Source organism: Tyto alba, unplaced genomic scaffold (genome assembly GCF_018691265.1).
Source record: "Tyto alba isolate M040663 unplaced genomic scaffold, T.alba_DEE_v4.0 Super-Scaffold_3, whole genome shotgun sequence".
NCBI lineage: Eukaryota > Metazoa > Chordata > Aves > Strigiformes > Tytonidae > Tyto > Tyto alba.
In genome coordinates, this window is record NW_024881304.1 from 16,801,563 (window position 1) to 16,873,651 (window position 72,089).

The following is a 72,089-nucleotide window of genomic DNA, read 5'->3' on the forward strand; positions in this document are numbered from 1 at the left end:
GAGTACTCTGGCCTATCTTGGACCTAGTATTTCTAAAAAGATACGGATTAACTAAAGGGAATTCTGAGGAGAACATTCCAAATAGACAGAACTGCAAAAAAACATGAAGCATGGGGAAAGACTGACATAACTAATCTTGGTTAGTCTGGAGGAGGGTGGTGAAATGTCTTCACATAAGCGAAAGGTTGTTCTAACCTATGTGGCATTAGCTCTAGCTCTGTCCTCGCGGGAGGAAGGCTGTAAAGCGTACTGCTTGCCATCAAGGGGGAATAGGATAATTTCCATGATTAAATTGAAAGGGAAATTTAGGTTAAACACTAGGAAAAAAAAAAAAAAAAAAAAGCGTCCAGCCTAAAGGCTAGATAGCTAGTGGAATAAATAGTGTAAAAGTCTGTGGAATTTCCATCAGTGGAAGGACAGGTTAAGCAGACACCTGTCAGACACAATTTAAGTCTGGTTTATGCTATCTTGAGATAAAAATGATGACATGGGTGATTTTGTAAAAACCCTTCTTCCCGTATCCCTGCTTTATATCACCCCATTTTAATTTTTGTCATGACATCCAGCTTAAGGTTAGAATGAAATAAAATATTTAAGGCCAAATAATATATCTTTGATTTTTGTTTCCCTACAAGCCATTTCAACAATTGACAAAGTTGATGTCTTTTGAGTAGACCATGGTAGAGCAACATGTTTCAAATGCATCTGGAAAGAGTCTCCCTAGGTTTTCTTTTACTCCTTCACCTGATCACTCCCCAGCATGAAATCACCACTGATGCCTTTGCAATCATACTTCAGTTTCCCAGCATTTGCAACCATTCATCCATAATGGCTACAGCCTCTTCAGGAATCCTCTTGTAAAATGTGCTTCCTCATTTTCTTTGTTCCAAATACTGTATCTTTTTCACACACTCTTCTCATGGTGATTGTAGTTGAACTACTACTGTTTTTCAAATGTCTTTCTGCACTCAGGCCCCGTTTTAGTTAATGTATCATATGCCTGTGTGTTAAATTAAGTCAAAATACATCAACCCCAAAATTTTTCGCAGGCTTGCATGAGTTCTTTTGAAATTCTGCACTGTTTGCCAACATATTGCTTATAAAGCATATACTAAAAATGGTGACCACTGGAAATATGTCAGTGGGCTTTGATGCATGGGAGATGAGTGAAATCCCATGAGATGATAGAGATCAAACAATTCTCTAGTTGTTCCAATTCCAATTTAATTTCCAATTTTAAAAGCCATGAAAATTTACTTGTTGAGTAATAGAATCTCTTCTTCTTCCTGTTTGCAGCTCATTCCCTGCACTGGTACCCAGATTCCCAGCAGAACCTGTCAGCTGGGGCCATCTTCCACCCTTAGTTCTTGATACCAACAACGATCCAAAAATAATTTTTAGGGCTTTTGTTACAATGTTGCATTATTGATTTTTATTTTTATTTTTTTAATACACCAAAATTTAGGAAGAAATTCAAGAAACATCATGCTTATTTTCAGTTGTGACAATCAAGGTCCAAGAAAAAAAAAAAAAATCAACCCCAGTTAAAGACATATATCTTAATTTTCTAATCCCAGTTCTTATTTTTTGAGAGCAATGAAGGCTCAGGTATGATCTTGCAGTGTTGATTTCATGGTTGTATGTCCAAGTGTAAAGCCTGTCCAAGAGTCAGAGCCAAAGGTTTCTTTAAATTAGATGCTCAGTAGCCAATAGATATTTGTTATTATTGTTCATGAAGTCCTGTTCTCATGAGAAAAATACACAGAGGCAACAATTATATTTCACTTTGTTGAATTCATTTTATGAGATCTTCAGGCTTAGTGGTGTTTCGTTGCTTTTTGTGGATTTTTTTAAAGATTATGTTTTTATCCAATTGTCCTTCTATAGATTTACAGTAAAAACAACTAAGGACACTTTGTACCTAACCCTTTCATAAAAAGTGATTGAAAAGTTCAGCTGAATATGCTCAGTGCATTTTTTTTTTTTTTTTTTGCTTGTCATCCTTCACAGATTTACTTCTTTCCATTCCATCTAAAAATATTGTTTTGTTTAAGAAGGAAAAAACCTATCCTTGTGACAATTTGCATAATATGTTAATGCTGATATGCATCTAGACATCTGGATGGCATTTTAATATCTCATTCTCATTCAAACAACTAGAAACCACACAGATGGTGGAGACAATTTTAAGAGCATTGTTGTAAACAAATAAGGCAGCCAGGAAATCAAACACTCTCTAAGATAGGCTTTAGAGCCTCTACTGCTTTCTGTGTGAGAATATGTGTATGACATGTTTTGACTGCAAGAGAGAGCAGCCTTCTTCAGCTTCAGATAAACTAAGAGGTAAATGCAGAATTTTTAATTGAGATTTGGGATCATTTTATGGGAAAATCCTTACCCTGCCCAGCATAGCTGGCACCACAGATTATACTCAGCACTTCTGAGACTAAGTTATTTGATGCTTGAGATGCTGCTGGGCAGACATGTTTTATCTTATATTAGTTTCAATTAGCAATAGAAATATGAAAAATCCTGATTGCTTCAGGAAGAAGACATGTAAATTTTGTTTTCATACTTTACATAATGATTTACCTTCTAGTAGTTATTTGCTCCGGTTGTCTACGTGAAGTTGTATAGGACTCAGTAATCCCCTGCAGTCCTCTCTAGTCTGCTCCTTGTTTGTACCTCTCTATATGTATGTACTCGTTCAGAACTAGAGCGACTACTGGAAGCACTAATGTTTTGGATGTCTGCTCAATGTTTATGCAAGAGCTACACAACAGCCTTTTCTGTAGGTGGAGCTGATGTCTCAGCAGATGATGCAAACTGGTGTATCTCTCTGGATTGCATCAAAATCAGCCACTCCTATCTTTATCAAATAACATTGTTTTTCCCTTCCTTTTGTAGCTGCTCTTGGACCTCTTAGCAGTTATGGCTACAGATCCCACACAATTAATTTCACTGACCTTACAGAATTTTTCAGGAATTCAGCTGTACTCAGTGAAATACTCAATACAAGACTCCAGGAGCTCTTCCTTCATCTCCTGTAACACAGGCAAAAAGTTACCATTTAAATTCTACTCCTTCACTGTGTAATTTTAAGTAAATGAAAATATTACAAAAGCTATTGTATTTTACATTACAAAACTAGGCATCTAAGCCTCTACTTATAACCCAAGGAACACTTTGGGTAGTGAACACTAATGAGCTATTTGGAAAATCAGTTACAAATTTGTGCCTGATTCAATCTAGTCAACTGAAGATCATGGGACTCTCTTGAATTCCAGAGAACGGGATTAGAGGCTCACGGAAAACTGGTAGGTACAACCTCAGAAATTAATTTATCAAGGGAATTTGTGAAAACAGTACTTCCTAAAATATTTCTGCTTTTCCTCTCATCTCAAAACCATGGATTTGAATATAGTAAATGCTAAGAAGGGAATTAGGAAGACAACTCACAGAAATGAAAGACAAAGCTGATGGAAATTCAACACAAAAAAAAAAAAGGCCTTGTCATCTCTTAAACCTAGGAATAAAAACAATACTGCAGCATAAAATAACCTGATAGAAGCCTTTCAGAGCGAACACTGAATAAACCCAAATATCCTTCATGACCGTGGCCTAGCTCCTAGGCTGATGACCAGTCCCACTAACCTGTAGATGATGCCTGCTACTGGGTGATATTCTTCCTTCCCGTAGATGTTTCTCTCAGGCTCCATCTCTCACATTTTTCTTTTCTTCAAGATCCCCTCTGCACCTGAGTTTGGTTGCCCTGATCAAGCTGTAAGCCAGGCAGCTGCAGTAGATTGAAGACTGTCACCATGATTGGGATCAGGAGCTCTTGGCAGGTGAAATGGAGGCAGCAGGAGTTGGAATCTGGGCCAGGAAGTCTTCTGCAGGCAAATGCAGCTATGAAAACTTTATGTGCCATATTTTAAGTTTGCCTTAAAAAAATAAAATCAATAAAACTTTAATCCTAAGCACGCTTGCTTTGACAAATTTAGTTAGTGTCTGGCAGAAAAGAGAGGATAAAAATAGTCATTTAATTTTTAGTCTGCAAATTGTAAGATTGCAAACAGCATTTTCTCTCAAAGATGATTCATTGTTCACACAGCTGGATTTTTGTGATGTCTGGTACGTGCTTAAAGAAAATCATGATCTAATTGTTAATACTTCAAGCCTGTTGATGATGAAGCTATTGTGGAGACTGAAATGGGCGGAAAAACATTAATAACAAATGGTACAAGCACCTCCCTCTGATCACAGAGTGCTGGAGAGCAGGGAAATTATTAAGTTACAATAGGAAGAGCCAGAAAACAAGAGATAGACACTTTTAAAGCAGAGCTTTATTCTTTGTCCTTAGGCAGATGGGGCGGATGCATTCTCTCACCAGGGTTAGCGGGTTGGTAGAGGATGAGAGAGCTCCAGCACCAGCAGTGCCTGGCTGAGAGGTCATGACCAGTGTCACGAAGCTTCAGGACATGCTTCCACCTTTCCTTCTCTGCGAAATGCACTTTCCACCCATCCTGGTTTTACAGCAGCATGCATTAGTGAAGCAGGTCAGGGAATCCAAAGTTATTTTTGAAGTCCATCATTTTTCCTTTTTCCAAATATCAATCTTCCTGCCTCTCAAAAAAACCCAACAAACAGGCATTTTTATAGGAATGCAAGAGCTTTTGGTGAAAGGTTTTCATAAAATATGTATGAATTCATTGTATATATGTAGTAAAAAAAGAACAGATATATCACAGAAGATCATATTTTCGTGTCATCTTTGGTGAGAAAATATAGATCAATCAATTCTAAACTCTCACTTTGCCACTACAGAAACAGCACAAAAATCACTGAGGTAACTGATGTTGACACCACAGGAAGAGTTATTATCTAATGAGTTTTCTCTACTCGGATCTGTAACTTCGACAATTCCATATTGAAAGAAACTCATTTTATTGCCTACTATTCTTTATCAATTTATAAAGAATGGAAAAGGTGTTCCAAGTCACTCATTTAAACCACAGAAACATTAAAGCATTTTAGCTGAAATTTTATAAGAACTTTTATGTAAAAACATGATATCTTGTTCCTTAAACCTGTTCCTAAAAATTAGTGCATTTTCTAAAAAAAATAAATTTCTCCAAAACAATGTAGCTGATCATTCAGGCTGCGTGATTAAATTTGAGGTTTTGAAAGCAACTGAAAATAAGGTATTAAATCAGCTTGTATTGATCTTCATTATGAGTATAATCCCCACTGTTTGAATAGGCGGAGAAGAGGAATCACAATGCCTGAAGATGACTTAAATCTGTTATTAATTTGTGCAGCTCTAGTTAGGTAACCGAAAATCAGAGGGATCATGAGAGCTGGTCCTTTAAGGAATTTTAAGAAATATTATGAGGAACCTGGATTCCTTAATTCCTGTAAAGAAGCCATCATTGCAAGTATGTACACAATAGCATTAGACAGAGATATTAAAATTTCTATCAGTGTTATGATGGTGATTTCAAAAGCTACATTACTAAAAAAAATAAGCATAATTAAAGGGGAAGGAGCTCCTTTCAAGTTGTTCCAGGCTTTAGTTATTTACCTTAATCAATCACAAAAAAAGGTGGGATTGTCTCCTCCATTTGCAAGCCTAGAATAGCTCTTCTGGAATTGCTCCAATACTCTGTGTAATTTTAGACTTAGGACAGCTGCTCACTCTAGTCAAGCTAATAAAATTTCACAAAAAATACATCACTCTGTGTGCACAACTAGATGGAGGCAAAGAAATATCAAAACACTCGGTTTATCTCACTACCTTGCAGCAAAGCTACCCCTGCTCTCAGGAATACTAGGGTGTATGGTACTGTGGAAAGTCTTTGAGTGTTCAAAGTGCCAAGGGAAAAAATGGAAATGGAAGAGAAGAGATGCACTTTCCCTGATGGGATTTAATTGTGCTGTTGACTCTCTCTCTCCAAGATCCCATCTCTCAGCCATCCTGGAACAAATGACACACAAAATGGCCTATGGTGCTACACTGCAGCTGTACATGTCAGACTAGCAATCAGCTGCGGAGTCCTAAGGATGGGTTTATTTAAGCTCTGAATCAGTTTTATTTGGGAAATGGCTTCCTTCTTGTATTGTGTCTGTGGCGTTTGTGGAAAAGTCGTCTTTACGATCCTGCCTCCCACCAGCTGGTCTTCTGTTGGTCTTCAGACACGCGTGTACGTCTGTCTGCCATGGAGCAGCCACCTGCAATACATTCACTGATCAATTTACTGTCAAGTGGCTTGGAGCGATTCTGTGCTCAGTTTGAGATGGAGTTGCTCTAAGCAGCTGAATTTTGACGACCATTTCCTAGAATCGTACTTACAGTAAATTAAACCATTTCAAAGGTTTTTCATTTAGACACTGGCAAGTGTTTCTGTATTTAATGTTGTTTTGATTGGGATCTACTTTATAGGACTCTGTAGCTCTTAGTCCTCCCTGCAAGCAGATGGGGAAGCAGAGGTTTCTATAGCACACCCTAATTCTGTAAAAAGCTAATTGCAGACATGGTAACTGAGCCAGGGTGATTTCTGGGTCACCCCTGCAATTCAGGATCAGCTCTGGTGCAACCAGATTCATCTCACCTGTGCTTCAGTGGGAGCCCTTTCTCTGAGAGTGCTGAACCTGTTTGTATCTCTTTCAAGAATTTTTTTTTTCCCAAAGCCAAAGATAACAATACTTCCCTATCAATGTGCTTTCCATGTATTATTAGATTTCATTGCTGGTATATTCTTCCTTTTTACAGACCAACCTTCACACCTTAAGAAGCAGAAAAGATAGATGCAGGCAAAACCCTTAAAGTCCAGCAAGAGGGAATCTCATTCTGCTAATGCTCAGGAATTCCACTTTCTTTTGTTATGGGGACCACGTGGCAAGAGACCTGCTGCTTCTTTTTCCTCCTGATCACCATGAAAAATAGGTAGTGTCTTAAAATGGTATCAACTAAGCAAACTCATCCTGAAAGAATAGGGAACTTTTCTCAGCAATTTGTATGAAAATGTCTCATCTGTGTGGATGAAACTCCATCTGAAGGGAGTGAGGAAATGCTTTGTTTATACATGTGCTTTATGTATGTATGCACAGTACTTGTAGTATAACTGGTACTTTTTAATTTTCTTAGCTGTTTTTTGTTTAGTGGGATCAGTTTGCCCTCTTTCTTTGGGAGCTGGGTATCTTAATCATATTTTTAGCATTTATAAAAATCATGCGTACCTTTTTAAACTTTATGAGATCTGAGGTATCTAGTAAGTTTCTAGAAAGAAATATTTTTTTCCCCAATGTAACAGGAGATAGGATTGCATTAGATTATATGAAATTTAAATGCATTAACTGTTAGCCAAAGGGAATTTTCATATAAATTAATATTGTTATTGTATTTTAATATAGCAATAGTATTTATGGAATTATGTAGTCATCAATTACTTGGAGGTGTCTTGGAACAATTATTGACTTCGTGCATCATCTGCTTCTTCACTTCAAAATTTGTTGCACTCTTCATAAATACTATATATCAGCAAGCCATAAAACACTTTTTAAAAGCCTTCTAGACCATCACAGACACTGTTGTTAGAAAAAGCCCCCTGAGCCAGTGACATCCTAATATGTGACTATGTAATTAAAATTTTGACATATGCAAAGGGTTGTAAAATAGATAAAAGAGTAGGTATTGTAAATAGAAGTTTAAAGGCTCTGAACAGATGGTTCATTTGTGAAAGAGGTACGGGCAGCGCCAAGAAGTGACAAACAGATGGCTTAGGTGTGAAGGACAGGCAGGGAAATTTGGAAGAGTTGAGGATGTAATGGACAACTCTCTGGATTTTTGCACACACTAAGTGAATCACGAGGCTTGAATAGAAGGTTAAACATTTTACATTTTTCTATTTGCATTTATATAAATGTGTCAGAGGAAAATGTCCAGCAATAAAGCCCGGTAATAACAATCAAGACAAGTCATGCTTCATAAGCTTTAGGGATACAAAGTCTGTTCAGACTGCAGATATCACTTGAGTGATAACACAGGCACTTCTATCCCAAGTCATATGTGTGGGCTGAGTTGTCTTAATTCAAACAGAAATATCCAGAATTGTAGCAAAACCATATTGCCAATATTTACAGGTGCCTGAAAAATAGTTTTAGTAATGTACTAAATGAACTAATGTTTTCCAGCTGCTGCTCCTTGCTTATCAACTACCTCTTGTGTTAGCAGTATGTTGAGTGAATTCAGTTCATATTTAGGTGATTATATATGAAAATCATTACTAAAAATGAATCTCATTTGGGCAGAAAGATCAGACCAAACATTGTTTATTTTTTTTGAAGCAATGACAAGACTTAAAATTATGATGCTGCTAAATCTATCCTTTAGTCTAATTTTCTGTTAGGTTGACTCTCTCTTATTTGTCAGGCAAGCTTGAAAAAACATTACCAGCTACAAAATAGAAGAATTTCTGCACACAAATGGGCACTTTCGGTAATCAAAATCAAATTTCTTAAGAACTGTAAAAGTAGAGGGATTTTGAAAGTGCTCTTTGTTCAGATTCTGCGTGAAAACATAATCAATGTAGTAAAGGGGAGATATTTAGGAACACTTTTGCAGAAGTCAGCTAGTTTTGCCAGCAGGTATTCATTCTGAAAATGGCAACTGAAACCAGGAAAATCTTAGGCATAGCCAAATAAACATCCTCATTTTATAGCAACAGTTAGTGCCCAACTGAGAAAATATAAACTTATAGGCATCACAAAATGATCCTCTATGTAGCTTTGGGAAAACTTGACTGAACAGATTTTTCAAAGCTATGGAGAAAGTTTTCAGAAAAAAAGAACAAAACAAAACAAACAAACAAACAAACAAACAAACAAAAAAACCAATACAACAGACTAAAGCAAGATAGAGACCTCAAATCCTTGTGGAAATTGTGCACTGCCCACCTTGCTTGGACTGAAAAGCTCACCAGAGCAAGTTAGCCTAGCAGACTGTATTAATGTGTCTTAATATTTACAGATGCCGGGTATTCAGAAGTGATTCAAGGTAATGTAAGGCACTATATGTTTTTCAAAGACTAGCATAAAAGCTAGAGAGGAAAAAATATAAGTCTATCCAATACAGACTACTAAAAGGCCACCATCCTTCTGCAGGTAGTTAAAGAGATGTAAAAGTCTTCCAAAATAATTTATTTTCTAAATTATGTAATCAATATTTATTCCTTTCTCTTACTACAAAAGGCTATTTACATTTGAAACAGCATTTATGTTTATGAAAATTGAGTTTTTGCAAAGCAATTGTTACATGGGAACCTTTTGTTTAGGTTTATCTAAAGTTTACTTTGTAACTTGCAAAAAAAAGAACACAATTGTTACTTTTGCACTGCGTAGCTTCTTGCATAACAGTAACAGAATGAAATTAGAAGCTGTGTGCTGTGTAGATACTATGGTAGTGGGGGGAACACTGTAATGCTAATAAAAAACTGGGGTTTGGTAGCATTATATAAAGGCTTGGCATTGTTTATTACAACTGTTTGAAAGACTAGCACAATATGGTTCCTCCAAGAATCAAACCAGAGTCTTACTAGAGTGTCCTGGAGTAAATATTATTGAAAGCAACAACTACCTATGCTTGTCTTTGAGGAGTTCCCATAAACTGATTAAAGCTAATTCTAGCTTTTCTAGGTACATGTACCTTTTAGTTAGTATCTGTTTTTTGAACTTCATCTGCATTTATTTTGCTCATTGGATAATCTCTTTAATCCCTGACAAATTGATTTTCCTCATCACTCTTTTGTATGTCTCTCTGCCTAGTTAACTTTGTCTGCATTTCTCAGGCATGCCAAACAGTAGCTAGCATCCTCCCAGCTGTCACTCCTCCTTACGGTGACAATCCCTTCTTCTGTCAGATTCTCCTGGATTTTCCTACTCAAAACATCTCTATTGTTCTGCTGTCCATTCCTATGGTATTACAGTTTGCTATCATGCAGCATAATTCTCATCATCGATCCATAGTTTTGTCTCAGGGTGTTGGTAAATTTATCTTCTTTTTGCCTGGAGAGGAGCTGTGTATTTGAGCTATATGTTATTCTCGGAAGGCTGAACTTATTTGACCTCCTCCTTTTTTTTTTTTTTTTTTTTTTTTTTTTTTGGCTGAGAGACTGTTACTTGTGATGTTTTTTATCTCACTCCTGTATTCTAGGCTATCCTGGTTCTTTTCCTTGATTTCTTTTATCTGCTAGGTATCACACCATACCAGCTGTCCAAAGGAGATGAATTTTAGTAGGGCTGTTTGTGCTATGACAGCTAAGGTTGTGTCAGAAAAGTATTACAAATGACATCTTTCAAAAGTTTCTAGTAGCCATAAACATTTGCTCTAAAAATCTGTGTAGGTTTTTACTATGGATATTCTTTTTATGTTTATAAATCTAGATGTGATTTATAAAAATATTTATGAATAATATGCAAATAAAATATATCGATCTATTCTAAATGCTCAACAGAAGCAATAGAAATATATAATAAATATGTATATAACTATAGATTACTATTATTTCAGTGGGGGCATTGTTCTTATGTAAAAATGTTATTTGAATAACAGACAGCATACCTATTTTGTGACACATGTTTTTCAATAAATTTAAAGCATAAAAATTATATTTAGATATAACTGGTCCTCAAAACTAAAACAAAAGCTCACCTCTGCCTAGTGTCTATAATATGTTTCTGAACCTCCAAAAATACCTTAAAACAATACATACAGCAATACCTACTTCCTCAGTAAAGCACAGAGAAGGTACAGGCACTTCTCAAGACAAATAGAAGAGTGCTGCCACCATATCATAAGATTGAGAAATAAAGAAAAGAATTAAAGCAAACCCAGTGAGAGGATAATATGGAAATGAAAAAGTAATTGAAACAAAGTGATAGATCCTCTTTCTCCCTTCTAGTCAAATACCTTTGTGAGGATATTAATGCTTCAAATATTTGTTTGGCTTGTTTCCTAGGACTGTAAGGACTAAATATTGATGCTTCTGATACAGAAGGGTATCAAGAGGTGCAGATCTCCCTTTCCTGCCCGTAGCCTCTGCACACCTGAGCACGGGGGGAATTGCTGAAAGGGAGTGGGAGGTGGATCTGCCCCGCTGGCCCACGGGACAAGTCCCTGCCAGGCACAGCACAGGTGGGTTGTGAGAGCAGGGCAGATCCAAGGAGGAGAGAAAAAAGAAACTTTCTTATGGATGCGTGACAGTCATGATCTTTTCATCATGCCTCTATCAGGGCTATGGCAAAATCATAGTAAATTTTGTTTTGTTCAGTTCTCCTCTATGAGGATAAAATTCTTAAGCTCACTCCACTGAGGAAGGTTGTGCCCTCATTTACACTGAAGTCAATGATTTCTTCAGACGACTTCAGATTTATAGCACCCTGAGTGAGAGAAGAGTTTGACCCGTAATTTTTTTTTTTAAATAGCTATGTTTTTTTTGCAGAGTCTTCCTCGTGAAGGCTCACTTTACTCAGCCATCAATATTCACATTTTAAAGGCTTATTTCCGTCAAGTTCCATCAATGACCTTTAGAAATTGGTACCTTCAAATAATAAAAAAGACCTCAATTACAACAACATCTGCCTCCATCTAGCACTTTATTTGCCTTAGAGAAGGGATGGAATGATGATTAAGTTAATGGATAGGTCATTTTCATTTTTCACATTTACCATGTAAGTGGCTCCATGAATCACTATTTATCTGGAGCCCAATCATGGAAGGCAGTGGCAAAACATCCCTTGACTTCCACAGCCTCTTTTCCTGCACACTCCAGAGAGGGGAAGTGGAGTACTGGCATTAATCAACCTTTACAACCCATACAATAATATATTTGTCTTTTCTTAGGGCTGGAAAATAAACATTACTGCCCTCAGGCTCCCATTTCTCTAAAATCTCCATTGGCTACCTGAGCTTTTTCTATCAGCACTCTGTTAGGCAGCATCACAGCCTTATGCGGCCACTTGCAAGCAGTAAACTGACAATTTTGCTCCCTTAGCTGGGATAAAACAGAGTGAAATGACAGCAGAAAAGAGTAATTTCTCTACCAACTTATTATTTTTCACTAGTCCGATGCAAATATATAACCAAAGTGATATGCCCAGTGATGGAGTGAGACATTACAATGTCCCAGTCTGTGCACAAGTCATGCTGCAAAACGTTGCACAATCCTGCTTGAAGGGACAGAAAACCCTCTCGTGAGTGTGGACTGCTGATGCTGACCATGGCAGTGAACCCCCTGCGTGGAGAGGATGTGCATAATGTAAGAGAGGATACGTATAAGACATAGAAAGAGCGGAAAACAGAACAGTTTGGGATCTGGGGAGGAACCCAGCTTCAGCCAGAAGAGAAAGCCATGAAGGCAAAGGGTGAGCCCCAGGTAGTCACCACCGCAGCGGCTTACCTCTTCCTGGGTCTTCTGAAAAGGCAGCCTGCAAACCGCCTCATCCATCGGCCCAGTTTCACCAGTATCTTTGCAGAGTTGCCTCGAAGGGTTCAATTCTCTGACCTTACTCAGCTTTGCTGGTCTGTTCTTGGACTCCCCCAACATAGTGCTGTGAAATTCCCTATGTATACACATGCAATTATATATGGACATAAGTATACACAAGTGTGTGTAAATAAATCTATACATACAAGCTGAGATTGAAAATACAGATTGAATCAAAACTTTTAAAAAGGAACAGGAGCTTTTAGCAAACGGTTAAAGATGTTACATTGTCAGTGGAAAAAAAAAAAAAAAACAGGCCCCTACTAGTATCTTGAAAAGCAAATAAAATATTAGTATCTACAATACCATTGTAATCTGTTTTCTGATACCTCATGCATTAAAAAAGAGGGAGGAGGCAGAACAACTTGTAGAGCCGGAGATGACACTGAAACTTTAAAAGACTGAGAGTGCACTGCAACAAACTGAACCAAGTGGGAAGCAAATATGCACAAAGCACAGCTCTCTTTGGAGCAGAAGCACATTATGGTGAGAGGCTGTTTGACCATTCCATTTGTTGACAAAGATCAAGATCAAGATCATTAGACTGAGTAAGCAGTCAAGATTTACAAGAAAAGGAACAGTAACATGAAAAAATAGAGATGGAGTTTTTTATTTGAACTGACAAATTACATTTATTATTCAAACACTATAACCATCAACTGGCTTAACACCAGAAGGAGCCTTGAAAGATGAGTTATAAAAAGAACTTAAACACAAGGCTGGAAAGAACAATATGGTCAGCAGAAGGGCAATAAAAAACAGTCCAGAAAGTTGTACTCTGAAAAACTTCTGTGGCCTGTAGAGAAGACAAAAACTGGGCTGAATATGATGACTGCAGTGTAAGCAGTGACTGGACTGCAAGGCATGCAACAGCAGCATTTTAATAATAGAAAATGCCAAAGGGAAGAAGCTGCATAGAGTATGGGCGTTTGGTTATCCACACAAAATCACTCGTGTCACAAAGCAAAGAGAGAGACACATAAAATGAAGTGCCTCTACGATGAACATGCTGCCTGCGCCGTGGGATCAACAGCAGTAACCTCCTCAACAAATACAGAAGCCGCATAATTTAGCTGCATATAAATGCATCCTCAGAAAAATGTCCTTTTCATCCTTAGAGTTTTCAGTGTACACACATACGTACACACACGCACACATAGGTGTAAATGCAATTTTTCTAATGGCAGAAGTTTGTCCCGTGACCTCTGATAACGTGGAATGCCAAAATAATTCAGTATCATGTTGGAATGTATCAGTTGTACAAAGAAATGCAGCTGGGGATGTGTTAGTGTAAACAATGCTAAGCAAAATTTAATTTCTACAGAGAACCTTTCTGTTTAAGTTGCTTTTCCTTATCCTTCAAGGGTATGGCCTGTATTCATCTGAAGATAACATATATCGATTCTAAACCACATTTATGAACTTCATTCAAAAGCCAGGACCCCTCTGAGTTATTAAACCATTAAAGGCCTCTGTCACTTTTCACATCAAGGTTAATAATCACATGGTTAAAACAGTTAAAGTTAGAACTGCAGCACTAAAAATGCAACATTGTCACCCATCTTATGGTGTGACAATCCTGAATGGTTTTTGATGAACAATCCTGAATGGGTTTTGATGTGAAAACTGTGTTGAACTGTTTGTATTTAAAAGGTAACTGCTAGAAAAGGAACTTAAAACACTGATCATAATACTATCAAAAGGAAGTTGGTTGATTCTTCTTTCCAGTATGGAAATTTATCTTGCATTTCATTTAAATATATTAAGAATACTCCATCACTTTAATTTACCTGAGTTTCTTTAGATTAGGAGTCTGAATGTGTTTCCAGCATCAGAAGTGCCTAATCAAGAACAACAATGCATTTGCCCTGTACAATTAACAGCTGCTTTGGTCCTGAAAAACTCTGAAGCCAGGTAGTACAAAGCCTCTGAGCAAAACGTACCATACACACGATGGCTTGTTCACTTACCGGCTTGCCAGCACCCAGGGAGAGTGCTAGCAGAATAATCCTCGTAAAGGGGAGGGTGCTAGCAGCATGAGCCTCGCAGAGGACCCTGCCTGGAGGAGATGTTAACTCCTGCGTCGGACCCGCGCTGCAGCGAAAGCCCCGGTGTGGTGGGCCATTTCACGGGCCAGGGAAGAAGCCTGCGGGATGGGGCACTCCAACCTCATGGGAAATTTGACTTCCCTTCGGCTTCTGCAGAGCTGCAACTTCAGGGTTGTTTTTTGTTTTTTTTTTTTTTCAGATACTTACGGCCTCAAGTACACCTAAGAGCTATGGTTTACCAAATCTTGTTTCTGAGAGCAGTCTAGAAAAGGTTCCCACATTTTGGGGCTAATCTCCACGTGGCATTTTCTCTCTCCCTCCATGTTTTGTGGATAGATATTTGTAACTCACTCAAGTAATGCTAATTCAGTAATGATCACTGCTGCTTCAGCTTCTTAAATTCTGAATTTGGGCATCCTTAATTAGTTGCCTTATTGAAACTAACAGAATTATTCATGTGCTTATATGTGCATTTGAGCATTTTGCTGCTTATAACGTTATTTTTAAAAAACTAACCGACAGCTGGAGATAATGTCACAAGAAAAAATTATATCTAACTCATATTTTCAGTAACTCTTAACCTTCTGAATTTCTGCAGTTGGATATGAATCATCCAGACATGGATTCTTCAAGTGTAAGCTATTCTGGGGAAACCTGACAAAAAAAAAAAACCTGTGCATTTTTCTACATTTATATGTAAATATATATATATATATATATTAACAAGTTATTTTTAATAGACAGTAGAAAGTTGAGATTTGCTGTAGAAAGATTTTCCTGGAGGAGAAATGTGTTGAAATTCATTCAAGAAATCTTGCTGACAACTTCACTGAATTCTATTGCTCCTATTTTGGGACAGCTTGTGAAGGATTTATCTGGCTTGTGAAAAGCTAAAAGATGGTGTTGTACGTTGTATGATGACACAATGAATTTAGCCTTCGTGTTACCTTTCAGAATTGCACACTACAGCAATCTTTCAGTTTTATAATTGGATTCTGTGTATCAAACATCCCCGTGTAACACTGCAGATTTCTCACACCTTTAGTTAGTAATGTTTAAGAGCAGCACAGAGCTACGACATCCAGGTGCTGAGTTCTACTGTGATACAAAAATTCACAAACCTGTAGGGAATGGTTTTTCCTCTTCTAACCAAGTCACCAAAAAAACAATGGTATTTAAGACAGTGGCCTTCTCATTTAGATGTTAGGAGTAAATCACATGGAAACCATTTAACTAAAACATATGGAGCTGAACAAAAATGCGGAGCAAAATTCTTCCAATAGTTGTGTATCCAATCGGTTGAGCTGTGTTTAGAGAATTAAAAAAATCACGTCCTTGAAAGAAAACTAGGCTTTGGTACAGACTAAAATAAAATTATAATTAATGTAACTGGTATCTCTAATGTGCCATAGCAAAAAGTGCCTATTCATTAATAAACTGCACCACTTGTAGTGTGCTTCTGTATAAGAAAAACAACCTCCCCTAAGGAAGGTTCAGAAAACAGGAAACAGCAAAGATAAAACCCATTGCTCAAAATCTAACTTCTAACTTCAATCTGAAGTAGATAATGTGCATGTAGACATAGCAGTACTTGTGTGATAATTTGCTAGAAACAACCTACTTGAATTAAATTCTTGTTCTATTAGCTTGCTATTGCGGAAGATAACAACATAACGTTGTAAAAGTCACTCCCTCAATGTATATTGTTTCTTTATAGTAAAATGCCATGATTGATTATTTTTATTTCCCATCGCCTGTTTTTTTCTCTGGAGGAATAGCTGATTAGTCTCACTTCAGGCAGTTTCAACCGGAAAGAGAGAAACAGCTAAAACAAGCTAGGAAAAAGCACTACAGGAGCTATTTTGCTCTCTCTGTAATTTGAAAGAGCTCTTCAGCCACTGTGCTGTTAAATTCCACTGGGTTCTGCTGGAAGAAAGAGAATGCTGCAGGCAAGGCACTGAGGAATTAACTTGGGTTCTTTTTAGCTGCGTCTCTCATCTTTTTGGAAAATATTTTTAGATGAAGTCCTTGTTGTAGCCCAAAATAAATCTCATACTTGAGATATATAACAACAAATCTTATTTACTCTGTGTGGTAGTGAGAAGTCTGTTTCTCAGGCATCATGAGAAAATGGGATTCCACTTGTGTGGTGGGATGAGAATTGAAGTTGATGATACTGGGGTAAAGGCGTCTTCTTACTGTCTGACAGGCTGGTTAGCGTCTGTGCCGGCAAACACAGCTCAGGAAGACGAGATCTCAGGCCAAGTGCTCCACCTCCCCGTTGCCAAACCATAGAGGCACATTCCTGGAGCACATCTCCCAGAAGAGACCCAGCGTGGGTACTCTGAGATGGCAACCAAAGCGCAGTAAGGGGAGACAACCAGGAGGTGCGTTTCAAAAGGGCTATCCTGCCTGAGCTGACCAAAACCACAGCTGCCCCCGTTTTGGTTAAGAGGTGTAAAATAACAACGTGGGAAACGATTCAGTCGTTCAGATGCGATGAGGATACTGTGGCACTGGCAGCAGAAACAGGTCTGCTGAACAGTTCTGTACTTTCAAGTGAAATGCCAACTTTCATATGACCAAATGAAAAAAAAAAAAAAAAAAAAAAAAAGTGAAAACTTCAAGGAAAACGTTGCATAGCTTTGCAAGTTCCCTGGGTGAGACCGGTGGGGCGTCAGCTGACCGCTCATATGACGGGGCTGGGCTGGCTGCCACGGGGTTCAGACCAGTTTGGCAGGACCTCAGGGTGGAGGTAAAATGTCCCCAAGCATCCATCTGCAGGAGCCTTGAACTGAGTGCCACCAAGAAGAGTTAGAGATCCATATGCCACGACTTTTAGCAGCACATGAGACCTAACTGCTCCTCCATAATACGCACCGGCACCCTGTTGTTACAACCTTGATTTTGTGTCAGGCTGTGGAAGAGAAAATTATCTAAGTTATTTCAATTTCTTCGACAGAGCCCACTCAAGGAAACAAACAATAGCTAAACAGAATGAAACCAAATCTTCTTCCCAAAACCTCAAAATAAAGCAACTGTAAGGATAAAAACTTAATGTTATCTATTATCATTCACAATAATTATATTTATTATTGGCTTATTTTAATCATCTTTAGGAACACCAGAATAATATTTTCCTTTCAAATTCAACAGAACATAGTTTTAGATTATTTATATTTATGAAAGGAATTATAGGATATGATGTGATGTGCCAGCAGGAGACAGGATATGCCAACCCAGGAGATCTTTCCCCACTTCTATTTCTCTTTCAGTGTTCCTGTGTTCCTACTTAGGAAGCTGGTATAATAAAAGTGGTACTCATAATATGCAATATATTTTTCCAGATTACTTTAATAGTGCCAAAAAGATAACCAATGAATAATCATAATAAAATATATGTAAAGGGGATCACAAATCTTACTGATGCAGAACAGGAAGAATTTATTTTTAAAGTGTTGCTAATGACTTTCTGCCTGCCCCTTGGAAAATTGCTTTGAGCTTAGTACTATCCCTTAGAAATCCAATTCATAAATTCACAAGCAGCATGAAATTCCAGTAGGAAATAAAACACTTTTATTCAAATGTATTACAGCATGTTAATGCTGTTTCTTGGAACATAAACTGCAGGAAACACTGCACTGAAGTACAAACAAGGAGTGACCTGACTGTACGGTTTTGAAAAGTTTCTGGGTTAAAAGTCAAAGCTCAACACACAGACAAATCACAGATTATGGAAAAAATGGGTCTAGATGATATTCTGTGGCTAAAGAAGTCAAAGAAAAAAGCAGCCTATCCCTTCCCTGCGTCGAGGAATCGATACAGGGAGCGGGTGCTTTGGGGAGCTGCAGGGACCGGCGCGATGCTTCCCAACCCCCTGCCAAACCAGCACTACGCAGAAAGCAGGTGCTGCAGACTGGTGCTTTGGCAGCAGTGCTGTGTCATTCAGCAGCTGCTGATAAGTGATAATTTTTCATGGGAGCTGTCTCAGAAGCGTTTCTCCAAGTGGCTGGTTCTCACAACTGTCTCTGCTCTCATTTTGCTCTGAGTGCTCCTCTTAAGCACACTCAATTGATCTGCTCTGCCTGCGGGGAGATAGAAAGTTGCTGAATTTCTAAATATTGCCATTAAACACATACTGGTTTGTAACAGGACTATGGAAATAACAGGTAGTCTCCTTGTATCATATTCTCCACAGCCCTGCCGAATACTTTCTGCTCAGTGCAGAATGAAAAGGCTTCTCATACTACCCAGCATTGCCAGTGCATATTTGGGTGCCTCATGTCAAGAGCTGTTCACTCCCTTTTCCTCTTCTCTTTTTTTAAGGGAAACCAACCAATATTCTTAGAGAATCAGAAGATGAAGCGATGGAGGTACCTGAGACAGGAGAAAACAGGGAGCTCAGAACTTCCTTAGTACCTGATGGGGATGATGGGCTGTGAGGGTGCCCAGGGCCTGGGAGCTCCTGTCTTGCATCACAAGAGACGTGTGACCGCTCAGGGACTCTGCTGAGCGCTCGTGTGAAACCACTGGTGACACGGCAATGGAGTGACATGGCGCCTCTTCAGAGAAAAAAAAAAAAAAAAAAAAAAAAAAAAAATCCTTAATTGCAAATCAGAGTAATTGCCTTTGAAAAAAAGAAAAGCTTAATTAACTGCAGCTTCTGTAGGTCCTGGGGAACGGGAGGTTGTCAAGCCCAGTCCCGTTCTTGAGACAAGAAGTGAAAGATCAGCCACCTGGAACGGCACCACCAGGGAAGGCTCCGGAGCAGCAGACGTGGCTTTCGTGGGAAACCTCACATCTCTCTCGTCTGCAATTCTCTCAAAATATTAAACGGTAAATGAAAGTGACCTCTGCTGCACACCAAGGCTTATGCAAACTTTTTCAATAACCAAGAAATTCACTCACTTTTAATTACAATTTAATATTTTTCAATAATAGCGTTAAGTGCCTATAAAAGAAGAAAGGGCAACTTCATTGACTAGGATGACTGAATTACTGGAAAGACAGAAAGACGAAAAGAAAGGTGAAAATATCAAGAATTGGCTGATTTGGGATCAATGCTCAAAAATCTATATTTATCCATAAATGCTGTCTTGATATCTCTATAACGGTATGATGTACCTCTATTATCAGTGCGTAGATTTACAATAAAGGTTGCTAAAGCTGCCTATGTTTCTAAACAAACATTTTCATAGCTGAAAAAAGTCTTGTTGAGTTATAACCTTGCCTCTTACAATTTAAGGATCTAAGTTTTATAGAGTGAACAGGGAGTTTCAATTGGTGTCAGGGAGTGCATGTGCCTCCTGGGCTCAGGCCTCGTGTGTTCACTCGGTGAAGCGACTCTGGGACCATCTTTCATTTCAGCCCCTGCTCTGCTACCTGAGGCCACAGGCTACAGCCCGTCCCTGTACTTCTCTTCCCTCTGGGATAACCTGCAGCCGAACAGCCTCTTTAGGATACTATTTATTTTAACAAAAGCATTGTAGAGAAAATCCGTTTCAAAAAACGATATGGAGTTAAATCTCCCTTCAGACACCAGTCCTGGGATCTGGGGAAGGTCAGTTCCTTCAGGCTTTTCCACAAGCCTCCACCAACTGGGGCTGCAAAGCTCCCCCGGCCCCAGCCCTGGACTTCCTAACCCTTTCCTTTTGAGCTCCAAGATCCCAGACCGGGTAAAACATGATTGTTACTCAAGGGATAAGAGAAGCAAAATTTTCAACATAAACTGCATGAGCCCTTGCCTGACGAAGAACCACATGGATGTTCCTATTCCAGTTTGATGGCAACAGACCAATTTTTGTATTTTCCACTTTACTCTTCCTTAAAACTAGGAATTCGGTGATTGTGATGAATAACAAACACTCTGCTGCATTTGACTAATGGCCTCTCTTAATAACTATGTTGTATTTTAGTATTCGTGCACTGTAGCCTCTGAAGAGTTTAGTGCATTATTAAATATCAATTCCAGTTCTGTCATTTCAGACTTAATGCAGCTGAAGCTGTCTTCATATTTGAAAATCGGGTCCTAAGACAATCACATGAATATCTCACTGCTTAAAATTAGACCTTAAACATCCAAATAATGTCAGATGAGTTCTCAAAAATGCTAAGAATCCGCAATGTACACAGGCATCATTGAGATCAGATGATACCTACCATCTTTATTTCTAAAGAACTCTGTTTTATACCAAAATGTACTGGCTTACTTGCTAAATGTCAGGTACCCACAGTTGAATATCTTCTTCAGAGAACTCTGTATTTCATATCCAGAAATGGTTTCATTTCCTGGAATAGCTGTGTTTATTACTTTAATAAACTGAATTAGGAAATATGATTATTGGTTTCCTAACTAGGCTGAATTAAGGTTCATTAAAAAATAAAATCTAGGATTCCAGTTTATATTTGACATAAAGGCACTTAAAATGTTAAACCAACCATATTCCTTTTCCTTTTTCTTTTAATATGGAGATAAAGAAAATCCTTCCTGCATTAAACCTAGAGCTATTCTCAACATTTCAAATGGACCAAAATATCATAAATAAAAATTTTAATTAAAATATCTTGTATGTAATATTTCTATACTTATTATGGGTATGACTTTTACTGTTCACTGTAGATCACAGAATAAAAACTGTAAAATGTCTTTATTAAACTAGCAGGTTGGTGTTTCAAAGCTATAACCTTGCCTTTCCTGTAGTTACTCAGCCCAGAAGGTGCTGCTGCTCGTGGCCACGATCCCTTCTCTGGAAGTAGGTGAGTAACACGGACATGGGCTGCAGCATCATAGCAAAGTAAAACCCACTAAGAAATTAGATGTCATTCTTAGGTAAAATTAGCTTTTCTCACATACACCTGATTTAACAGCCATGTTAGAGACATGTCTCAGTTATGAAAGGAGACAGCAGGCAGTAGCATTTGTAGGGCTTAGTATTTTCAGATCTAACACTGAGATAGTTAGGTCGTGCCTTTTTCAAAGCAGATATCAAATGAGTGATACCAAGTGAGTGAGGCATTACAGTACCTCACTGTCTGGCTGGTCTCTAAGGGGCATCAGCTGATGCCTTCCCGAAAGCTCTGCTGCGGCGCGAGTCACTGGGCAGTGAGTGAGCCCGGGTACCCGGGAGCAGTGCACATGGGTACAACATTAACACTGGATGCTTCAAAGCACTTTCCCTGCTGTGAAAGAGGGCTAAAATACAACCGCGAGAAAAATGTGCAAACTTGGTTTGTTCTCCTGTGTACCCGACTTCACTATCAGGCTGCAGCCTGTGGCATCCCCACGCCCACATCCCTGGAGAGACCATCTGGGAAACCCAGCCAAGAGTCCACTGCTGTGCATCTTGCTGGGACTCGAGCCTGTGGCAAGGGTGGCCCACTCGTGCCTGTTCCAGCCGACAACAGGCCAGGCAAAAGCTGCAGCACTGAATGCATGACCGAGTCCTGAGCAGGACTAAATCAGCTTGACACAAGTCCAACAGCTCATGGCCCTTCACTGGGATCATCTCACCTTACCTGCAGGTCTTCAGTACAGCAAAGCTACTGTAGTGATATTTTTTGTTGTTGCTGGAAAACTCACAATAAGAGAGAGTTACACCATTAACTAGAGTCCCCTTATGATGGGGCTTCATTCAAATTGAACTTGGAAAGACAAAAGCAATAGTTACTGCTATGTGAAGCATCTGTCAGCACTGCGCTTGTCACATCCCTTGCAGACCAATTCCAGCTGCATTTATTAATGAAGAATCACCGAAGCACAAGCTAATTCTTTTATCTACACTTTTGTCCCAGCAAATTGGTGTTTAATTGTCTGAATGAAAAAAATTGTGGGTGGACACTGTAGCAAAGATAAACCCATTGATTCTCATCACAGAAACAGTTAAAAGCCCTGTTTATTTCCACACAGGAGCCTGTTCAATATATTTATAAAAGCCACAGAGCTGCTTTGGACTGTGGGCGGGTTATTGTGTACTAGTTTCCACTTCCAAGGTTTTCAAATGATAGATTATCTCCAACAAAAATGATTGTGGAGCTAAGCTGAAAAGGTTCCCTAAGATGAAAAGGTTCAGTTACCTCTCAGTGTAATGGCAGATTCAGTACATGTTCATCGTATGCCATAAAGATTACTATATGTGCGTTAGAAGGAAGTTCTGAAAACTTTTTTTCCAGATTCATAATTAAATCACTGCACTTTCCACTATCTTAATTTGAATGTTGCAGGGCTATAGTATGGGAAAAGAGAAAAAGCATTAAATACAGTTTCTGTGACAGTAGTTAATACAAGGAGAAATATTGAAAAAAAATTTGAGAGGTTTAATAAGTAATTAAATGACCAAAACCAAACAAAGTACTTACCACTGGGAAGTCAAACTGTGCCAAAGCCCTATTTGCAAATCTTGAAGGCTTAATGACACAACCATTTAATTCTTTGTCTTCTCTCAGACTTCTCTCTGTTAAACTCTATTGAAGTGTACAGACAATGAAGCTTAAGATAAAGCCACCTTCATGCAAGCCAGGCAAGTCAATCCACTGAAATCAGTGAGAGGATTCCTGGCATAACGCAGTTTCAGACATTAGGATGTAAATATTGTATCTTTTATTTTATAACAAATCTTACGACCTTCCTGGATGCCAATCTTGCCCAAAGCACATTCTTTCCTCTGATAGTTTATCAATAGTTAAAAAGGTAATTAATATATCCAAAGCTATTAATCTGTCAGAAAAGTGTAGGTTCAGAAATCACAGTGTCTTAAAGAGCAAGAGTACGTGCAGATTTTCCCGAGTCTTTGAGTCTCCCAGAGAAAAGAAGCACTTGCATAGGCAGCAGCTCAATCCACATTCTCAGGTCATGTATGGCATAAAGAGAAATGCAGTAGAGTAAATCCCAAAGAAATAAGAAGACATTCAAGAACAAACTGATTTTTTGAGGTTTTCTCCAAGCAGGACCATCATACGTTCTTCGTGCACTTGGATGAGGGGTTGAGTGTTTCCTCATCCTGCAAGGAGAGGAGGACAAACCTGTGCACTGCTTCTTGCCTGGCACTGGAGGCAGGAATTTTTGCTTTTTGGCTGTTGTTACCATTGCTGCTGTGCCTTTTCAAGCTTCATTCCTGAAGGTGATTCATCACTGAAGTGATGAATAATGCTGAGAGGAGCTGCAGTGAAGACTGTCAAATTGCAGTCTCAGGTTTTGGTTTCACATCCACTCTTCATGAAGTAACAAGAGAACAGAGCAGGATGTTCAATGCCACCAGGCAAGGATGGAACAGTAAAATATGAATTAAAACTAACATAAACCAAAACCACACTAGTGCCTAGAGCCTCAAACCATTATTTATTGTCATGAAGAAAATAATTCAATGGAGCATGCAATATTGTCCATTGTTGCTCCCTTTTAGAAACAACTCAAGCTCTGTTAAGAACAATTCAAGCTACAATCTCCCCATATGCTCACTGGACCACTGATCCAATGCCATACAGAATTTATATCCTCACCTAATTTATTGCAAAATCCTGCTGAAATCAGTGGGAATTTGGCATAAGAAAATATTGCAACATATCACATCATAATCACCGTGTTACAGCATGTCAGACTAACATGGCAATAAATGGCTGAGTGGAAAGAAATGGCTGAGTGGAAAGAAACAGCAGTTTAAACTGATATCAATATATAACACTTAGCACCACATAGCACTTTTGCTAACTCCTGCAACGGTAATTGATTAACGGTAACATGTTAAAAAACACATAAATAGATGCATTAGCTAATTACGAAAGAATCACTTTCTTGTCTAGTTGCATGAAGAGCACAGGAATGATTTCCCAGCTCATTAAGTTAGTAAATGAAAGAAGAAAAAAAAAATCAGGTTGCATGCAGCAGAAGCCAGTTAGTGGAGACAGACCTGTGCTGCAGAGGTAGAGATTACCCTGTCAGTATAAATGTACAGCCAAAGCCCAGACAAAGGAGGCAAAAACTGGAGGTTTTTTGCATGCATTATATTAGCAGACATGTACATGAACAGAAAAATAGAAATTTTTTTTTTTTTTTTTTTTTTTTTTTAATATTTGTCCCCAGTGCTGTATGCCTGTCAGCCTTTCAGGCATTATGTCTTCACTGAGCTTGATGCTTTATGCCTTAATTCACACGAAGGACAGACAGTGGGACAAAGAGCCGGGTTAGTGGAGGTGCCCACGCTGCCCACCCAGTGCCAGGCTGTTGGTCTCTACACGGGTGACGGCAAAGCCCATCTGGAATTTGGAGGGGAGCAATGAGGGGGCTGCGGGGCTGGGGGAGCTCTTCCCCCAGCAGAGGTGAGTACTGCAGCCTGCAGCCGGGGCCTGCTGGAGGTGTCAGAGATGAGCAATGCCTACTGGTGTTATTGGGCCATGAAGCCAACATCCAAGTAATGGATCGAGAGGTAACCGAGTGAGGAGAGGTCATGGAAATGAGAACAAATAGTTTACGTTTGCTCCAACACAAAGAGGAGCTAATAGTGGAGCACTGCTGGGGGATGAAGTACTCGGAGAACCCAATACTCGTTACTGAAATATTTTGAATGTATGAGAGTGGAACAATGGGATTTGTCACGACCAGAGAAGAGGGTGGTGTGTCCTTTCTCTCCCCTGTCCCAGGCAGATGTCCCTCTGAAAATCTAAGATACTTCCTTGGGATTTTTTCCCACTGAAACAGAACCTACTCCATTGGTCAGGGATTTACTGGGAGCTTCTGTTTACACAGAAACCCGGTGGCAGGTTGTATAAAGAATTAGGATAAATGGGCAGTTACAATAAATATTTTGATTACAGCTGATTTGTCAGCTACAGCACACAAACAGAAGATTAATTAAATAGGCCAAGATGCAGCTCACATAAGCAAAGTCAAGATACCAGGTGTTAGAAAACAAACTGAGAGAGAATTGCCAGGTTTTGTATTTTCCACAACTTAGAGAAGCAAAACTGCTGATGATCTGATATCTTTCACAAAACTTGCTGTGAACAGCATGGCACAGAGGTTCAGGCAAACATGTTGTAATGAGAAGATGTAGAACGTAAAAATAATTAGTCAAGGTTTATGGAGCCTACCAGCTAAACACAGGACACTGTGAAATTATCAAAGACACTGTACAGAAGTAGAATAATATGAAAGTGTTGTATGGCAGATTCGCAGAGCAGATCTGCAGGCCTTTGTAGCACAACTAATATAACTTCAATGCCAGTTAGTCTTGTGATTAGTTACTGTAAGTACAGCAAAACACGGATAAAATAGCTTACTTGCACTGTATCATTCACTTCCTTATTTGCCTTATAAACTACTTTCTCTATTTCTGCTCTTAACATATTTTGAAAGAAAGACTTCTTGAAAGCCATCTATGGGACTCAGATGCTGATTTCCCTTCAAACAAGTGGGCTCTGAATACCAACATCACAGAAGTAGCTCTGAAAGTGTCCGCCTTCATCTTTCCCTTCTCTCATCATTAAAAATATTCTTTCCACATCACCAGTAATTTTCATCAGCAAAGATCAGAGAATTCTGCACGCTGGGAAGGAAACACGGACGGTCACCTGAACAGCAAACAATCACCACAAGCTCCTGGCGAGGCAGTTGTATTAGCAGACAGGTAATGCACTGAGCCATGGAGTGCAAAATATGCACCTGCAGAAAGCTTTAGAGCAAACAGCCATCCCAGGGGAAGGTGAAGACTAATTAAAACTAGTGCTACAAAAAGATGTTACTGTTCTAACATGTGTTTGTATGAGCTAGTGCGCCAGAGAGCAATAAAAGAAATGTCAAAGGAAATGAGCAATCATGGAAGAGCCTGAGCTAAGGGATGCAAAGACAAGTGTCTGGGGAAGCAGGGCAGAAGCTCTGTTTATAGCAAATAGAGTGCTCTAAAAAATTTAAGGATGGGAGAAAGAACGTGCAGATGAATCTCTCTGCCACGGGGACAAGGTATGATCAGTGCTCTCAGAGAGAGATGCTCATATCTGAATGGATGATGTTGCCAAATTAGACCATTTGATTTGCATATCATCATTGTCCAGGACACAGGCTTACCTGTGTGTATCCACAGTCCAAGATAACTACTTCTCCAAGATGGTTGGAACTAAGCTGGAATAGAAGGGAGGAGACTTAGATTTCCAGCACCTTACCCAAAGCTCAATCTGCAATCCACAAATCACTCCCCAGTGCTGCTGGTCAGCGATACAATTCACACCATGCCCACCTTTACTACAGAGGTGCCTTGGAAAGCCCCCCCAGCCCCCCTAACCAATGTGCCAGGCAGGGATTGTCTCCTTGCTGCTTCTGGCTCCGGGATCACCATGGCAGTGGGCAGACACCTGCCTAGAAGACATAAATTTGCTAGCAAATATACCTCGATACCTGAAGGACTGAATTCACTCCTAGTTCACATCGATCATGGTACAGAGCATAGCTGTATCTTTTATGAGAGACAGTTTTAGGTGTCAAAGTCATCTGGGTTACAACCAGTGTGCTGCAAACTGAAGCCTAATGAGCACCTAACCCTCCTCGTAAAGGAACAAAGAACTGGGAGTCCACCTTCCCCTCCTGTCCTCAGCCTCCCAGAAAATGAAAGAAAAAAAAAAAAAAAAATCCCAAGTGCCTGAACCTGGGAAACATGCAATGCCTGAGCCTCTGAAAGCAGTATGATAAATCCTTTCCCATCTGGTTGGTCTTCAGGTAATTAACTGACATGGTTGAAAATGAGCACCAGCTAATTGGAGCACTCTGTTCTCCCTTTCCCTGGCAGGAATGAAATGGATTCCAGATGACCAGTGGTTCAATATTTTCCCAGTAATACCAATTCAATGCCAGCAGACCTGGGCCAGCCTCCCAGCAACTTGCACGCACCCTCACCTTGGGCTATGAATCCAAACAGCATCATTGGAAAGGGAAACTTGCTAACTATCCTGAAACGGCAGGCAGATGCGTGTATCCTCCAATTCATATGATAGACTGGAAAACATGCTGCCTGCAAATAATAAGAAGCCAGCTGAGCTAAAGGCCTGTCTTTTCTCTGAAGCCAAGGAAATCCTCCAAGCTAGCTCATGCAGCCTAAAGGTGCAAAGGCCATCTGCACTGCTCTTTGCGAGAGGATTGCAATGTTCAACAGATGGTTCTGTGAATGCCCGGCATGTGATGGGTGCCAGATAACTGAATCTCAGGTTCTAAGAAGTAGAAAAAACACCTGCATGTCACCGCTGAGGAAAAGATGTTAAAGCATAAAAATACCTTGCATTACCTTAAGGACTCATGGAGACCACCTGCACCGAGACATGTCCTGGACCACCGGGCAGGCAAAGCAGCACAAGATAGCTTCAGGCTTTTGGGACCAGAGGCTGGGCAGAGTTGCAGTGGTGCAGCCTGCCTGCCAGCCCAGCCCCACGCTCATCCAGACCATCCTGGCTCTTCCCACAGCTACACTGGTACGGAGAGACTCTCACTCCACACAGGCGATTTGAGAACCCCAGCTATCATGTCTCATTCCTCCAGGAAACTCCTTCCCTCCTACCCTGCTGCCATCTGAAGATTTTCTTTCTCCATGCTTTCTGCTTCAGCTCCTGTTAGCATTCCTTTCCTGGTTTCCCAGTTCCTTTTCCAGCGACTTTCACAGCAACATTATCCCTTCCCAAACAAAAGGAATAGCTATCAATAACAGCAAGAAATCCCTTAAATACTGTCCATATCTCCCAATGCATCGAATTAGTGGAACAGGTTAAACTGTGGCCACTGCCAGTGACAGGCCAGTGATTTCTCTGTCCGGTTGTGCTCAGATGTTTTCAACACCCACATCTCTCATAACACAAACAAGCAAAGTAAAATCACCTCCCCAAAGACAGAGGTGAGCAAAACTGTTTGGAAAAAATACATGCAGTAGCAGAAACACCAAAATGCTATGAAGATCAGGCCGGATGTTGTGATTCAGCTGTATTGTGATCAGTATTCCCCAGGATTTCCCTGAAATCTACGGATGAATATTCTAATGTCCATGTGAACATAATATACATAGAGATGTCCTTTAAAATATGACCATATACAGCGATGAATTCTAAAACCAGTTGTTTTCATGTATGCAACTTCACAACACACGACAGGTTTTATTTTGTTCTCAATTGCAACACTGTAAAGCAGGGTTAAGCCCACTGAGGTCATTAAATGGGCTGCAATGAAGCCAAGGTATATGAGAAGACTCCCATCTAATGAAGGTTTCCTTTATTTCTCTGCAATATGAAATTTTAAAAATTCTCCTGGCACATCTTGTTTTCTGGTCTTTAGTGAATGCTAAAAAAAAAAAAAGGCATATAGTTTGGGATGAAAATTATAATTTCAAGGATTTTTTTTTTCTATTAGCATCATAAATTATTAAATGCTAGCAAAATTAGATTAAAAGCTGTATTAACTAAGAGGAGTTTTATATGTCTGAGTTTTATTTCCGTGTTTATCAAGTTTGGAAATAAGAAAGCATAAATAAAATACCTCCATGGGATGCTAATTCACTTCTCTCTCTTTAATAGATGAAATACAGTTGTGGAATACAGATCATTTTCTAGCCAGAAACATCATTTAATATTTATTGCTACACCATCTGGCTCTGCAGACATACAGGGGGTATCCCCCCACTTCTTAATCTGTGATATTTTAGGGTCCTGACCTCGGAACATAACACCACTAAATGGGGGTGGAGCAATTTACCCTGGTATTTTACCCCAGTTTAAATATTCCTTTAAAACTATGTAAGTTTGGATGTTTCCCAGTCTCAGACTTTCAGCAGCACCAACATAAAATTTCTCTTTCTTCATTGTAATATGAGCAAACAGCTTTGGAAAACCTGTTTAAGGAATTTCTTTCACTATGGAAATGGGAGCCTTATCAAATTGGAAGAAATCCTGTGATCCTGCCAGGCCAGAGTCATGCTGAAATTGCCTCTGCAACAGGCTGACCAGTGGTTTCTGGTTCCCAACGGGCTGCATTAATCAGGTTATAAAGAGCTTTCCATTAGCTTCCAGGAGAAAGCAAATTTCACGTTGTGATAATAAAAAGTAAACTATACTTTTCAGGAAAATGTAAATGTGCTCAATTCTTAATAAGTACTGACATTTTCTGTGGATTTTATGCATGCTGAGTGATTTGGGTAGGTGGGTGATGTCCTGGATTCCTCATGGATGTTTACTTGTCCTTGATTAATGGGTTCATCTCTGCTCTATGTATGTGTATAAATACACACATAGATGTATGAGTCACATCACATTAACATAACTTAATACAGTGTGATGTACTTGTATGGTAAGATTGATAATAGGTAGTGATTTTTAAGTACCGGTCATCTTTCTCCTTACTTTGTACACTTCAAAGTATGACAGCTTAGAAGAGGTAAAAGCTAATTTGCTGGCAGTAGTCACTCTGGAGTTGCTGTGTGCTTTGAATCTCTAATGCGTTTTGAGTTATGGTAATAAACATAATACCATTAAGGCCCTGCACCATCTCCCAGATGGATATGACACAAACCCCAAGCATGTCAAAGGAAAAAAACACTGTTGATTTCTAAAGCACTCTTTTGAAAAGCTGTTGAAAACAGTGGGAGCTCTTGTGCACTCAACACTTTTGAAGATCCAGCCACTTTGAACAGGAGACAGAACTGTCTTAAATACCTGTGCCTTTCCGCTCCACTTCAGGAGGTAACACATCTTTCTTCCAGCATGAGAAACAGAAGCTAATAAGAGGAGATTTTTTTAAAAAAGCAGTCACCCCAAAGCTTGACTGTGTCTCTAGCAAAGATCTGTGGTTCAATAGCTTCTTTGGTTTGTGGTTCAATAGCCACTTTTCCTGCCTTCCTATTTATAGAACTAAACAAAACACACCGAGAATTATAAGATTCCAGGTGAGATGCCTTCACCTCCTCATTGCTACTGACGCTTTCACTCACATACACACGCTTTACTCATTATGGTGTGAGGACCTATAGCATTCAGACCTTGAATTTCTTTTCACTTGAAGAACTGAGCATACACCACATCTGCTTTGGGGCTGGGCAGCGTTGCAGACCCCCGTGGGGCAGCATGAGCAGCAGACCCAGCCCACCACCGAGCAAGTGGTCCCCCTTGGACACCGCAGGAGCGCTCCTCACAGCCCCAGAGCTGTGCACGGGGGCACCCTCTGCCCAGGCCCCCTGAACTTCTGCCTCTTCCAACGTAATGAGCTCTTTAGACCAGGAAAGATAACCACCTTTCTCAAACCCCTTACATGAACCTGACTTTGGTCCTGTGGAGATGTTAGCAACCACCCTTTGAAATATAAATGATAATTAGGATGAATCCCAATTTAACCCAACAGGTATAAACTGTTGGCATATCAAAGCTTGGGGCAGTAGTTTTTATAATAGCACTGATCTTACTGTGGGTGGTTGTGTGAACTGTAAACCAGATGTCAGTGCTATTATTTCAGCCTCTAATTGCACTGTCATTAAGCATAATGGTACATTAAAAGAAAAGGTACATTTCTATGTCTCTGTCATCTCCTTGTGAGTTTCCATCTCTGCACCCAAAAATGATTCTTTTCTTAAAGTCAAAAGCTAATTTATATGCCTGACTGCTCATTTACAGACCGAGGGAACTGAAGCAATCATTTACCTCCTTCCCATAAAAAAAAAAAAAAAAAAAAAAAATAAAAAAAATAAAAAAAAATAACTTTTTCCTTATTATTAGGTATTGGCAAGGCAGACACCAGCCAATTATCCTAAGAAAAATATAGCCGTACCCTCCGCCCGGAACAAGGCAGCCCTACGTTGCCAGGTGACAGAAACAACGAGCTGCCAATTGTGCAGTGTTCGCTACAGCCAACAAACTACAGGCTATTTCTGTCCTATGCATGAACCGAGCATCCCGCATCCCACCGCATTCCTTTTATTCAATTTGTAAATTCTCATCAAGCTCCATGTGCTTTTGTCAATAGAAGCGAGGATGGCAGGTTTGAAATCCGCAAGCAGATGGACTAACGAGGGCTGAAACAAAATGTCCTAAAGCTGTTGAAACAGAGGTTGATTCAGCTACTACCTCCAACCAGTGTCAACCCTGAGCCTACAAAGGGTCTTGCTGACACTCAAGCAGATTCCACTGCTAAAATAGATAGACTTTCCAGAACACTATATATACTGAAAATACAGTCATTTCCAATCCAGACCTGGTAACCGTAAAACAGTAGGTGCTGCACAACAGAAAATATAGGAGGGGAATATTGAAGGTTAGGATGCTACAAGTAAGCTTGACTTTTATGAAAGACCACCCCAGGAAGTTTATAGTCAACACTGGGAGAAGAACTTTTTTTTTTTTTCTAACAAAGTGTTAGAAACTTCAAAGCATTTTCAGTGTTCAGAGGCATACGCACCCTTCAGTTGCCTGTACCAAAGAATAATTCCTGGTTTCTGTTCACCTTAGCTCTTGCTTACCAAAGTTACACCTGTGCAAGTAATTTTTAACTGCTTTAACACAAGTCATTTAATATTAGTTATCCCTTGCAGCGCTGATACTGTAGCTGGTGAGGTGCAAACCCTGAGCAAGAAACATGGAAAGCTAAGCAGAAAAGAAAAGGCAGCAGATGGATTCAAACAGGGAAAGGCAGGATGGGCGATGGGGGAAATCCTCTGCTGCCCTAATGACTTTTGTTATTAGGATGTGATCCCCCCAGTCAGCCAGTGCTTCTGCCCGTGCGATGCCCAGAACTGCACGGACTGTTCCAGATGCAGTGGGACGTCATACATATAGGAAGGATTTATTTACTCTATACAGTGACATTCCTCTATGAGCAGAAATTTACGGCGGTCGTCTTTGTAAGCAAGATTACATGTGTTTTAGATTATTTTCCTGTAGATGTATAGGCTTGTATGTTTTTCTCTGTAGTATCAGTTTTTGCAGTCCTTGTCTGGCTTTTATGTCCCCCCCTATGCTCAAATTCATCATAAAAGGAATTCTGGGACAAGGCCATGTGCAGAGCTCCTCCAAACTTCATTTTCATATGGAAATATTTCTTCACAGGTGCTACTTGTTCCCAAACAGATTAGGACCAGTGGACAATGCTTGACATCCTTTAGGATATCTAGCATTCATACTGTTATATAATTAACCCTCGTTACCACCTGCATTTGTCTAATTCCAGCAAAAACAACTTTCCTGCCAGTGACCTCGCTTTTGGAAGAGCAAAGAGTGCAGTGACTCGGCCTGGGGGTAGGTGAGAGCAGTCACTCCAGCACAAAATTGCTATGCTTTCGTTCGAGCATATTTATTAGTAATTGGATTACCTCTGAAATTACTACAACAGTGGATAATCTACCCCCTAGAAAAAAACCTGGATATTTTTGGCTTGCTCCTTTATAGCAAATGGAAAGAAGGTAATTATTATACATGCCAAATGCATCGGCCCTAACATGCACATATTCAAAGTACTCTGTACACAGTCACTTAATTTCTCTTACGGTGGTTCAGAAAAGGAGCATTCTTTAGAGAGAAAGTCTGCAGAGGAGATATGAAACAAGTCCTTCTTATCTCACCTGCCCTAAAAAGTCTCAACTGCTTTTAATTAACCTAAGCAGAGGGTGGCAATCTGGGCAACACAGAGTACTGGGAGAAAAGACCTTGTTCAAAAGGTGCAAGAGGTGATCAGCATCCCTGTTTCACATCAGCACAGCCCCTCCACAAGCTGGGGGCCACATCTCCAGTTTGGTGGTGGATGGAATAAGCTGCAAGGATTTAAATCTGGCCCTGAACAAATGTGGAATATTATTTCATGTTTCAGAATGCATTGGGAAAGACTCTTGTTGGTGCTCATATCTTTTCTTTTTATGTTTATCTTTTGGCAGAAGTGCTACAGAATATGTGGCGCAGCTGAGGAGATTTTCTACAAGGACATTTTAAGCTCCCAGGTATGAGAGTTGCTCAAAGTCTACTATTATTATTGCCCTTCAGGAAAAACATCTGTGAAAACTCTGATTGCATTCACTTTAAGGCTTGCTGTTATATTTATAAACAGAACTGTTGGTGATTTGGGTTTCTCAGAAGCCAATTTTGCTGTTTATCTGTAGGGAAAAAAAAAAACAACAATATAGTAGAACAAGTACATTTCAGAGGGATGTCTTAAACAGTACAACTAGAAAAAGTTTCCCATCTGCTACAATTCCATTAAGTGCTGAAATGTGGAATTTTCAAGCTTGTGATTTGGGTGGTAAAGGTTTAAGCAGTTCAGTTCACATTTACAGTTTGCATCCATCCAGGCATATGGCGATTGTTTATAGATGCCTGAAAAAAAGCCTAAATTTGTACACACATACAAGTTAATTTTTATTAACAATCATATTGACACATAACCCTCTACTTGTCTGTCACAGACTTCTGAGTACACAAACATGTCCTGATAGGGAAATATGCCATTATTAAGCAGAAATTAATTTTAAAAATTAATATTAAAATGGCTACTCTGTATCTTTCACTGGTATAAATCACAGTATTTTCAGACTATGCCTGATTTTATAATAATTTTTAATTATTATATATCTTCAAGAATTAGCTTAGTATAAAAACTGAAAAAATCTTTAAGAAATATGCTCTTTTGGTTCCCATTACATAATCGAATAGTCTGGACTGGTTAGCTGATCTTTTCATCAATGGCTGCACTGTTTTAAGCTTACTCCTACTTAGCACATCTTCACCCAGCTTATTTGTAGTACAAACAGCACAATACCTGCCTAGAGGATAATTATGTTCAACTTTCATAATACTGCCAATGATTACTTTCAACAAAAAGATAAGCTATTGCACATCTTCCCTGTCAGTGGAGGACAAGGCATATCTTCAGAAGACATCCTACACACTGAGGGAATCCCCTGAACCGGTCCCGTTTGAACAAATGAACACAAACTTCTGCCTAGAAACTGAATCTCCACGTGGGCAGGTGCTGATCGGTAAACTTGGGCTGCTGATAATAATGGGGATTTATGGTTTTAAATGAAAACTTGCAGACGAGTGTCTGCTTAAATTGGCATGTGTTTTGCAGATGAATGTATCGCTTGGTCAGCTCAAAAATTAGTGCTGGTAGTGAAAAAAATATTAACTCGGGTAGGTATGCATATGGTAGATACATTTGGGGTATTGAATTTTAAGTGCAACTTGAACTAGTCCTGATTTTTTGGCAATCTCAGCTTTGCTTCTGACTATTTTTAAATGACAAATAAAATACCATATTCTATATAACAGGCTAAAAAAAAATCCCAGCTCAAAACAATCCTGCCTGAAGTTATGAAGAACAGTCGTAGTTCAGTGATGAGAAGGACATAAACAACTAAATGAATTTCTAATGGTCAACTAGAAAAATGAGTTTCATATCAGGATATAATCCTTTGGAGACTTCCTGGTAATTAAATGCAAAAATAAAATTGTTTTCTTGATCCCTCTTTTTTTTTTTTTTTTTTTTTTTTTTAAATATTCTTAAATTTTAGTTTCAGTAGTTTTAGTTTAGTAAATTTTTTTTTTAGTTTCTTTTACTAAGGTTTGATAGTTTGACATTTCTTCAGTTTAATTTTAAATAAAAATAATTCAGAAATATTATTATATATTATGAGATACGGTGAGATGTTCCATACCATGTAGTATAAGACCAAAGAAAAAATATAGCAAAGCTAGATTTTCTGTTTCCACCCAGACTGCAGGTTACTGGAACAGAAATCAAGTGCATGGAAGGTTATGGAAACACATTTCTTTTCTTCCTTTCACTCTTCTGAGCAGCTGAGACAGTCCCTGAAGCTCCCAAATCATCAGAATTAAGTCAGGAAGGGAGATGCAGTCCTCTGAGGAGCTTTTGCAGCAAGAAGGCTGCTATGGCAAAAGCTGTCAGAGATGCAAGGTGAGCGCACACCTGCTGGCAACGTTTCCCCTGCGGAGATGCTAATTGCAAAGCAGACATGGGAGGTAAGCGAAAGGAGTGTGTGCTTCAAGACAACAAAGAAATTATTAAAGAATGATATGCTTAGTGGAGTTTTCCTTCCTGAAAATCTACCGACAGACTCCAGGTGTGGAGAGGCTCGTTCCGTAGGCAGTGAGCTGAGCTCTGCTCTCCCAGAGCAACGCAGTCGGGCTGCGGGTTGGAGATGAAGGGGAGTGATCTTGATGTAGCGATGGCTTTAAAGGACAACATCGCACTCTTATATTGGTGAGGAGGAGAACTGGGCTCACTGAGAATACAACTTTGCAGATACCGAGATCTTATGCCTCCATCGACAGCCATTTCTATGCACCTTATTAAAAGCAAAGTGGACCGACAGTCTTGGCAGTCTATTTTCCATCTCCTCCTTCTTTTGATACCTCATGCATCATTTGTACATTTTTATGCTGGAGGCAAAAATGGAAAGCCTATTGCTTATGGCTTCTTCCCAGTCTTTAGCTTAAAACAAAATGTTAGAAGTTCAGTTAAGTTTCTCCATCTCATCTGAAATTTCTTGACCTTTAACACCTTGCCTTGCCCAAAAATACCTTCCAAAAAATCTTAATTGTACTAGATTACCTAATATTTATTCCATGAGATACTTTTTCATGGTGGTGTTTGCAACAACATGGGAATACTCACAAGGCTGTTTTCTTTCAAATGCAGCATAAATTTTATTACTGAATATACAAAACCAGAGTAAAAAGTCACTTTCTTCACCCCCCAGTTTTAGGGTATACAAAAAAAATATAGATCTTTTGACATTACTCTGTGATAAATGCATGTCAACTACAAACCCCATTATTTTATTGAATATCAGTCTTCATTGCCACAGCAATCACTGGAAGACATTTCTACCTCCCTGCACCCTGTGTCTTTCTACCTGCCCTGGCAAATATCTTTCCACACTCTGTTGTCTATCAGATATACTGGGGGATGTTTTGGAATGCCACGATACATCCGTATAGATTCACTAGTCCTTAAGAAGTTATCTCAAATTAGAATCCAATCCCCAGCTACAATAAAGCATTGATAGAAGTTTATATCAAAAATAGACCACATGGTAACAAATTACATTGGTGATTAAATAAAAGAAAAACTACATTATCCTGAGACCACATCAGAAATTCATCTCACTTAACTTCCTAGTAAACAACACTGCTTCAGAGAAGTGTAAATCTCTTTCTTCTCTTTCTTTTGGTAGTGACATTTTGTTTTTCTGTAAACCATATATGATACTGATATCCGATACCAAAATGCCAATGATACCAAAATTTGTCTACTGCTGATTCTTGAGAGAAAGCAGAGTTTGCAGCAGCCATCCACTCTGCAGATTAACAGGTTTGGCGCAGTGGATATTTCATCTCTTACAGTGCACACTGGAACACATCCAAATAGCCTTTAAAATTATAATTGAAATTTTATATATATAATAACCTGACTACTGAAATGCAAATTAAGAATAATTACTATTGCTGTCCTATATCTATCTTCTATAGGCACGAGTTGTCCTACAGCATAACAACTGATTTCTACGGAGGACCTGGAAGACCATTTCAGCTTCAATACCTTGCTACTTCTTAAGAGAGGAACAGGGGGAAAGCAGGCTGGAGGAGTATTTATCCCCTATTTCCATTTAGCCATTCAAGCTAATAATCCTATTCCTGGCCTTGCAGGAGTCTGCTCGTGGAGTCCTTAAACATTAAGTGCAGATTCTCCCAGGACTGAGCGTAGCAGTGTTCTTGTTTCCTCTTAAAATGTGGTGCAATCAACTGTATTTCACCATTTCTGCTCCTGTCCATTGTATTATTCTCTTTCAGATACAATGTGCTCAAGAAGGGATTTCCAAACTTTGTTATATCCCTCACCACTGATGATACAGAATTACTTCAAAGTATTATGAAAAGGCTAAATGAATAGCTAAATTTCTCCTCAGATGTGTGCATGTGCCCTATGTGTGGAGGCTGGCACTACCATAAAACAGAAACAAATGAAAACTGGTGAGTGTCAGTGATGCAGGCTGAAGATGATAAATTTGTGGATCGTTGTGTCAGAGACTCCATCTGAAAGAAGAGATAATGCTCATTCCAGAGCAGCAAGTGAGAAGTGCGTTTAGCTAACCTGATGCCATCTAGTTATCCAGAAGCCTTCACAGCCCTTGAGGAACAGAGACTGGGCGCTGGTGTTTTGGCCGATTATTTAAAGCCCTTTGCCTTTCTTAACAACATAACTTTTTTCCTTCCCGCATTCAGCCTGTGCCAGCTGCTCCTTGTCCATGAGCTCCTTTCCTCCAGGCTCCGTAAACCTGACGGAAAATGTGAGAAGTTTTCAGAGTTGATACGTAAACTCTATCTTTCCAAGAAAATGCCATCTGTATTACACGCTAAAATTAACCAAGGCTAATTGGTTGCCACACACGGAGCATGATATGCTCTGCTTGATAAAGTAACAAATGTATTAGTAGATTTAAACTGTTCCATTATTCTCTATTACAGAAAGTATGCTCACCGGATTAAACCTGTGGCATTAGAGCCGCACTGCTGACTGCACAATGGGAAACGAGGAGCCTGCTCTTACATGCTGAATAAGGCGACCAGGCTGGCTCCAAGAATCATGGCTCAGACTTAACCAAAAGGAAACAAACCTATTTAAAATACAAATTCTGACCTTTCACATCTCTTGGAAGTTATTTTCATATAGAGTTTCATTTTTCTAACTCTCAGAGAAAGCCACAGATATTGAATAGCACAACTTCTGTATTGATTGGTGTTTCTTATGACAACGCTGTCATTTTTCTTCAGATCCTTTATGTAGAATGACCCTGGTCACCACCAGATCTTCACAGCTGGAGAATTAGGATGCTGTAATCAATTATTTCCTCTTTTCTGAATAAGACAAATAGTGAACCAGAGACAATGCACAGTTCAAAGGAATGAGTGCTTTGTGCGATTACACCTTCTGCATCAGCATGGGAAGAGGCCAACATGGGAAATGGAGCCTCTGGTTCATCCCTAATCCCTTCAGCAGCCCATGAAGCAATCAAAAAAAATTTCTCTTTTTCCTAAAGAAACACTTTCTCACAGAACTGCATGCTAGCACATTTGGTACAAAATAAGAGCTGAGATGTGCATCTGTTATAGTAAAGAAATATAACAGAACTTTTTAATATATTAAATGATGCTATATTTGATGAAATTCCATTTTAATTTGAAACTCATTTGATATTAAAGGCTAGTTTAAAAAGTTATTATCTAAAGTTTAATTGCATACATTATTTTTGTAGCCTTAGGTATTGCAGGTAGTTCTTTAATATTTCCTGCAATATATTGAGATCATGGAGCAATCATTTAATTCTGCTTGAAGAATGTTCCAGAGATAACTATGAGAAAGAAATTTAGAAAATTCAGAAGTTTTAGCTGTTGAGTGAAAGGTGTATACACCCTATTTTAAAGAGGTAAGACTCACGTTATTCAAAATCCTCACAACTTCTCTTCTAACAGCAATGCCTTTGGGCCCACTTATAGGTAACATTCAAATTTTATTTGTAGTATGCTGAAAGCATATGAACTGTTAGTAGTGCAATATTGAGTCCAGTCTCAAAAGTCAGATACCACATTAAAAATAGAAGCCCTTTCAAGCTGCAATAAAGGTATTTGAAACAATACCAGATATTTGCTTTCAAAGGTGTAAAATATCAAATGGGCCCAAACTTTAAATGAGACAGCACCTTCCCTCTATTTCATATGGTGGAGGAGGTCTGTAGTATGAGTTTCAGCTGGGGAGACCCTCTGTCCTTTGGCATGTTGAGCAGAGAATCTGCAGAAAAATTGCAAGCATAGGCTCGGAATGATCACGCTTCCAGTCCTGTGCCAAAGGAGCTGGAGGTTTGATGGGGAGCAATGACTCCCAGTAGTTTCCTTGGCGCCTGCCTTTCCACAAACAACAAGGTATCCAAAGTTGCACAGTTTCAAGAGACCAAAATTCACCAGTGTCTGAGGGGCTGTGTAAAACAAGAACCATCTTTCCCATGATTCAGAAGTCATGTTATGTTACTCAGTTCCAATCTGGGGACTGTGGTCTCCTTAGATCCCCCTTGTAAATGCATTTTTTAAGGCCAGTGGGCTGAGGTCTCACTCAAGGAGGTGAACACCTTTGTGTGCCACCTAACATCGTTCACAGGGGCCAAAAGGGGTCAGATAGCTGAAGTGCTAAAGATGAGCAGTCAAGAATACTGTTAGAAGATCTGAAGCACTTCACCCTCCCACTTAACATGCATGTGCTCACAGAGGATTTCTGCACATAGACAAGTTGGTGACATTTCTCCAGCCCAAATGCACGCCAATTGCTATTGAAGTACTCCATAAGTGATCTGCCACAAATAATAAGTGACCTTGCCACAAATAATTTAATCTTTTCAATCTCACCACATTACCCAGTACCAGGAGCATTTGACTTTCAAGGAGACAGCCTCCTACAAACTAGTTTTCTGAAATTAGTACTTCATAATACAATTCATTTGCTAAACTGTTTAGGAACTTTTGAAAATACCAAATGGCTCCTACTTCCTCCTCCCACCCTGATATGAATTCCTTAAAAAAAAAAAAAAAAAAAACAAAAAAAAATACCAAAACACAGACTTTCAGGTATTTTTTAAATTACTCAGAATTTCTACCCTGATTTGAATGTTACTATGTATGCTGTCCTTTCATCTTTAAGCAGACAAATTGTCCTGGTTCAGGCTGGAATCCCAGCTGCTCCCATACAGAAGAAGAAAAACACTAAAAAATCCCCTCGCATTATAAAAGATGATGGTGAACCAGGGCCCTCACAAGAACAGGAGGAGGAGGCAGAGCCAGTGGTAATCACCCGATCTCTATCCCTGAGTGAACTACGAGACATGAGAAAGGATTTCAGCTGCCATCCAGGTGAACACCTCCTTACCTGGCTGCTCCGATGCTGGGACAGCGGGGCCAACAGTGTGGAATTAGAAGGTAGAGAAGCCAGGCAACTGGGATCCCTGTCCAGGGACGCAGGCATTGACAAGATTATTGGAAGAAAGACACAAACGCTCAGCCTTTGGAGACAACTACTGTCAGGCGTGAGGGACAGACATCCCTTCAAGGAAGATCTTACATGTCATCTAAGTAAGTGGACTGCCATGGAGAGAGGCATCCAATACCCGAGGGAACTGGCTGTGCGGGAGATGGAAAAAGGTATCTCCCCCTTGGGTGGGCTTTCCGAGGAGAAAAGGTGGAGGGTATAGTTACTAACCGATTCCAGTAGGTGCCCCATAACTCCCAGGACAGAAGATTTTATCATGCCATAAATTAGAGTTACATAATACAGCAAGGCAAAAATCTTAATCCAGTTCCCACGGGTAATAAGTAACAACATGGGGACTACATATGGTAAGTAATGTGATGTATAACACAACTGCAGCAACAAAACCCACGATTTTAGGAGCCACGCAAATGACATTATAACAGGATGGGCAGTCGGCATTATAACAAACTTGATAGTACCCACAGATCAAATCTGTTATTATCAGTCCCCGTTCGTGCCTCACGTTGGGCGCCAGAAAGGACTGTTGTGGTTTGAGCCTACTCAGCAGGTAAATGCCACGCAGCCGCTCACCCACCCTTCCCCCACATGGGAATGGGGAGGGAATTGGAGGGGCAAAGGGAGACTCGCGGGTTGAGATAAAAACAGTTTAATAACAGTAACAGAATAACACGCTGACAGCAGTATCAACAGGCAATGTACAATACAGCTGCTCACCACCCACCTGCTGCCGGCCGGGCCCGAACACCAAGGCCCCACAGCCACACTCCCAGAAGTGGCAGCCTCTCCCAGCCCTCTCCTGCCTTTATATAGTGAGCACAATGTCACATGACATGGACTATCGGCCAATCGGGGCCCAGCCCTCCAGCTGTGCTCCCCCCGCCCCCGCACACAGGTGAGGGCACTGGGCCCTGGGGAGCCCCTGGGGTCTCTGTGCTGCAGCACTGCTCCCGCTACTAAACCAAACAGGAACTCTATTCCAGCCCCAACCAGGACACAAATCCAGGAAGATGCACTCAAAGCATATTCCACATCTCACTCTGATACCCACTGTATGACGTAACTTGTGCAAACCCAAGCCTGATCAACACTGAGACTGAATAAATCTGCAAGTAATGTACAAACAATTCAAATTCATAAAAATGTCTTCCAGGAAAGGATTAGATAGAACAACCATTAGATCCAGAAGCATAGTTCCTTATTTCCTTCAATGCACATGGAAGGACTTTTGGAGTAGGACTTCTGATTTTTCTAAATAACCAGAGCCCATGATGGGAGATGAAATTCAAGCCTGTGGAAGACCAGTACAGTATCTTTTGACTCCTTATTTTCAGTTCCTCTCATTATTTTATAGTGCTGTGTTTGCCAAATGTTTAACTTAGAATGTTTGCTTATTTAAAAGCAATCTTTGCAACAAAAATGTACTGCCTGGTGTCTGTGTATTTTATTGTGAATTAAGAAGAGGGGACACAAGGAAGCCAAGCTAGGCTATCACAGAAATACTCTACGCTGAGCAAACAAAAAGATACAGAGTTTTCATATTTTATTCAATAATTTTAAATGAATGCAAACTTTTTTCCTCATCATTTAATTTTGAATTAGTCTAATCAGACATCTGCTAGGATCTGTCTGAATTAACAAAACTGAACACAAATCTTACATGAGCACTCAAGTACTGCTTTCCTCGAATCACATTAACTCACATGGACACTCTGGAACTAATTGAACATCCCTACACAATATTCTAGACTTTCTGATTTAACTTTATTATAGTCAGAAGAAATATCAGAATAGAAGGAAAGATGTTGCTAAGGTCTCAGCAGCATACAGTTCTAAAGTGGTTCAATGAAAGCAGGCTGCTTACACTACTTTATTATTGCTACTTTAAGACAGAAAAAGAATTTCCTCACAAGTCAGAAACCCAGAGTTTGTCTCAAGGGTCTTAACTTTTCTTTTGAATAGCAAAGTATAGTTTACTTCTTAGAACTCCATGGGAATTTTATTGTTGGCAGTAGAGGGAATTTTGATATTGTTGTAATCTCCTCTTCCCATGACACATTATGGTTGCATTTTTCAGCATTTACTAGAAGTTTCGAAATTGGTCTACAATGTTGAGGAGTGTTCTGCTGACTCTGGACATATTCTGAACTAAACATCTGTTGCAAAAAAATGTGTCGCAAAATTATACAAGAGCTGCATTCAGTACCACCAGTGATCTTTTCAGGTCTACATTCCTGTTCCATCCATTAGATAAGGCTTTCAAAAACAGATTAACAAAGTCGAGGGACTTTTTTCTCTGTGTGTGTGTGTGGTTGATATTTGCACCAACATAATGATCATCTCAAAATCCCACCAATTTCAGCAGACTGCCAGTTTAAATCTACATCAAGCAATACTTTAGTATTGGTTTAAAAAAAAAGTTCTGAATAAAAAAAGACAAGTTTCCTTACCTATTTTTAACCAAAAGGATTTTTACACCAAGACTTTTAAAGGTATCCAAGATTTCAACTTGCAAATTCTACAGGTAGAATAACCTCAAAATTATGTGATATATAGTAAAAAAAGCATTTACCTAAGAATTTTAAGCTCTTGCCATCTTTATCAACCACTGGGTGTTCCTGGGTTTTAGAGGATAAGCTAAAAGAGAAGCTTTCATACTTGGGGCATTCCTATTCCTCAAGGTCACTGTCAAAGCAGTATAAGGAACAACTGTGAAGTTTTCATGAATTTTTCAAGTACCCATACCTCTATCATCTCTTTAAAAAAAAAAAAAAAATCAAGCCCTTTCTTATGAGTAATGGAAAGTGAGGAAGAATCAATCATTGGCAAAGTAAAAGATGTTTAATATTGATTGTTCTTCTGAAGGATGAGGAAGCTTTTCTAATGGTCTTTGGGGGACATGAGGAGGGGATAGCTTATAGATTTGTTTTCCTTTCTGTATTCCCAGGGGAGTAAGGAAAAGATGAGGCTGTGATAGATTATAATTCTGCAAGGAATGACTAATGAGTAACTGAACTACCTTTGTAGCAGTAGTGAAGGAAGTAATAACCAGAGTAATTGGGTTTATTGGGTTTCTGCTTAGCACACATCCAGTCCTCTTTTAAACATCCTGTCCCTTCAAATCACTTTTATGCTCTATGTCTTTCCTTTTAGTTTTATTATGCCTGACTTGAGTTATTTAATGAAATTTGACCTTGTATTCTTAATCTCATCTACTTGTTCTGAATAGTTCATCTTCTTTATTTTCCTTCAATAACTGTTCTGTCAAATAGTCAACGTAAACATAACATCTTAGTCTGTAATGCCAACTCTGTCTGACTCAGTGGATACACATTAATATAGCCCCCAAAGCTCCATTTCTTCTTTTCAGAGAAACAGGCTAAGGAAATAATACTCTAGGATAAATTTTGTAGAAGTGCATGAACCCCCTTGCATAAATCACAAAGGTAACGCTGGGTTAAAATTAATTGCAACTTCCATTTTCAACTAAATGTTGTTTGTTTTTTGGTTTTGGTTTTTTTTTTTTTGTTTGGTTGTTTTTTTTTGTTTGTATTTTTTTAAAAAACAGGTAAGAAACAGCAAGAGTATATGCAAGTTAGGAAAAATAGTTACTGCTTGCTATGATGTTTTTTTTCTAAAAGGCTTTTACACTCCTGCTGTGAAAATATCTCTCTGTAAAAATGTATTCTTGAAGGGGAAAAAAAAATCACACATTTCATATTTCCTGTCAGTGACATTCCACTTCCAATTCCCCAAGAGCAAACTAGACATTTCATTCAAGCCTAATGACACAGTAGCTGGTTGTTCCCTAAAGCTGGGTGGTTTGCATAGTGAATTTATTCCTCCTGCAATATTATGTCATGCTGTTTCAACAGGATCTCCCTTTGGGGAAGTGTTTTCAGACCCTGCTCATGCTCCCAGCATATTTGATACTTGTATTCACAGATTTCCCAATGGTGGCTCATTTCACAGCCACTGCAAAGGCAGGACTCATGGTTTGCTATTTCTACTACATATGCTCTAGTCCCAGTTGGCATCATTCCCTCTTGAGAGAAAACCGATCATCCAGATGATGTTTGGTCTAACTTATTGTGTCCTCCCTAAGAATAATTTCAATGCCTCATATCAGATATAATATGCCGTATATCAAACAGATTATTTTAGGGAAAGAGAGACTCAGTTGTAGAGCTAGTCTGTATCTTCCACCTGTGTAAAAGGGAAACTGTTGCTTACCTCCTTTATGAAAGTCTGTGAGATAAAATGATGAAAAACATTGCTAAAAGAGCTAATCACCCTTTTGATACTCTGTTTAATTCATGAGTTTATTTTCCCCACATCTTTGCACAAAGGAAAATAACGTTATGAAATCCACCCGAGGCCTAACAATTGCCACTTGACCTTCTTAGTTACAGACTATGCAAGGTCACTTAAATAAGTCAACCTGCAATTCAGTGACAGAAGAGAAAGGTGCACAGAGGATTTCGGAATATTTGTAGTGGCTCACCCTTTAAAGTGTGGTCTCTTGGGATGAGATCAGTTTCCATGCAACAGGAACTACAAGGCAAATAGTCGTACAGTTTCTGTGTCATGGTTATGGAAATCTTACTTGAAAAAGTTAGGTGCCTTCTCCAGTTCAACTATAAAGCATGTTGTTTCCAGTCAGGCATAGGAACACACATCTGTGTTTCTTACAGAAAGGCACTTGGGATAGTTAATTCTCACTGAAACTACATAACAAACATATCACTAGAGTCAGTCAGCTATGGCAATTCAGTTTTTTCAGGATTAGCATTGCTCTGGCTGTGCCTGCAACCGTGATGACAATCATACTAGGAGCCTATGCCAGGTCTGATACACACCTCTGACACTTAGGCTATGTATGGTTTCCTGCAAATTAAGAATAATAACGAATAGACAATATAGTAAAAACTTCCAATATATAGTCATTATTAAGAGGCTCAATTCCTCCTAGAACATCACTTTGAAGTCAGTAGGTGCAAGGCAGGGCTCTGATCACAGGCTGGGAAAACCCTGCTTCGCAAGGAAGTCCCAGAGGAGTCTGTCTCATTAGCATCAGAATGTTTGAATGAGACATGAAATAACACTGGTTCTGTAGGTTTTCAAACAGTTTGTGTTATATTTCAGCAGTTACCTGCACATCCTTAGACATAGAACAAAAAAAAAAAAAAAAAGTATTTCTAACCGAGAAAAATTATCTACAATAAAATAGATTAATCAAGCCGCATAATATAGATATTTTTCAAGTTTTCTATACTTTCTAGATGTACTGTAGGTATTCAATGTGTATAATCTTATAGTGGCCTTCCTCCTTTATACACTAAACCCCAAACTGAATCCCCTTTTCTTTGTGCACTATCATCCTCCAGCTCTGTTAATAGAAAGATCTTGGCACTTTTCAAATCCACAGAATCTGGCTGCAGCAGAAATAATACATACAAGAGTGGGTGCCTTCAATTACAGCGAATAACCAGTGACGGTAGGAAAACGGACTGATGATAAGTATACTAGTAACTGTATTAGGCCAACAGGGTCAACAGCTAATCTTGCTGCAGTCTGAAAAAGGTTATTTTAATTCTAGTAATTGGCCCCAACCACCATCAACAATTGATGTGCTGCCACTTTTATCTGCCTGCTGCTCGCCATGTTCATATGCAGCTGCACTGCAAGATGAACACAAATTACCTGCTCAAGTCAATGGAAGTGATTGCTTCTACTCACATTATTGATCAGCTGTGTTGCTTATACAAAGCTTCAGTCATTGCACCATCTCTAGCTTATTGAAGATGAGTTGTCTGTAGGTACCACAGTATTCAGAAAGCCGGGGAACAGGTTAATTGTTATTATACTGGCGATCATTATTATGATTATTTTTCTTAATGACTAACATTTATACGCTGCTGATCATGCAGTTACCCTACAGCAGTTTGCAAGCTTCACAACAGGTTTTACAAACTGTATCTCTGAGCCTGAAAGCATTATTATAACTTAGCAACTACTTGTAATGTGGCCTAGGGCCAAAAGAAAGACCAGGATTATCTTTAATAAGTGTTGTACAGCTTCTTTTTGATCACAGACAAAACATCACGTCTATCTAAATACACAGACCATCCAACAGGACCTACAGCCACACTGGGTATATGTGGGGAGCCATAAGCAGTGAGGGACATGCCAAAGGTTTCCAGTTCACCCGCACCGTAACTGAAAAATCAAGAAAGCCACCAAGAAGGGCTGCCCCAGTTCAGAGGCATTCACGGGTGGGGGCCACAGCCGTCCGAAGAACCACACGGTCACCCCATCTCAGGAGACTCCTTTTCACTTCCAGCTTTTCAGGAAATACAAAAGCTCCTCACACACACATTCAGTAACTTTGTTAAATGGAGTGAATGTAACACAGAATTATGCTTTTGTGTGAATACTTGAGTTCCATGTCGGAAATATTGTTGTCATTAGTATTTTATATTGGATTCCAATTCCCCAGCAGAAAAGACTGGACAGAGAACCATGTACACGCTGTTCCTTTTGGTGCCCAGGCAACTCCTGACTAAACTAACTCAGTATCTTTGCAGACCCATTCCTGCTATCCCAGACATGGCCTTAGGTACCCACATCTTCCGCAGGGATCTAGATTTTAGTTCCTGTTCCAGGGACCACATTGTCTGTTACTTAACTTTTCTACTGTTTAGCACTGGGGAAAAATAAGCCCCCATATGTTTAAGTGCTTTTAAATGTAAGGCATTGCCTTATGAAATGCAGAGTAATAAATAACCATATTTAGATCTATTATATTTAGATAAAATTTCCAGAGCTGTAAATACTTCAGGGAGACAAATATGATATATAATACTATGTCATAACAGAATAAAAGCCTGAAACCAGGGTGCCTTGAAATTTGGGAAGCTTCACTGTACAGGGATTTGGCTGCCTTAAAAGAAGGCATTTCCAATTCAGAGTCATGTGTTGATATGTCCTGTCACTTAATAATTTGAAACTTTGAGTATTTGACTACCCTTTGTCTCATAAATAGGAGCACAGGGAGTTTGCAGCAGCCTGTTTGAGAATCCTGACTTTTTCACAAAATCAGGGCACCTCTAAATGTCTTTCCTTCCCCGTGCTTTAACTTTACATTTGTGTGCTAAGGTGGAAGCAATTAATTACAGAGGTTTCAGTGGAGCTGAGAGCTCTTCACTGGAAAGCACCTTACTAACGGGTGTAAATAAAACAATTCAAGAACTCTGGAGCCACTCCAGGAGTACTGTTTGTCTCCTTTCTTTACAGATACTCAGAGAGAGCTATCCCCACTCCCCCAAAAATATTTGAGGAAATTATTTTTTCCAGCTGATTATTTGGCCAATTCCCCATAGCAAAGATAAGAACCATAGCATATGCATTTTGCAGATTACTGATCTCTGTTATCCTTGTAGTTGTAAGAAAGGGATTCACTTTCTACAGGAATATTTCAGACTAAACAGCTGGAGTACTTTTTTAATGATGTAAAAGAAATTAAAATAGAAAGTTCTGTTCAGCAAAGAGAAATTTAGCTATCTTCAAGCCACACATGAGATGACAAAACTTTTTAATTTTACTTGTTAAATTCCTTCTCACTGGCATAGGAAAAAAAAAAAAAAAAGGGCAAAAAACCCTCACCACAAAGTGTGGGGTTTGGGTGGTTTGTGGTTTGGTTTTTGTTTGTGTTTTTGTTTGTTTGTTTGTTTGTTTTCTTTTTAAATAAATTAAACAAAAATAGCAACTGATTAGGAAATCTGCCATGAACCACTGCAATTTCACAGGCTTTGGAAGTAAAATATAGCAACTGTGAGTGAAAAAGGTAGGCTTCTGTTGTTTCTATGCCATTTTCTAAGCTGTTTTGTTGAAATGTTGCAGTAAGAGATAAGATTTCCAAATTTAAAGTATTGATTTCTATGTTTAGAAGATGGCTCTAATCTGGGAAAAGACCTGACTAATTGCTCCATTGATTCTGAATAAAACCCATGACCTGGTAACTACTCCCATGCATCAAAGCGAACAGAAATTATTTCCAAGTTTTGGTAGTTATCCAGTCCCTGATGTTTCAGGCATTGGTGTCCAATTATTAATTCTGAAGCTGGTACCATCCCAGAGCTCTTGCCTGGCCAAAACAACAACAAAAAAAAAAAAAAAAAAAAAAAAATTGCATGTTTACAGTTCTCTGCAGCTAAGAGAAACAGTGCAGAGAGCAAACCCGGGGTGTACTGTACTGCAGCAAAGCTGTCAACAAGCAGCGACTATTGGGATAACCTGACTGACCTGCACTATACTTTTTCAGCCTGTATTAGCTTAACTTCAGTGTTGCACCCTCCCAAGTGCAAGTGATTTTGTCTGGTTTCAGCATTCCCAAGGGGGCAGGTTGGGGGTGTCCCTGGGAGCCAGGGGGGCCCACAGCAGCCACCCCCACCCCCAGTGCAGCAAGTGGCTGTGGACAGGCGCCTCCCGCACATCCAGACAGTATTGGCCAGCGATTTTTTTATTAATTCAGAGAAAATTAACTTAGAGCAGCTATGCGTTTCTTCAATTTTACAATGTCTTTCAGAATGATTTCGGTAAAGTTGGAACAAGTACGTACAGAAAGGCATGCTTTTTTAGGAATTAATATCTACAGAAAAAAATAAAAATAACACGTTTACTAAAGCTCCTCTCAGATTTGCTTCTGACTACAGTTATGAAGGCAAAATCCCAAACTCTTACATATTCTGCAGGGTATATGAAAGATTGGAAATGGACACAATTTATCACCTTTCTTTCATGTTTAACGTTGGTTTCTGCCTAAGTGAATGTAGATTAAAAAGCAAAATATGTTAGAAGCATTCACAGCAATCGCCTGGGTAAATAAAGGTAAAAAAAAATTGTATATTTTTGCTAATTGCTATCACAGAGCCATGGGGGTTTGTCATCAATTCTGCTCTTCATTCAGATAAAGGGGAGCATGTTCCAAACAGGAATGACTATTCTATATTTCAGTTACATAAAATGCAGTTTGAACATTGTCTGTTTTTTAGATCAAAAGCTTAATTAATAAATAAAATTAAATGGCTTATATATTAGAGGGTGTGTTGAGTCTTGCATTCCGTTATAAATGAACTGGAAATACAGTGGCTATTCTAAGTTTTATATATAAATGTTCTAGGCCTGTTTTCTGAGCTCAAAAGAAGGCAGGTGGAAAGAAGCAATTCTGGAAAAAAAAATAGCAACATACTATTCAGAAAACCTGAACGTATAATAGCCTAGTGCATTTTCATGTCCTTCTCCAAGGATTTTTTTCCTGAAGGATAGAAGAAGGGAAGATATTTTATAATTCCTTTCAATTCATCAACTTACACTCTTTATGTACCACATAGCTGGCATGAACTGGAATAACTCTGATCTTGCAAGCTGAACTATATTAAGTTTTGCTACCTGAAGCTTTGGCTGATAGGTCTGTTCTGGAGAGCAATACCAAACTCCTCACTGCTATCCACACATTCCTATGTCCATGCATTTGCTTTTCTGTTGATTCTTTCCCTTCTACCAGCAGACAGGCTGCATCAGCATAGCTGGTGACATTAAAGTTGGGCCAAGGCTTTGCTCAAGGGGTAGATCGCTGCATCGATGGCTGCTACTGCGAGTGGTACACCCTTCCCAGTCCTAGGCATGAAGTGTGGGAAGGACACAGTAAGGACATGCTTCTATATCATCACCAGGAGGCAACTGACAGCTGGCAAAATATGAAAGAGTTGTTCTAAGGACTAGATTCATTGCAGATTTTACCCCAAGCCTCTTTATAGAAATGGAGTCTTATGAAAAAACAGACATAAAACAATCTTTGTCATTCAAAAGGGTAAGTTGTCTGATAGATCATGAAGATGAGGAACAGTTATCTCCTCGGAAAAAACTGATGCCTGACAAAATGATGGACACTGTGATTAATGACACGAAGGGATTATGGCAGGTTAATGAAGTAAGTCTATCTCACTACATGAACAAAATACCATTGCCTTTTCAGGCAGACTAATTGCAATTCTCCTCACATGCTACATGTACAGATTTTATTTTTGAAAGTGTAATAATTTTAAAGGGTGTTTTCAAGTTTTATACGGCTACTCAAACATACTCACAAATCACCCACAAGCTTTTCCCTTGGTCTTTAACCAAATTTGTAAAGCCAAATATAGTTTCTACTTTTGATCATGCAACCATCACCTTTAAGTCCCTGTCCTCCGAACGCTTTGTCTATGTTCATCTCACTGACACCACAAGAAAAGCGTGCGCTTGAGCAGGGATTTACGAGCTGTGCAAAAGCAGGTGATTCACCCCGCTCAGTGCCCAGTACCACCCACTCGGTCCCAGCTGCTCCAGGCCACACAGGACTCACTGACTGCTGCTTTCCTACAGCAAACCCCGATGGAAGGGATAACGTCCACCAAATAGGCAGGTGAAGCAACCCAAACAGCTGGTAGAGGTCACAGACAAACCTTTGGTTAGGAGAGCTTGGGACATAGCGTTACAGCCCATCGCTCTTCACATCAGCGGGAATGACAATAAAGGCACATTTACAGCTAAGTTTAACTGCATTGAAAATAATCAACAAACTAGATATCTGCTTTTAGCGTTCAGGCTGCTCAGTTAAACACTGGCCAAAAACTTTTAAATTATGCATAAGACTTGTGCCTTTCTCTTCAGAAATAATATCAAGATAATACAGTTTGCACATGTGCTTTAAAGAGATATAAACTAATGTTTTGTTCTGGTCTGAGGCTCATTTCAGATTGTATTGTGATAAATATCGAAGTAGAACATAACTCCCAGAATTTATTAAGTGAAATTAGGATGAAGCATATTATGATACTTCAAAACAACAATCTCAGAAAGCACTCACAATAAAATGAGGTAGTTATTAGTAATATAAACCAGTCAGTGATTAAAGATTTAACATGTTCTCTTGGACTCAATATAGCCATTTCGAAAATCAGTAATGTGCTTGTAGGATTTATAATTCCTTATGGAAAGCATTATAATTCACTTTGAAGAAGTTAAGCCCATTTGATCTTGATGTCATTTCAAAGAATGTATTGAAGCTTATTAAAAGCAGAAGATATATTTTTCTTTTTTTGGCTGTGAAATCAGTGGTAAATCTTATGAGAAATAATGAAAAGTATTTTTTTTGCAAAAGCATAAAATCTAACAAGAACAACTATGAATTTAACTGGAATTGAATAAAAGATCTTTGGAATGTGCTTTATCAGTCAATGTGCTTCTAAAGCAACTATGTTTGTAAGAGATAAACAATAAATAACCCCTTAATCCACAGTCTAGAAACTTTTCCATTAACATTAATATGCCTTTCCATTTACCATTCAGCATATCTATTATTTTAATCTGAAACCATTTAGAAATCTAGAAAAAAAATCTGAACCATAATTTTAATATAAAGCACATCAAGCATTCAGACGCATGTCTGCATATGAGTTAAATGAAAAAAACTTTGTTGTTCGTCCACATATTACAAGCTTGATTCTGTCACCTGTATTTCAAGTAAGATATCATCTAAGCCTATTCTTCCAAGATATCATGGCACTAAAAAGGTACTTACAGTAAGACTTGCAAAAGCAGCTCCCTGATTAACTAATTTTAGCATCAGTGTTTTTATTCAAATAGTAAAAATGAAATAATTAAGGATACACAGGCAACCACATATGTAAATAAACATGTAATTACAGTGCTCTAGACAGGTGTTATGAACCTAAGGTCCTTTGAAACTCCCATTTGACAGATCTTTTTATTTAGGTGTATGACTATTTTGAAAATTTATTTCTTAGACTTCAGTGTTTTCATGAACCTATCTGCAAAATGAAGATAATCCCTGACTAATGTAAAAATTAATTTATTAAAAGACTGTGATGTGCTCAGACACCAGAGTAAAAGGCGTCTTAGCACCTGAAAATGTCAGAAACAAGACACTACAAATGAAAACGTAACTGTATTGTGATTTATTTTATTTACAGGAAATTAAGAATTGATATATCACAGAGTTCAGAAAATTAGAAAGAACTGGAAGTTTTTCTGAATGGGAAGAGAACAGGTCTGGTTTTCTACCAAAGATGGCATATTCCAAGGTAAAATATTTAAATCTAAGAAAAAAACCCCACCTATTATTTTTTTTTTTTCAATAAAATGGAATTCAGTCAGGCCCTTTGTTCTCCAAATATAAATAAAAAACCTGTTATTTTCACCAGTTGTGTCCTTCCTCCACTACACCACTGATACAGCTATAGCTGATGTAACAGCTTTGCCCCGTGTGTGTTTTCAAAGTGAGCCAGTAAACATTTTCTCTCAGATGTCCTGTTAGCCCCAAGAGCAGAATTTGGAGATGTCAAGGTCTTTGTAAAAAGGACAAGCCAGTGCATTACCTTGAATCCCCACAGATCTGCTGTAGGCCTTGCTTTCAGAGAGAAAGCGAGAGATTAGGGATAACAGAAATGATGGTTATGAAGGAGTAATCCCTCTGGACGTTTGCCTTCCTGAAGCTTAAATCCCCCTCTGCCTCTCCCTCCAGCCTCAAATCACCGAAGATTGGTTCAGCATCAGTTTCTGTAAATAAACGTTGTAGGGTGGAAGGAGCAAATCCTTCATTACCTTTTATGAGTAACTCATCTGGTGACCTTGAAGCGGTTACACAACCTTGTTTTGCAATTGCACTGAGCCAGAAATGGGGGTGAAATGAGGACCACACTCAAAGCCAGCTGCTACAATTCATCTTGTCTTTCTCTGGTAGACTGATTGCAATACATGTTGCAAATAGATTAGTTTGTCTGAGAGCAATCTATTTTTGGTTACCAATTTGTAATCGGAAATTACAAAAATATTATTGTTTAAGGGAAATGTGAAATAGCCAGTGTAGGCTGTTGAAGTGTGATATTAATGCCACTTTGGTCCAAGTCGATATAAAATGAGATATATCTCTCAGGCTTTTGAGAAATGATCCATAGGAAGTAGTGAAGGGCAAACTCAAGTGCTGTGGAAGCTGATTCTGTGTTTGCTATAGAGCAGGAGTGGTGGATATAAACTTTACCAGATGTCTCTAGAGCTTCTGCCTCTGTCAAATTGGTCAAAACCTCATGAGAATGGCCTCACCTGGGATTACTCACCCATTCTGCCAATGTTCAGCTGCCATTGCTCCCCAGGATGAGCTCAAAGTAGTCTGAAAGTTAATCATCTTGTCATAACCAGAGCACAATGGTGTGTGAATGGGACCACTGCCAAAATAAAACATCTGAATAGTTTGAATAAGGGAGATTCAATCCAATCACATGTACTATCACTTGAAAGTTCATTTACTCCAGCATTCTCAAGCACTAAGAATAGTCAAATCTGAACTATTATCTCCATTTTTCTGCCATCTTAATTTTGTGTATTTTGTGCTACAGTGAATACTTAGACATCAGAATATTTTTAGAGTCTGAAAATTAATATCACTCTTAGGCAATGGCATGAATATCTGCATATGGAAAAGAAAAAAAAAAAAAAAAAAAAAGACAGGTGCAGCTGAAGAATCAGCTGCAGGTAGAAAAAGTTGCGGCATCAATACCCTGAGAAATACTTTAAGTATTTTGCTAGGCCTGGCTGGTTCTAACTTTTTCATATTGAGTAGTCCTCATAAAAGTGCTTCAGGGTAATAATCTTCCAAAGTGCTATACTTGATCCAAACCTTACTGAAATAATCCTTCTGCATGAACTAAATTCAAAAAATCTTCTATGAAGACTTTTGATAATTTTGCAAAAGTGTACTTGAATGCTCATAATTCAATAGTACCCTTGACCTGCCAACACTGGTCATTCATTGATCACGCTGGGTGTCTTAAACTAAGGAGAGTCATAAGGATGTAAAGAGCTACCATTCAAATCTCACTGTCACTGAGACAGCTGAGTTTCTCTACCACTATACTGGTGTTACTTAAAATCAAAAAGGATGAGACAACAAGCAGTTGAAGCTTTTGTTTCTCTGGCTTGCTTGACTTTTTCATAGCTGGCTGACCATTAAGAGAAAACTCCACAATTTATCAGGCAAAAGGATACAACTGATGAAGCATATTGCCTGAAGCAGTGATACTCCTGCATTTCCCCACTTGATGCACTTTTTGCTGTCAATATAACTTACTCTACTTTTGTACATATTCATTACAATCACTTTCCTGAAGTCACCAAATTTTAAATACCATGTGTTTTCACTTCAAAACCCCAAATAAATCTCAATTTATTCTTGAATATGGAGCTACTATTCTCCAATCTTTGTCCTAAGTGAACAAATCAATTTCTATTAAAGTAGTAGTGTCTTTCGCTGTTTGAAACCGCAAGAACAGTTACACTTATTCTACACAGAAAAAAATTCACCTCATTGGGTACTTTATAGACTTTGGTGCCAACTGGATCACTAACAGACTCTGTCAAATCAAATTAATCTCGTCCTAAAATTCACTTCATTATGTTCAATGGATCAGAGATGAACTGCAAGTAATTCAATGGAAGGCTGTGTTCAGATTAAACAGTGTATTACAGAAAAACAGTTGAAGAAATTAATATAATTAATTTGGCTATAGGGAAAGATTTCCATTCAGAATTTACTTTCAGAGGACACCTCGAGTTTTTCTGCTTTGCTTCACAAATATCCCATATTTACAACTCTTCAGTCATGTAGTTTATTTTTAATTATAAAATAGAACTGAGACATCATAATATATATGTCCAAAAGAAGACCTGTCTTAATTATACAGAAATCAATATACTCTTCTAAAATTACAAAATTAGCTAAGCCAAAGCTAAATCTTTTCTACAAATCCTCTTCTATAAACACTCAAATATGCCACTTTGGATGCAACACAACAATTTCTATTCCAAAGAGATTACTGTTCTCAGATTGTTTTCTTATTAGATCAGTAAAATGTAACAGAATAAACGGAGAAGGTAAAGGAGACCAGCTGAGATGGATACCGAAATATCCGTTGACACAAACAACATCTTTGCATTATTTTTAACACGCTGTCCCTACTACTACGCTTAATACTCTTAAAAATTCAAGCAAGAACTAAAAAGAGACAGTTTTCTAAATTCAGGGTTATCTAATTAAAGTTTACTTTTCCTTTTTGAGGGATGAAACATGAAACAAACATGCACAATTAAAACCTTATCTACCAGGGCAAGACACACCAAAATTACATAACAGAGCTTGCAGGATACAGATAAATGGTAAAGCAGTGTTGGGCAGAACAGTCCTCAAGTTGCTTTTTATTAGTAACATTTAATGGCCTTTACACTTTTTGCAATGAATTAGATGCGTTCATGCCTGACACTTAAGAAATTAACAAGACGCAAATCATCTGTAAAAGACTTTTACTGCAGTGACAACCGATTTCAGCTGTCTTCACTTGCAAGGAAGAAAATTAGTCTTTTGTGAGCAGCCCTGAAAGCACTGAGCAAGAACCATCCTTTTACAAGAGAGCTGGGAATTTAGCAGGAGCACTCAACCCTTCGCAGAACTAGACCTTTAATTTTTATTCTGCAAGAGGAACTTGGAAGAATTTGCTTTAGCAGAATTTATAGAGATGTGCTTTATATGCACAGTCCATAATACAGATGAATAGCGCTAGATGTTTACGGTATATTTAAGTACACTCATGGGACCCATCCCAACTCAATTCTGTAATATCAATTTTGTTATATATTTGCTGTGGGGAAGATGTTAATAGGCTGTTAGAACAGTCAGTAGAAAAAAAAAATTGTATCAACTTCATAAATCCTAAAGAATCTGATTTCAGTTTTATGTTTATTCCTTTTACTAAGATAGCCAAAAGAAGAATTAGATTCCCAGTAAATGCTTTATAAGTTACACTGTTTTACAGCCTTAAAATTATGGCACTTGGTAGTTAATTTTGTTTCATGAAAAAAAAAAAAAAAGGTAACATTATATCACATCTTCATCTTAACTGCCTATTTTTTTACCCATCGCTCTTTAAGGAATCATAACTTAAAGCCAGGGATTTCATTTGCCTCCCTCTTTTGAGTTTCCTTGAGCAAAGTACTTCATCATTACGAACCACATTATTATACAAGGGAGATTACAAGGTGGATTACCCCACTCAGGTCAGCAGAATCATTGCCCTTTACTCATGGTAACAGGGATGGGAAAGACAGCCCAGATACAGCAAGAACAAAAGCAGAATGTACAACAGAAACAAAAACATACAGAAACAATGCAACAAGAACCTGTTCAAATAGCTTCACCTTCAAAGAACTGGTACACACTTTTCTACCGATGCAAGGCAAATGCAACTTTAACCAGAAGCATGCATACAGCAACCATAAGCAGCAGGTTTGCTGTGACAAGGCTTGTGGCATGTGCTGAATCCAGGGATGATGGTAAGAAATGTCTACCTAATTCACAGTTTCAGTAGCCACCTCAGGAAAACTGAGTTTTGTCTCCTTGACCATTTACACCAGTTAAGGACTTGGCTTTTAGCTTACAGATTTGGCTCAGGAAGAATGAAACAGTGAATGAAATACTATAAACCTACATTGCAGGCTTATATCGTGCTCACAGTACCTTATAAATTACACAGAAGGCTCTTGGCCATGCTGTTATGTTTGTTTTCAAGACTCTTTCAGGTCTTTTTTTTGCAACAATGCTTCTAGATAACACAGCATGACTCTACATGCACGTTGTAAGTCACAGGTTTAGTCAGTGTACTGGAGGATCCCTTGAGGCCAGACCATCCACTCCTTACTTGCATAACACTCCCCCCAAATCTAATGTTTGTGACATTCTCCTCTTTCTCTGCAGACTCCCTTCGGATGCCTGATGAATTTAATTTCTTAGTTGTGAAGATTTAGAGCACATCATGCAATGCAAACCCAGGTGAGCTCTGACTTTTTTGAAGCCAGAGATTGCCCAGAGCCCTTTTACCTCTTTGCTCCCTACGGGAGACATACATACTACAATAAAAGAAAGAAAACAAAGCAATTCCACAGCCAAGTGACAATAAAACTCACTGAATCAGATCTCACTACATCTGGAAACAATAATGAATGAGAGAGGAGATAAGTACTGCTAAAAGAGAAGGAAATGTGCAATAAAGCACACTCCTTGTAGCCACGCTGTCCAGTCTCTCCTGGGTACCAGCTCCCTGTTTGTGGATTGGAACTGTCACTTTCCAGTGAAACACCTTCTAAGCAAAAAGCTCTTCATCAACTTCCTTCCCTTTTCCAAAAGCAACTCAAAACACATTCAGCGAGAATGTTTGCTTTGAGTTAATTGAAGGAGTTGGTCTGCGAGGAGTCAAGTTTAGCTGAAGAGGGTAACTGTCCTGTCTTTACTTCCTTGTACTACAGAGCTCTGCAAAGCTGTATTTTCGTCATCTCCTCTGCAAAGGCTCTTCCTTTTCTGCCTCATCACAAAGTAGCAGCTCCAGTTCTTTAGCCAAAAGGATGCTGAAAGCACTGCTGCACTACTACATATTTTTAGTTCATTCTACTTTGCACTGAGCTATGCCTATAGCTGTCAGGGGATACCAAATTTAAATTATGATTCAGGCTCACTCTCATTTTGAGATGCAATCTAGTTGGTTGTTTGTTTTTTTTTTTTTTTTCTTTGTCTCCCTTTCAATAGTGCTGTTTCTTTTCCCAGTTGCACAGAAAGGTTGTACCACCTCCAGTGCCCAGGTGTGCCCATGACTGGCTGCTCTATCTGCAGGCTCCCTGGGCTGGGGCCAGGGCATGATCACCCAGCCACGGGCGCTGGGAGCTCAGGATTTCCTACCTCTGGCACGTGTCTCTCTTCTGGGACTGCCACTTTGCTGTGACCTGATTCTGTCTCCAAGCGAAGCAAGAAGAGGCCCCTGCCTGGGCATTTTTACACCTCCCCCCACCCCCCGACTGGGGGTTCCACAGCTGAGCCATTGCTGCACAGACCTCAAGCATTCAGGCATCCCTTCACACTCATGTTTTGCAAGTTCACTTTCCCTTGCTGCCTACACTAGGGAGAAATTATTGGACTAACCTTCTCTCTTGAACAGAAAAATGCCACACACATTCTATTCCTACTTCTCTCAGTTTACATCAGGGGTCTACTTCTGATGCAAACAAGCATGGCCTCTCCAAATACAGACTGTGCCCTGTCTGCCTATCATAGAAAAACACCCAATATGGTTGAAATCAATGTTTATTTCTAAGGAAAGCAACAATAACTCCACAACTATCAAGGACTTCATGCAGTATTCATTATTAATAAGTATTCAGGTCGGTAGTGACAGAAGAACATGCAACCTTCTTTGAAGCTACGAACTTCAGTCCCCCAAGCCAATATAAAAATCTCATTTAGCAGTGTTTGGCTGTGTGACGAATTGGAAGAACTTGTCTAAATATGATTTATGAATTCCATTGTGCTTTTATGAACTACCTGTACTCTTATATCTTGTGACTCTGTACTGTCTTATGACTATCTTTTATTGTATTGTGCCTTATGGTTCTTATGCTAAGGACACAAGAGAATCGTTTCGGTACATCTGCTCTTAAAGAATGGATAGTTAAAGACTACAAGTTGCTGAATAGACCTAATGTGGGGAGAACAAATGACTTATGGCACTCCGGATAAGCCAGTTTTCTCCTATTTCCTTGCAGACACCTGGGATTCGGAAGGTTATGCTTTACCCAGAAGCAAAACAAACAGATGAGATATTAGCGGTAGTTCTTAAAAAACATGTGGTCTGAGTCACTCACTGAAGGGGCTTGGAGAGCAAGTCCACTCTGCAAAGAGCATTTCTCACTTCTAAGCTGTGGTCGCTAACTTAACGCAATACTGGGCTTTATAAATCCATGGACTAGCTCCAGCTGAACCGTCTAGCACAGCCCCGTTCCTGTGCCCGGGAGCACCCGGGGCTTCCCCAGGAGAGAAAGTCTCCCACCCCAATAGCTGCCACCTCGTCCCAGCTGCAGGACAGCCAAGGAGCGAGCACCAGCCACAGCGCAGGACATCCCTCCACCACGAGCAAGCTCCAGCGCCCACCCAGCCCGTGGGCACCTCGGCCACGGCAGCAGAAGGAGCAATTTGCTCCTACTGAAGTCACAGGCTCTGAGGACCCAGCTTCGTTTGCACACCCCGAGCCTGATACAAGACCTGTTTCAATAAAGTCCACCGCAGATGAATACCTTTTGGTTTTTAAAATAATTTTTGCTACAGGATTCAGATCTGCAACTTAAGTTTTTTTGGCAAAGTTGTAAGTGAATCGGTTTTTTTAGAACAAAGTGAGAGCAGCGAAAAACCCTGCAATAATCAGAAAATAATTTTGAACATCTGCAATCAAGAACATGTGTTTGCTTATCTTTCATTCCCTAACTTGTCAAAGACACAAAGAAAGGCAAGTAAGATCCAGCCTTCATAACTAATAGAGGATAATGGTCTTTAAAAACTGCTCCAGTGTGTTACTACCAGACTAGTTATATTATAGGACTTCCATGGCTAAATAAACAAATAATACTTTATTGCTGACAATTTATACAGGATTTTATGTTCCTAACAAGATCTCTGAGCCTTCTAGTCAGCTTATGAAAGAGGATGATCTGACAGTACAAAGGAAGAGCAGCAACAGTAAACAGCATAAATGATAAAACAGAGTTTGAAGCCAAACAACGGTGGATGTTTTTGGCACAAGCATCTCTTTCATGAGGGAACATTCCTCTTTGTAAACTTAGCCAGGAGCCTTTTAATTTCAGCAAAATGGAACCATCTCTAACATCTTTATTTCCTTCTCTGTAATATGATCATTTTGCCTCTCAAAGAAATGATGATCTGCTTACAGTTTAACTAGCTCTTGAAAAAAAAAATAATTTGGAAACCAGGTGGGTTTGCTGTCTTACAAAACAATAAGAAATCCTGAGTTTTAAGAGACATCCACATCAAGTATTTGCAGACACAAGAGAGCCCCAAAGATGTGATCCAAAGACCAATATACTCAGTATAAGAACTCCCACTGACTTCAACCCCAGAGTAGTCTGCCAAACCCCCCTAACATTTTGTTCTGTCAGAGAACAAAACAGTTGAGCTCTTGGAATGGATAAGCCTGTCTACCAGGGGAAAAATGTTGCCACTGTGGAGAAGATGAATTTATTGCTGTGTTGGAGAATGCTGTACCTGAGGCTTTCCAGGGTGTCTCCCCTCCCTCCCTCTCTGTGGCATAAGACTCAGAAATTAACTTGATCTAACAGACAATGCAGAAAGCAAACACATGCAAAGGCATTTTGCAGGCAGAAGCTTCAGTTCCTGCAGCCTCCATGTCAACATTTTATACCTCCAGAGGTACTTCAGACCTAGCTCTGAAGCACTGAAATTGTTAAAAAAAATGTATAAAATACATACTTGCGTAAATGAGTGAAAAGTAACATTAATTTCAGCAAGTTTTACTCTGGATAGGTTTATATTTTATATTGATTCATAAAAATGCATACTTTTTTAATGCCATGAAACAAAAATATAGGGGCTTTTTTCAGCCAGTGGGAACAGCAACAGTCATTAGAAAGCAGATCTTTTTACCAAGAAATGTATCTGCCTTAGAAGAAGAAAGGAGTGAACAAATATTGTCCAGTAAACAAGGGATGAGCATACACATTTTTAATGTTTAAAATGTTGTAGTGGGAGTACAGTTTTGCCTCCTACTATAAGAACTTACTAATATTTTTATACACTTTCATAGACTTTCTAACCTGTTCTGCCTGAACATAGCAAATATTCCAAGAAAATTCTAGTAGAAGGTAAATAAACAGGGCTGGGCTGCAATTAGCCCAGTTGATAACTTGAGGTAAATATGAAATTTTAAATACATAATTCTGGTAGGTTTTCTTAGATCTGCTGCAGCATTGCATTCCCGTGGGAAGGCTGTACGCAAGACAGAATTATATCTGTGTTTATAATTGTATTTTATACAACAGATAAACAAGAAAGGTGTCGTGTCTCCCCCAAAAGAAAGCTTATTTTCTTATAACAGTGTGTTAATAACTAAACCAGCCAATGGCTCAAGGACTCTACATACATTTCAGTGAGGAAGGCAGCTAAAAGCATTTGGATACTTTACCATTGAAAATGTTATGTAAAGTTATTCAGATAACCCACTCCAAAGCTTCCACTTTTTCAATTAAAACCCCCAAAATTTAAGAAATAAGTTCTATCAAGACAAAAATCTAAAAAGATTACTGAAAATACCCTTTAGATAATTTTGAGTTCCACACACATAATTAATATAGGATGTTTATTTTTAACAGTTCCTTTGTAGTAGCAAAATTCAGAAAATTAAGTAATAGAAAATTGAATATGAATAGCAAACAATAAAGATTGGAAAAGGACATAAAGATAGCTTTGATATTCAGAAGCATTCAAAAACAGTAAGTTAAGACAGACATCTTCTGTACAAAAAACAACTCTATGCAGGGTGACATCAGCCCCCACTAGAAAGAGTGAGATATACTGAAGCTATTTATAGTCTGTAAAATGATTGCAATTTTGAGACAATTTTAGGACAAAGATCTGACAGTGTTATTTTACAATGACTTTGTTTTCGTTGTGTCAAACAATTACTTCAGATATAACGTCTGCTGTATGCTGGAACATTTCAGTTTCTATGCTATTACTGGATACCTGAGTTTTGATTTAGAGAGCAAAGGGTGTTTGTCAGAACTAAAACACTGTTATTTCTAAGAGAAACTGGGATATATAAAAGCAATTTAATGAACTATTTAATTTGATCAGTCTGTTTCAGTACGTCAGTATCATTGGGGTATGACTGACTAATGTTAGTTACATGAATGTGTAATCGTTATTCCTTTTGTATTTATAATAGAGAATTTACATACTAGTTTTAGTTGTAGTTGACTGTAGTACTTGTTACTTACCACTAAGGGATGATTTTACTACTACAAGTTCCAACACTATTTACCCCAGAAGAGTAAGTTTTTCCTTTTAACTAAGGTCCCATGACACAAGTTAGTAAATAACCCATCCTTTTACAACAGAAGGTGAGCAGAGACACCAAGGTCATTGGCAAAGACCTCTCCTTTCCCTTGTAATTTGACAAATTATTGAAGTAAGCATGGGAAGAAGTATTCTGGCCTGTAAAGTTGACGGAGTTTTGATACTGACTTCATAGCACAATGGATAACTATGCCTCCAGCTCTTAGGTATGCTGAGCTTTTTGTCTCTCAGCACAAAGGGGGAACAAACACGGACTGTCTCTCATGGTGCTGCACTGCAAATGAATGGAAATCTAGCCACCCAGCTGAGCTTTTCTTTGGTCTGAAAATTCAGACTATCCTTTAGACTATCCTAATGAAAGCAGGTATGTCCAGGCACAAAACATCTCCCATTTATCATGTCCCATCCAAGATCTTGCTGTGATTTTTGTGGCTGTAACTCATGACCAGCAGTCTGGTTCCATTCTGAAACCACTGAGCTGGCAATCAATTTCCCACTGTTATTTGGGTTGAAAGCTAAATCTAAAAATGAAACTACTAATATATTACAAGTACGTACTAAATCTGTTAAGAAAGGGCTGACAGATCACATTAAAACATGTGCCCTTAAGCTCTAGGTGGCATGGCAAGTGACTTGTGATACATGATACCATTATTGACCTTTGAATTGTACAATTTATAAGAAAGCAAAAAACAAGGTTTTTTTGCCTTGCATGTAAGCTAAACTAAAAGGGGAAAACCTTCATGCTGACATTATAAGAAAAGTTGTCTGTAAAGCCTGCTAAAAGTTGATATTATGCATGAATTCCCTGGTCCTAATTTAAAAGCAAATCCTATCATTCTTTTGTTGTTTTCAATTTTTCTCTCTCTGTATTCCATACAGATGAGTCAACCTGCCGCTACTCTGAATCTGGTGCTATGACAGTTTTCACATATAAACACACTTCAGCTCTCTACTAAGGCTCCAGGACCTGCAAGATACACGTCAATGCCTGAAAATCCTGCCACAGGATCTTTCTCTTGGAATGGTCAATACTAGTTTGAAGGTAATCATCCAAAAGAAAATATTATCTGTGACATGTTCATTTCGTTTACTACAATGAATATTTACTGCTAAGAGAAAGAAGAGTCAAGAATGAACTCTTGGAAAGTGATTCTGCTGCATGTAAGTTCAAGTCCTTTACAGCTAGTTTTAGCATGGGGAAACTTGCACAGAAAAAAGCAAACACAGTATTTAACACCATAAGCAATTTTTTATGGATCTTCTCATTCTTTCCATTTATAACACACTAAGGACTGTGTTTTAATTCATGTTTCTCCCCTAGTTGAGGCAAACCATCTGCTTTCAACAACAGGCAAGCCATTTGGAGATTGTTCTTGGCACCGTTAGGACCGTTAGGACAGTGATCTGGATGCCATGGTGGGGAACCCAGTGTCCTAACCACTTTCTCCATAGGCTCAATTGACCATCACCAGGCCTGCTCATTATTTTCTTCTTTCTGGAGAAGAACATCAAAGAGAGGAGCCAAGCCACAGAGGCTATGCAGATGGTAAATTCGTCGTGGCCCAGATCCAGAAGTCAAATGCACAGCACTACCAATAGCAGGGGATGCAACATGGAACAGTTCCACAGACATTACAAGTGGCATCAGTAGAACCAGCAGCATTAGCTAACAACTGTCTTTTGGATTAATCATTTTACAGAATGTTATTGTGATCTTATTATGATTTCAAGCAAACAGAGAGGCATTTGCTGAGAAATGCATTATAACAGAGTTCAGTTTTGGCTTATTTTTAACCTCATAACAGCAAACAACGGGCAGTTACATCTGATTGTAGTTCAGACCTATGCTCAAAGACAGAATCCAAATGATTAACAATGCTGGACTTGATTCTGTTTCAGTTCACATTGATGTAAACTGTGATCAGCACCACTGAGTTTAATCAGTGAAAGACTAATAAAAGTATTATCAGAATAAAGTGTATGATTTAGAATGTATTTGAAGCCTGTACACACTTATCCTGCTGGGTCACATTTTCAGCAGCAGCAAACTGGTATATATTCATTGAAATCAGGGAAGCCACAATAATTTTGACCAGCTGAGCTGATGGCCTGTATTCTCAAAAAACATTGATTTGAGAACAGAATCTGAGAATTAATCACACTTCATTCTAGAGGGAAGCTCCACTTCTGTCAAATTCCCTGTCTGCAGTGTTTTTACAGACCATTTTGAATTTCTTGCTAGGTTTCCTGTGTTTTAAAAAACACAGTTTGCAAGCCACTTGCAGATTTTTTTCTGACTGTGAAGCCAGAAAAAGAAAAGGATTGCACAGAGAATTCTCTCAGATTGGTCTTCACTGGATTTAAAAGCCTTCAGGAAACATTTGAGGTAATCCAGAAAGATTGAAGAGTACAGATGTACCTCCTAGGATGCGAGGACTAATGCATGTAATAACTGTATTTCTTTAAAATGACTTTCTCAGGCAGAGTTAAAGGCATAGATGTAACTAAGGGATTGGATTCAGGCCAAGTTGTAATGGCTCTGCTGTTTATCTTCTGCCCCCTCCTTCCAGCAGAAAGAGCAGAACAAGCATTTTGCTAAGAGATTTAAGGTTTGCTTTTACTCCCTCTCTAGCTTAGACCTCCTGCCCCAAACATTCTTGGATCACACAAATCAAAAACTAAATTGACTAAACCACAGCAAAAACAGAAAGCCCACTACTCAGGCTATTTTTACTTTCTTTGTCTGCTAGGAAGAAAATGAATATAGATAAGAAAGTATTCAATATTTTAGTATTAATATATCGATGTACAAAGAATAAAGTATTGTAGGTTATATAGAGCACAATTTAGTAGTGGCCACTCATTCACCAAGGTGACTGAGATTTGTCTTAAATAGAAGCGATTTTCTTAACATTCTTATCAAGAGAGCATGGAGCAGATTCTGAAAAGAGTGCTTTTACTTTTTTATTCTAGCTGCTCTTCATATAAACAGATTTTCCTGCTTATAAGATGATTCTAACCTGAATAGACCAAAAATGATACCATATGCTAGATCCATCCTCCTGTCCATGAAGGATAGCTGTCAGCTGTGCTTACCTACACTCACAACAAGGTGATTAAAATCTAAAGAGCGGTTGCAGGACAACACAAATTCAGTTCACACCTATGGCCAGTTATTAAACACATAAGGAGCAACCTTTCTTCTCAGATGGTTAAGATGAACATTTAAGTACATAGATCTCAGAAGAAAATTTTGGGGCCCTGTTGTGGACGTTTTAAATTGTTCAGGTGGTAATAACAACTGCTTCTGCCCCAATCCCAGTAAATGCAAAGCACATCTTGCATCCTATAGAAAGGTAAACCGTCTCATACAGTTATGTCACAGGGCATGGTAGGAAGAAAAGTGTATGGCTTTGATGCCTCAGTATTTTATACATTTCTAGTTGTTAGGCCTTTTCCAGTCAACAACCTGTTACACCAGCCTTTAGGACACTAATTTACAGATACATTTCTAAAAAGCCTCAAATGGCTAGCACAGAGGTGATTTAATGCTACTTTTGCTACTATTCTTAATCCAGACTCTACTAAGACAGTATAACAACAAGCCTTGAACTTTGGCTAAGAGGACAGTCTTTTCTCCTACTCTTTTTAGCCATGCTATTCCCCCTTATTTTTCAGTGCCTCCTCTGGGCTAAGTTCTGCCTTTTGAAATCCATGCCGCAGAAAGCAAAATCTGGCCTCTTTCCATCATCTTACAAAGTAATTTTCAAGGTTAACCACAGGAAAGGCAGATGAATTACGTGGAAACAGGCATCTGCAAAGACCTTTCTTCGGGTACTCTTCCCCATCCTGTCCATTTGCTCAGCATGCACTGTATCAGTGGACGGATACAACACACTATTGACCAGAAAATCTGTCATAGAATTTAGATTTATGCAGTGCAATAATAACTAGCTTCACAACAAGGCCTACATGGAGAAAATAAAGAAGAAAACTGAACTACATTCCTGCCAAAATCTCTGGAAAAAAAAAAAAAAACCCAAAAAACAAAAACAAAAAAAAAAAAAAAAAAAACAAAAAAACAAAAACAACCCTGTAATACAATCCTGTTTGTAAAAATGCTTCAGGGTGCCTATGTTCCAGAGCTGGGAGCGTAATAAATTAACTTAAGTAGTGGATGCCTAGGACAAAACCCTGTGGGATACCTGAGCCAACCCAACAGGTGGAGAAATTGAAAACAAATTGATAGCCTTGGGACAGGAAATATTAGAACCAAGCAATTATAATGCCAGACTGTCTAGCATGAAAGGCAAAGAAAGCCAACAATGATTTGCATTGATATAGCACCATGAGTAGTAAGTGTCAGGTGATGTCCCAGAGCTTTTCACAGCAATGCAACATCACAGCGCACAGCAACTGAAGGTAAAGATTGGGGCAGGGGGAAAGGAAAAACAAAAACAACAACAAAAAAAAAACAACCCACACACCATAAAAATCCAGACCAAAACAACAAAAGCAGGAGTATTTTTTAAACCAAAAGAGAGTGATTTCTGTCACGTGGGAGGAAAGAGGCAGGCAGCTGATTTGAAAATATGCCTTCGTGGTACCTATACTCTGAAGAATTCTTGTAAAGCTAGTTTCGTTTCACATAGTTTCCACAGCACCCCTGGAAAACAAAACTTACACCATGGTTTTGTTCTCCAACATGAACAGATAAAACAAAAGGAGGAGATCCCTTGTTACACATGCTGCTCCTTTTCATTATTTTATCTCCATACTCTTTCAACCTGCATGCTAGTTAAATGCTGATCTTTTGGCTCAATGCAGCAAAAGGGGATGGTAGACCTTTCACTTTAATTTTTGTTCTATGTTATCTGATGCAAACAGGCACTTGAGCCACTCTGCCTCTCCCCTGAAAGCTACATCTGAGGTACAGATTCTGCAGGAGCAACTCTTGGCAGCTTTCAATTATGACCTTTGGTTGAATACACCTTTCCTAAGAGCTGGTACAAATCTATAATTAAGTGCAGCTCCAGCATCGCTGCTAGCTCTGTGCTGTTCTCTCTCAATTGTTAGACTCCCTATTTATATGTGCATTATTAGCATTAAGGTTCAGAAAAATGCCACACTCCATAACTGGCTGCTCAAGGCCCTATTATAGGAGAGAAAAGTGAGCACGTGGCAGGTTTTACATTTTGCCCTGTAAGCTAAAGCAATCACAGGGCCTGTGCTTGAAATAGGATGGGTACCACCTTATCTCTGAGCTCCTGGTGCACATCCCATCCCTATCTTCTTCTAGAACTGTTTGGGTTGGAAGGGACCTTAAAGATCACCCAGTTCCAACCCCCCTGCCCCGGGCAGGGCCCCCTTCCCCCAGCCCAGGGGGCTCCCAGCCCCGTCCAACCTGGCCTTGAACCCTTCCAGGGAGGGGGCACCCACAGCTGCTCTGGGCACCCTGGGCCAGCGCCTCCCCCCCCACACAGGGAACAATTTCTGCCTTAGATCTCACCTAAATCTGCCCTCTGGCAGTTTAAACCCGTCCCCCCTCGTCCTACCCCCACCCCTTGACCCACAGTCCCTCCCCACCTCTCCTGTCCCCCCTTTAAGCCCTGGGAGGCTGCTCGAAGGTCTCCCCAGAGCCTTCTCTTCTCCAGGCTGAATCCTCCCAACTCTCTCAGCCTGGCCTCATAGGAGAGGTGCTCCAGCTCCCTAATCATCTTTGTGGCTTCCTCTGGGGATCCCAGAGCTGCACTCAATCTCACTGTTCACATCACCAAAGATATTAAACATCACCGGTCCCAACACCGACGCCCAAGGAATGCCACTCATCATTGGTCTCCACGGGACATTGAGCCATTGACCACAACTCTGAGTGTGACCATCCAGCCCATTCCTTATCCACCAAGTGCTTCATCCATCAAATCCATGTCTCTTCAATTTAGAGACAAGGATGTCATGTGCAACAGTGTCTAATGCTTTGCACAAATCCGGGTAGATGATATCAGTTGATCTTCCCTTATCCACCAGTGTTATAGCCCTGTTGTAGAATGCCACCAAATTCATCAGGCATGATTTGCCCTTAATGAAGCCATGTTGGCTGTCACCAATCACCTCCTTATTTTCCATGTGTCCTAGCATAGTTTCCAGGAGAATCTGCTCCATAATCTTGCCAGGCATAGAGGTGAGACTGACAGGCCTGTAGTTCCCTGGGTCCTCTTTATTCCCCCTTTCTTAAAAATGGGGGTTATGTCTCCCTTTTTCCAGTCAGTGGGAACTTCACTAGACTGCCACGACTTCTCAAATATGATGGACAGTGGCTTAGCCACTTGACCCGCCAGTTTCCTCAGGACCCACGGATGCATCTCATCAGGTCCCAAGGACTTGTGCACCTTCAGGTTCCCAAGATGTTCTCGAACCTGATCTTCTGTTGTGTTGGGCGGTTCTTCATTCTTCCAGTCCCTGCCTTTGTCTTCTGCGATGTGAGTGGTGTGGCTGTAGCCCTTGCTGGTGAAGACTGAGGCAAAAAAGTCATTGAGTACCGCAGCCTTCTCCATATCCCAGGTAACCAGGCCTCCTGTTTTCTTCCAGAGAGGGTCTGCATTTTCTTCAGTTTTCATGTTATCTCAGACATACCTACAGGCCCTATAGGACCTATAACTTGAAAGGAAGAGGTGGTCCTAGGGCAGATATGCAAGGAAATGGGATTAAAATGCACCATTCCAAGACATGATAGGTGCTGTTGTCTCTTCTAAGGAGCCAGGAGCTTGGCATAGGAACTGTGCATCTGAAGTTTCCCCAGAAAATACTCCTCATAGTTGTATTCAGAAGGCTTAATATTTTGAAAGCAGCTATCCAATAGAAAGTGCCAGAGAAGCACTCTCTATAATTACAATTTTACCACTTGAAAAGCTTGGCTATGTCATAGCAGTGGCTCAATTAAGTTGAAATGCAGGACTGCTCCTGATGGTGCAACGGTTGTGAATAATATCATAAAACATTTGCTAGTCTCCTGGAAACATGCTGATTATGGGCACAAAGTTCACTCTATTTTCTTTCTGAGCACTGAGGCTCAACACATTTACTTACATTTGGAATCAGGACAGCTACTGTCTTTTTTAATACAACTTCATGTCATTTATGCTTCACATCAATATAGCTCTGCTACAGGCAGCACAGGAGTAGATGCTTTGGGGAGCCTGTTTACTTCCCAGAACAAAGTCTCAGGTACAACTACCATAGCTCTCCCTGACTGCTGCAAAATTCGAGGCATTTGTCTTTGTGAGACAGCAGAGAACTGAATCAAAGGGAGCCAGAAAGCTCTTGGAGTACTGCTGATTAGACTGAACTAATTAAAAAGGCCTGGGATTCAAGTGATCCTACCAGAAGAAACTTGACTACAGACAAGATCCCATTTAACAGATTACTTCTGTAAGCCTTTGAAGACATTTTACTAGGCAACTTCATGCAGGAGTGCATGCAAAGACCAGATAAGCATTTCTGGATAACAATCTATATGCAAGAACAATGACCTCACCTGCTAAGACAGGTGAATCAGGGCAAGGAACAATTTAAAAATCATTCAGCTCCTTTACATAGGCTGTAGAAGGATTAGTCACCCTTTAGTACTCTCAAAGCACAAGCCTAAGACAACAGAAAGAATGAAGTGTTCATGCAGTTGCTTGTTCATGTAATTAGCAGATTACTGTCCTCTCTTCTGAGCAATATACAAAACAGCGGTCAACTGTTTCTGTCAAACTTAAATTTTACTATTAGATTTTTTTTTGGATCTTTTTCCAGGATAGAGTGGCTACATATCTCTGAATAAGTTACTGGCTTTGACTGAAGAATATTTCCATCATAAATAAGGATTATTCCCTCATAAAAGGTGTAAAAATAAGCAAATACTGTGGACTTTCAGCATAGGTCTTTAAGAAAATGTTGGCTCCAGCTGGTTTCTTTAAATACAGTCATTTTAACTGCATTATTTGCCATGCTATGTAGCTGTGACGCTTAGCTATTACCTCAGTAGGGTTGTCTGTACTTATACTCAAGAATATAGTAAAATTATACTTAGCATAAAATAAGAACAGTTACATGAACTGTACACTCAATGCTAATATTATTCTTCAGGTCAAATGCTCAGTGCCTCTGAATTTGGGCTTCACACAAAGATACCTGAAGGTCATATGCACCATGCTAAACTGTTCACAACTCCAAATGACAAAAGCGAGTGTGCTGTTTGTTAATCCCTCTAAACCAAATTTTTTTTGAGGGATATGCTTCGGTTTGTATCCAAGTGCTTCAGTGTCATGCAATCCTCTATGCAGAAAAACCAGCAGTTCTGACAGTTCAGGACAGTGTCTGAAAACAGAGTTTATTGCAGGCAGGACCCTGCACAAGATTTGCTGTTACAGCTTAGATTGGCATTATCCTTGAGAAAATATAGCAGAAAAAAATATGCAAGCAGCCATTGGGTCTACAGTTTGCTGTAAGACAGTAGTAAGCATGTTCATTTTGGCCGGTCAGCTGGACAACGGACCCTGGGGGAGCATAAGTACACATTAAGCTGCTGTAAGGAGATATAAATCTCCTTTGACTGGGTAGCCACTGGCCATCAAATGACTACATAATAAATGTTAATCATTTTGGACCTGATTCAGGATTAAAAGAGTCAGTCTCACTTTTGTCTTGTAAGTTGTGAAATGCTGCAGATGCCTTGAAATTGATTGGTCTTGTGCAAGAACCAAACGGATGCTGTAGTTTGAAGTAGGACACATGACATCCAGAGCAGCAGTTACACCATTATAGAAACTGAGTTTCAAAAGATACCTAGATCTTTCTTAAGACAAGCTACCCAGTCTTTTACATTTCTGCATCTTGGGTGATATTTTATCCTCATTTACAGATTTATTTTCTAGTTAGCTGAGTACTATAAATCTATCTTTAAGGCAAGGTATGAGCTCTTTCAGGGACAACACTGCAGGTGAAATAGGATGTGGTGATGATTTGAACAGAGGGACAAGCTCTTTCTCCTTCCACCTCCCCATTCCCACTTATGGTTCCCTCTACAGTCCTTTAGAGGACAGCTCTCTTGTCCTCTTAAAAGATGGACATATTGGAACATTCAGGAAGCTGGAGAGCACACCTGAATGTCCAGGCAGTCATTTCCTAACTCATTTCTCAACACAGGAAAAAATGTCATATAAAAAGATCTTTGTAGGCATTGTTTATGCTGTTCTTGTCCAATGGCAGTAGAGAACAGATGTACCAGCACTGTCTGGGAAAGCCAGGTTTTACCTCACCTGATCAACAGTCAACAGCTCAATGTCCAAGTGGAGAACAGTGACAAGTGACATTCCTTAGGGGTCAGTGTTGGGACTAGTGCTGTTCAGCATCTTTCTTGGTGACAGGGA